This window comes from Nannobrachium achirus (assembly GCF_963921795.1).
Source record: "Nannobrachium achirus genome assembly, chromosome: 2".
Taxonomy (NCBI): Eukaryota; Metazoa; Chordata; class Actinopteri; order Myctophiformes; family Myctophidae; genus Nannobrachium; species Nannobrachium achirus.
In genome coordinates this window covers 12938179-13010267 of record NC_137811.1, presented here as the reverse complement: position 1 = coordinate 13010267, position 72089 = coordinate 12938179, and the positions used below count along the sequence as shown (strand labels likewise).

At 38.4% G+C, this 72089-nt stretch overlaps 1 protein-coding gene and 1 pseudogene across 2 annotated transcripts; both read right to left on the bottom strand.

Annotated features, from left to right (window-relative positions):
• Positions 1 to 23906: 23906 nt before the first annotated feature.
• Positions 23907 to 59061, bottom strand: LOC308296556 (microfibril-associated glycoprotein 4-like; annotated as a pseudogene). The gene is made up of 5 exons: positions 58885 to 59061; positions 57701 to 57797; positions 55836 to 55995; positions 55129 to 55221; positions 23907 to 24196 (listed from the first exon to the last, which is right to left on the bottom strand). The product of its transcript is annotated as a microfibril-associated glycoprotein 4-like (transcript).
• Positions 59062 to 61236: 2175 nt separating this feature from the next.
• On the bottom strand, positions 61237 to 62319 carry LOC308296547 (kelch domain-containing protein 3-like; the record flags this gene model as incomplete). The annotated part of the gene is made up of 1 exon (XM_080739842.1): positions 61237 to 62319. One exon carries the CDS (start codon positions 62317 to 62319, stop codon positions 61237 to 61239), a length of 1083 nt encoding a protein of 360 aa, XP_080595968.1.
• Positions 62320 to 72089: the final 9770 nt, after the last annotated feature.

The following is a 72089-nucleotide window of genomic DNA, read 5'->3' as shown; positions in this document are numbered from 1 at the left end:
ACACTGGTCATCATTTATCAATGGTACATGAAAACCAGCGCAGATCCAAGAGCTGGAATCACCTCACGAAGGTCGTTGCACACCAGGAGCTCGAGCGTCACGGATAAACTGAATATATGTGGCCTCATTGCTGTGTAATATTTCTGCTTGGATGTACCCATAACATAAACAGCAGTTAGGGTACAAATTAACTTCACAAAATAATTGCTCCCATTGTGTATGGGCCTTCAGAATGAGTGGGTGTTGTATATTTTTTTATATACTGTATATTTTTATAGTTTTTTCTTTACATATAATACATAAAGACAAAGACATTCACATTCACACACATTCGCACACATACCACCTGCACATGCCTATATAAAGTAATATTGATAATAATACATAGTTCCCATACATTGTTTACAAAGATATTCTTTAACCATATAATAGGTAGTTATTTCCATGGCATTCATATACATCTCCCACAGCTGTTCAAAATCACTCTGTCTACCCCACACTTTATATGTCAACCTCTCCAGCCCGATGGAATTCATGAGTTCCCGATCAATGTTGGGGCTTCAACACTTTTCCAGCATAATGCCACAGCTCTTCTAGCTTGGAGAAGACCAAAGTCTAAGATTTTAGCTAGTTTTGCTGACTGTAAAGTTCTTTGACAGACACTTCATGACTTCATTCCAAAAAATGTGCATCTTAGAACACTCCCACATACAGTGAAATAAAGTACCTTTCTCAGTTGGTACAGATATCTGGAATGTTGGCGGACATATGAGTGGGTGTTGTTAAATGTGGTGGTTGCAGCATGAGGGGCCTCGCCCCTCTAGTTTTCTGACATGAAGAAGCACATTATGGCCAAGAAGAGGAACTTCTCAGGCGTGCAACGTTACTCCACCAATGATCTCCATGTATTCACACACATCTATTTACCTATATGGCACACATTATTTACATATCCTGATTCCTGACACAAGGTATTTACACAGCAGAGACAGTAGGTACACCCACACTGGACATAAACACATCCACGAAGAAATGTAACTTGCAAGTGTCCATGTTTTCGCAACTGGCATCGGTCTAGCTATGTAGGCCTACTGTATAATATAATCTGATGACATCTCTCTCTCTCTCCACAGTGCTGTATCTCCTCATCTACTGTGGACCTACTCAAACAGATGGTTAGACAACTTCAATGCATTGCATTATGGGTAGCGTGTGTGAGACATCTGACTGTTTAGAAGAGCGTTCCAATAATCCTGTTACTGGTAACAATCTAAACATGAAAGCATGGATTTAAAAATAAAACACACAGCCACCTCAACAAATAAAAGTATAATTGTTATGGGTTCATAGAAAGTGAATATGTAATTAGTCTTTTCTATTCTCTGTGGTATCTTCCCATGACAGGTTTTATGGTTGCTATAGCAACCCTTGTGGTTACTGGGATACTAATAATAATATGAACAGGAACTTAGGTAATGCACATAGACAGGTGGGTGCTGGGCTAAAGAGGCTTCAGTTATTGTTTTGTACCTACCTCTGTGTATCCTTTTGTGATACTAATAATACTAATACTGTAATAACAATAATAATTTATATAGTGCTTTTCTGAGCACCCAAAGACGCTTTACATGGGGAGCAAGAGAGAACTAAAAATAAAGCAACCTTTTGGGGGAGAAAAAACACTAGTAAGGGCTCTATTTTGATTGTCTTAAGTACCATCTCTTACGCCTTAACTTAAAGGCCTGTCCATACTGTCTCTGACCACCAAACTTTTCGTCAGAAAGGTCTGGTTCAACTACAGAATGACGTCACTTGCATCTTCTGAAAAGCATTACCCCGAATTGGAGTTTGAAAAGCTGCACGTCGGAAAGTCAGAACTCTCAGACGAAATGTTCGGTGGTCAGGCCTTAAGTTAAGGCATAAGAGCTGGTACTTAAGACAATCAAAATACAGCCCTTCTAAAAACTATAAATGTGGAATGAGTGAGCTGGGGAAGCAATATTGAAGAGGTGGTTTTGGAAAGTGCATTCCTCAGGGTTGGGTGGTCATACTCATTCTATCATGTTTTTATCTTCATATAGATGAAGCGTGTCTGTACAGTAGCTATGACAATTTTGCTGCCCATTTGCGCCACCTTGCATCAGGTGGACGCTAGGGGTGAATGTGTTCAAGGCAAACTGCACCATCTATGCAAGGGATAATTGACGGCCATTGTTGAGATATAAAACCTGACAGAGTGATTAGCTGTATATAATGCGCGCGCGCACACACACACACACACACACACACACACACACACACACACACACACACACACACACACACACACACACACACACACACACACACACCTAGATTGTATCTCATGTATCCCTATCTCCCCCCTCCTTCCAGTGTCACTGAGAGTCAGTCCTGAAAGACCACAATTCTTTCAACATGAGTCCATCTCACTGAGCTGTGAGGAAGAAGAGAAGCCTATGCTGGGGTGGTCTGTTAAAAGACAAACCAGTGAGATGAGAGATGATGCCTGCAAAGAATGGGGACCCAACCAAGGTAAGGATCGTTCAGACATGCAACCATGTCTGTGAAAGGGCCAATTGTGTTTTCTACAAAAAATACTGTGTCATGGAAAATACCATGACACAGTTGGGGAAGGCAAATTAGTTTGTGACTCAGCTTAAAATTTTAATGAGAAAACCACACACTGTAGACAATCTTTTGATCGTCCGTTGCAGTGGTGAGCGTGTCGTTTAATTACGTGTTTTTAATATTGTTATTGGCAGCCCCCTCAGTTACAAGTATTTTTCAAGTATTTTCAGCAATGGGATTATATATGTTTTTGCTGGATGGTTGATAATGTTGAGCTGGTACTTTTAACAGTTCCATTTAGGGTAATGATACTGATCCTAGATCAGCAATTAAATATAACTTTTGCCTCAAGTTTATACTAATCATTCTTAATAATTATATGGCAGGAGAGAACAGGGCAAGATCACTTTTTACATTTTAAATGACCATGACCAGAAAAAAACAAACTCTAGTAAAGTGTTAATTTATCTGGTCTATTATTTGCTATTGACTTTGTCCTCTATTTGCTATATGTCAGCATGGCTTCATATAATACCGGAATATCCCCAGTGAAGACATAAACAATAAATACAAATAAATAAATACAAATAAATAGATGGTATAGGTAATTAGCTGTATAAGATAGATAGATAGATAGATAGATAGATAGATAGATAGATAGATAGATAGATACTGTAGATAGATACCAGTAGATAGATAGATATATAGATAGATAGATAGATTCATTCTAACTGAAATCTTCTTTCATTGTCATTCGGTCTAGGAGCATCCTGTACCATTATCCCGTACCCTTGGGACAGTGGACTTTACTGGTGTGAGTCCAAGTCCGGAGAACTCAGCTGGTCCATCAACATTACAATCTCTGGTACAATAAAAATAACTTCAATATATATATATATATATATATATATATATATATATATATATATATATATATATATATATATATGTTACAGTATGTTTGGGTAACTCAGTACGTTCATTGTAAGAGCGCTTGTTTTGTCGTTCACCACACACCAATCACCACCAGATGGCGACGACAGCCATTCACTAGTGAAGGCGCTGACGTCACTCGTTTGCGACTCTTTCTTTATTTACTAGCCTAGCTCGGCAGTGTTTAGCCATTAGCTTACTATGAGCTAGGGAACGCTCCATTGTAGTCACTTGGACAGGGCGTTTATCGTGGGCTTAAAATAAATAAATATAACGATTGCATTCACCACGGCCTCGTAACTCGCGCGGCGCTCCGCCGGCCGCGCGGCCCTGGCCCGCTCTTTGCGGCCACTCGCGCCTGCGGCGCTCGGGGGCGAAGAGCAGGACCAAGGTCCGCTGGCCTTCGCGCCGCTTGCAATGTCGTGGACAATCGAGCGGCTCCGCCTGGAGGACGTTGTTGTGGCGACCGCTTGTTCCGCCCCGTGCCGCACGACGAGTGCTCCGTTTCTCGACCGTACTGTTTCTCTATCAAACCGTGACATATATATATATATATATATATATATATATATATATATATATATATCGGGGGCACCCCAACAGAGGGAGAAGACATGCATCTGTCTCCACAAATTGTCATGTACTGTAGTACGGTATTCTTTTTTAAAGACACACTCACCAAATTCAAGTTTGTTATACAGTATGTTTTTGAAGCTTATCTATGAAAATCCTGGTGGTTTTTGGCACTCTGCATTTCTCTAAAGCATTTTATGACCGCCCTCTCTGAAAGCAGGTGTGGCACGTGACTCAGGGTACTGTGTTAGCGTCATCAGGGATTTGCCAATCACAACGTGCGTTCTCTATATTCTGATAGTAATCATTGCTATAGAATGTTTGTTCATTGTTTATTATTAAACAGAAAATGCATTTTCAGGTCACGATACCAATTGTATACAAACAGAAGTCAGACAGGATACAAAGAAATGAACATACAAACTTTTAACTGGAACACTAAAATTGAAGCCGCTAAATGGGTAGCCTATACTCTCTCCTGATTGCCTGAAAAAATTGTCTCCTACCTGAAAATGTATTTTCTGTTTATTAAAGAGCTGGAGAGACAGGGATACTCCTGTTACTGATCAAACACTCTATAGTAATGAGCTTTAACCTTTTAAACAAAAAAAAGAAAAGAAAAGAAAACTGTTTTAATCACTTACTCTACCTTTAAACTAAGGCATACAGTATGTAACTATGCATTGTGTATATCATTTCCTTCTATAGCATCAGTTAGCAGGTGTTAACCTGTAGAAACACACTGTCCTCTCAATGCATGTTTGTTTGTTTGTTTTGGTAGAGATGACAACTGATTTTGGTTGTTAGGGTTATGACAACTGCACATATCATCTTAGTGAGGGAAAGTTAGCCGAGTGTTGGACCAATCTGGGAACTAAATGCTTTCCAATAGCTTTCTTCACAAATGTGTTCATAAAGGTGTGGGAGCCAATCAAAATTGGGGATATCCAATGGGGGTATGTAATTAGGGTATTCTTGGGATGCTGAATCCATTCCAACCATTATATTAGTTTTCAGTTAAAATGACTCCTTGGCCATAAAATAGGCCTAATTGGCTAAGGGTTAGCCAATCATGTCATTCGAGTTCACCTGTGTCCTGTTAGTGCCTATGTATTAAACCCTGTGTTCCTTGTCAGATTGTTTCATGTTATCCTGTGTGTCATGTGTGCTTGCTTACCCACCTGATCTTGAATAGTTTTCATGAATTCAAACCTTACTCCATCCATTTTTTTAATTGACAATATTATCTGTCTCATGGACACACAAAACTAGATGTGGCCTATTTTATGGCCAAGGAGTAATTTTAACTGAAGACTAATGGTTGAAATGGATTCAGCAGCCCAAACATACCCTAATTACCACATTCGCTCATATTGGCAATTTCTTTAAATTTTTCCCCCTTTAATCCCAGGCCCTCGGGATACCCCCAACTTTGATTGGCTCCCACAAAGTTTGTCAAGGGAGTAGGGTTTGACAAAGTTCAGAGGTGATAGTAGACGACTTTATGAACACATTTGTGAAGAAAGCTATTGGAAAGCATTTAGTTCCCAGTTCGGCTAACTATCTATGTTGTGGAGCCACCAGCCAATGCAATGCATGACCTACTGTTGGTTAATAGATGTTCATATCTCAACCTTCTGTTGGTTCTACTGTAGATGGAGCTGTGATCCTGGAGAGTCCTGTACTTCCTGTGAAGGAGGGAAATGATGTCACACTCCACTGCTGGTACAAAGACAAGACAACTGGTAATCCATCCTCTGGCCTCCCAGCTGACTTCTATAAAGACGGACTCCTCATCAGGACTGAGTCTACAGGACAGATGACCATCCACAACGTTCACAAGTCTGATGAAGGATTCTACAAGTGTCACATCGCCGACCTTGGAAAGTCACCAGAGAGCAGGATGCATCTGAAAAGTGAGTCTTGATCCTTTGTCAGATTATTTGACCATTATCAATATGAGAAGATAAACCAGTGTTTGGGTGCTGAATGCCATATTGTTCTCGTCACAGATTCACCTTCCACCCCTCCTACAACCTCTTCCACCCCGGATCCAACCTCTGCCCCTGCACCTGACATATCTCTGTCCAGAGTACTGATCATTAAGCTACTGGTGTTCACTCCTTATGTGGTGTCAACCTTCCTCTACTTCTCCATACTGAGAGACAGAGCTAGAGGTGAGTTAAACATCCTTTTATATTAATATTGTCTAATGGGTGGGCAGCTTCTCATAAAAACACAGGTGAGACCTCTTTTTGGGTCTATGGCCCTACGCTGTAGAATACACTACCACTGGCAATTTAGTTTTTAATGGCATCCTATTATTTATCTTTATTTTAATGTGAAGCACTTTGGGTTGCATTGTATGTATGAAAGGTGCTAAACAAATAAAGTTATTATTATTATTATTATTACCCGGCCGTAAGACGCCCTAAGGGCGAGAAGCATAGGTGCGTGCACTGGTCACCAGCACTCTCGCCTGATTCCAATAGCTCTAAATCAGGGGTCTTCAACGTTTTCAGGCCAAGGACCCCTTTACTGAGAGAGAGATGAAGCCGGGACCCCCACTATAGCTTATATTGCAGATTAAAAATGTTCATATATTTCTTAGACTTGTTTGACAGCACTGTCATCAGTGTATGTTGGATGAATGTGTATTTTCAGACATGTAACCACTTGAACCGTCAATACTTGGTCTGCTCTTCTTTTCCCTCTAAACCTCTTTGCCAGAAATAGCCGAGCTCACAACGCCTCACAGAGCAAGGCGTTGTGAGCTTGTAGATCTGCTATTTTTATGTTCCACTCAGAATAGGGATGCTATAGGGTTCAATTGGTTAATGTAAAAAACATGATCCTATCACACAAAGATTTGGCGGCCCCCAGTAGTAACTCTGAGGACCCCCTAGGGGTCCTGGACCCCCTGTTGAAGACCCCTGCTCTAATGTGATTAATTTGGAGTGCATAGGATAGCTGTGTGTAATGGTCACCGTTTGACAGGTAACACCACTGTCACAGTCACTATAATATTTAAATGACAAAGGGATAATATCCAAACATGGACAGTCTTACAGCTGAATTGAGGGTAGGCGAAATGTCTCTTCAACGGCCAAGCGTTGTAGGTGAATTGTCCAGATACGGCGCAAAGACTCTTCTCTCCTGCAAAAGTGCTTGGCTAAAGGACCAAATGCATTTTGGCGAATATGTTTTTTGGCAAGTCTACACACTCGTGCACATGGTTGTGTTTTGGCATATACTGTACACCCTTCTCTTCTGCTGAGCAAGCATAATGATAATCCCTGGACGGGGATCACGGCACCAAGTCTTTAAAGGAGAATTCCGGATTTGTGCTTTTCTTACTGTAATCTGATGTTATTCAATTCCATCTATTGACCAGGCATAGAGAACTCCATTTTTAGCGCATGGTAGCTCTGACCAGGTGGGTGGGATCTAGCGACCGTTTGCCTTTATACGGCAGCCCGTTATTGACAAAACTCTGTGGAGACAGATGTAAAAAAAAAAATAATAATAATAATTGTCGAGTGATACAAATAAGCGAATCAGCCCAACTAATTAGCGTACATTTTAGGCCCAAAAACGTGGGGTCGGGTAGGGTTGGGTTCGGGCAGAATTTGAGAACTCTACTGAGGAATTAGCCCCAGACTGGCACAGGCTTTTGTAGCTCTCGTTAGATTCACATACAGTGCCAGAGCTTTGGAAAAAGTAAGTGATCGTCCCAATCCTGAAAAAAGCATGTCCAGTTACACACCTTTGGTGTCTGTCTGAGTGTCTGGCCCTGTTACAGCGCTACCAGGAGCCGGGTTTGAGTAAAACACATTTTTGGACACTCACACATTTTTGTCCATCACACAGATTGGTACACAGTATCTCTGACTATAGCCATTAAACAAAACGACTATTTCTTACATTGGTGCTCCTACATATTATCATGCAAGCACCAGTTAAAGTTACTTTCCATCCCTCATACAGTATAGGCCTACTGTGTGCACAGTGCACACCCATAACCTACACAATGCACATAATTTCGGAGCTCATATTTTCGAACGGGTAAGGGTTAGTAACTATAATTGACTAGATGCACATTATCATGGGGGTGGGTGCAATCTTTCCTGTGTTTTTATTTTTTTGTTCCTTGGTGTTTTTGTTTTATGCAGCTGTGGCCCTATCTCCAAGATAAATTTATCTTAAGGGAGACAAATAAAGACAACCTTGAACCATCAGTATAGCTGATATTATGAATGATCTCTCTCTCTCTCTCTCTCTCTCTCTCTCTCTCTCTCTCTCTCTCTCTCTCTCTCTCTCTCTCTCTCAGCTGCAGCCAATGTGAGGGAAAGAAGATACATCATCAATGATGTCATCATGGAGGTAGCTGTGTAGCCAAGCTAATCAGAAGTGTTGAAGGTGATAGTTCAGCATAACGTATATCTGTCACACAGTACACTCCTGACAAGTAGTTGTGATACTAACACACGCACGCACGCACGCACGCACGCACGCACGCACGCACGCACGCACGCACGCACGCACGGCGTGCGTGCGTGCGTGCGTGTGTGTGCGTGCGTCGCACACACACACACACACACACACACACACACACACACACACACACACACACACACACACACACACACACCTATTCAACAACTTGCTCTTCAGTAAGGTGGTTATATGGAATCATCAATGAATAGACTTACTGTATGTGTATGTGTATGTATATATGTATATGATTATGAATGATTAGATATGCCATGGGCGCCTAACTGTGATCAGAGGTGGGGGAGCACTCTCTATCTTCGTGTCCATACGTGTACCGGTATTTCCACTTAATCCTCTCTTCAAGCTGTAAACATTAACAACTGCTTTGACATGAAGGCGGAACGCGGGCCTATGTGTTATTTGTGGAGCTAGCTCCTCCCCACTAGCGTAGCGGAGGAGTCGGCCCACAACCATTTTCCAACAGTGGAGGTGACATCGAATGTTGACAAGCTGAATGAAGTAGTCTTTGGGGCGGTTTATTTCTTAATTCAATTTCATCCACGGTCCCGTTCCTTGAGGGGCAAATATGAAAGTTTAATTCATGAAAAAGGGTGGTGAGCTTGGGTTGTGCAGTGGTAAAGTGCATGACCACTACCGCAGAGTTTTAGGGTTGGAATCCTCTGTGACGCATCCGGCTTTGGGAGAGGGAAGCCAGGTTGGGGGGGGGGGTTTAATTGTCATTGCACGTAGTCTTATACATCCTCCCAGTGGGGACTAAATTGGAGAAATGGGGTAAAAAAAAAATGATTTTGGTGAGCCTTTCTCACTTGCCCCACAATCTGTAGCACATGCTACCCTGTGCACAATGGAGAAGGTGCCTGCGGTATAGAGGGGCGGGCATTTGCTCTACGCAGACTACGCAACTGCGTAGAGCCCCTAGGCAGAGGGGGCCCCCTGCTGGGCTCATTATTCTGAGCATTTAGAAAAAAAAAGTAAGTCTCTAGCTCATTCCTGTCAAAAGTTATGATTTTTTAAAGAATTGACCAACTGCTCACTGGAGTCAATAGGTTTCACACAGAGATCAAACTTCCTTCGCCAAACAGGAAGTGCCCTTCACCAAACAGGAAGTGCCTCTATATCTCATGAACCGTTTGTCGTACAGACTCGGGGCTGGTGTCATATGACTTGATTAAGAGTCCTTAACCTTAATTGGCGCTTCCTTCGCCAAACAGTAAGTGCCCTTTGCCAAACAGGAAGTGCCTCTATATCTCATGAACCGTTTGTCATACAGACTTGTGGCTGGTGTTATATGACTTGACTTCATTAAGAGTCCTTCACCTTAATTGGTTTAACTTAGTTCCGTCCCCTCTTCTGATTGGCTGTTGCCCCTTGTGACGTGGGTAGAGCTGCGAGGGCCCGGTCATTGCTGCTTGCAGCTTTAATTTTATCTAAATTTTGAAAAATAATAATTAAAAAGGAATTGTAAAAATATCATTTTAAAGTATTATTATCCACTGATATTCCCTTATTGTTATTAAAATAATTATTGTCCTGCATCAAATATGTCCTGTATAAAAATATACATATAGGCCTACTCTATATACCTTTGATTACCTTACTTACCTTACTGTACTCTTCTTAAATTAATCAAATAGATCCAAAATGATTGTGGTTAGGTATTTAAAACCAACCATAATGACAACAATAGGCTTCCTCTGCCTCTGCTCTTCATTGTCTTGTCAAGTTCATTGTCTTGTCATGCTAAATCATCACTTTTTCAGAATAGGTATTGAGTTGGAGGGTGGCATTTTTAATTCCTGCACTTCGCGCGCGCGCATACTGTTTTTTCACGCATACCTATTTTTCACGCGCGCTCATGGGGGGGCCTCTTTTACTACCTTTGTGGGGAGCCCCCAGTTTATAAAAACCGCCCCCGTATATATGCATATCATTATGATTATTGTATCCTATGTGGTCTGCCTGTGAGGTTGGTGATGTAGGGAATGGAATATGTATAGGCTATTACATCATATATCAGGCAATAATGCAGGCAGGGCTTCATGTAAATACTAGCTGTATTGAGATTTTTCATCACTATCCTTGGCAGTGACGATAGGGTAAAATGTTTTACTGACTTTGTAATAAGGTGTGAAATATAAGCATTGCTTTCATTGTTAGCAGAATGGGAAAACATTCTGTACTGTATACATACTGTATGTCTGTCCAGTTGGATCTAAATCCGTTTTAGAGCGGTTTTGAAGGAGAGTAGGGATTTACACTCCTTTATAAGACTGTTGGAAGGGCGTTCCACATTTTTGTGGCATAGCAGGGTTCTGTTTACCTCCACCACCTGTTCTCTCTCCTCCAGATAGGATTGCATCCAGCTCACTGATGTACAATCGAAACCACTTGCTATGTTTTTATTATCAGTCATTCAATAAACCATTCAATCAATCAAATGAATACAATTTCATTGTCACATAGGCTACAATACAGGGTGAAAGTACTGTGGAATTCTTATTTGTGCAAACTTTCTGTCAATTTAAAAGAAGGGATAATTAATACATCAATCAATAAATAAATCAATAAATAAAGAACATTAAACCAGAGAGTTAGCATGTTAAAATCGGTTAAAGTCTGTCATTTGATTCAAAGATAGTCAAGTCAAACTGTAGAAGTGCATTCAGTATATTACACTGTTGATAAATGGTACAGGCGTCAGGCTTTGTTCAACAATCTGACAGTTGCTAAAATCTCAAAGTCTCTTTGTGTGGCTCTTGATACTTGTAGCCTACTGTACATCAAAGGACTGGTGTTGGAAATTATTATCAGCAAAATATGCGTACAGTATGTGTACAGTACAAGTGCTTCTGCAACTGTCAAATAAACGAAACAAAATAAATAATAGACAATGATGTTTGTCAATGGGCCACATTCGACTGTGTCACTCTTTAAAAAGAACAGTTGCTGCAATCTACTGTATAACACTTCACTGTAACACCTTGACAACTTGACAACTCGGTGGATTAGGCAAGTGAGTCTATCCCACAATGCAATGTGAATAAAGTATATTGCGCTCCTCTCATGTGTAAATGAGAATAAAAAAGTTAAAAAGTTCACAAGACAAATGTTAGGCTAATAAAGCATCACAGGATATTATGTACGTCTTTTTAATAAACAATTGCTCACCTTGACGAGGTAAAAGAAAATCTGATATACCGTAGGCTTAGAGTATGGATACGAGTTCATTGAACACTGAGGGTAAATCTGTCCTTTGGATTTAAATATCCTATCCACTATATCTATCAGATATTAAACAATGATTTCTTCCATGCTGCTTTGTCAGATCATAATACTTGTAGCCTATTAGTCTATTGTGTAGTGTTCATGTTCATGTTGTCAACCAGTTTCATGCTAGAGATGAATAACTACCACAGTGTTAGTGCACATGTGGTCTGCGACTGCAACACAAGGTATGATAAGGCCAAATTCACCAATCAATTTTGTTCACACTTGCAAAAATAGCAAACATGCTGAGGTACACAATTATATTCAGCTCTAAATGTGTCAACTGAAAAATAAATACAAATCGGTTTGAATTTGTGTCTATAAGCCCTATCAAAGCAACAAATTTTTTCTTGTACCGGTATGTACGGTGTGACAATTTTGGGGACATGAAAAATTTATTGAGGTGAATTACTATTGAAATTGATTTTGCATGAAGAGTAAGGCATTCTTATAACAGCTATGCATGATTTGTGGCATAATAGTACTGTGTGTCAGTTAGGGGTGCAGGAAAAAATCGATTCGAATTCGAATCGTGTTTCTAACATGGCAAGATTCAGAATCGATTCTCATTTTCCAAAAATCGATTTTTTTATTAGATAATATTTATTAGATATCATGATTTTCATGATTTTTTATTTTATGATTTTTTATTATGATTTTTTTATTATGATAATTTATTAGATATTATGTTGTGTTTGTATGAGTTAAAAGAATGTGTGCAAGCCTTCATGCCAAGCATCTATGGCAAAGGGCCATACAAATATGAGTTATTAAAAAAAGAATTGGTCAAGTCAAGTGGCTCAAATTGCCCCAGATCCAAGTCAAGTCTAATACTGTCAGTATAATGCTGCTAATAAAAAAAATGCAAACATAGATTACGTCAATAATTAGTTAAAAGAAAACTAAAGTGTCAGGCCTTTATTATTGTCAATAATAAAGGCAAGACAGCAAACAATTATGCAACAATGATTCACAGAACTTTTAAAATGCACTTCAAGTCAAGTTTCACATCCTGTATGTTGCACATTTCAGTTCTCTCAGTTCACTGTTTTCGGGTAACTTTCAGTCAGATGATTTGTGGGTTGTCTGGGTGTATTTGCAAGTTCCTTGTCTTTAACAAAAAAAAAGTACAGTTTTTGCTAAAGGGACAAATACACAGTGAAAATATTGCTGACAGCACTTGATCATCTGGTCAGATGATTTGTGGTTTGTCTGAACACGTATTTGCAAGTTCAAATAAGGAAGGGAAACCACGTGACCGCCGTAAACGGCCATGACGCTCCCTGACGCTCCCCATGGGTGCCAGAACTCGCACCGAAAGTGCAATGAAATACGTGTGAAATACATGCCGTATGATTTCAGTTCCTTTTTTTCTTCTTTTCTCAGTTCACTTTTTTTCTGGAAACTTTCGGGTCAGATGATTGGTGGTTGTCTGGGTGGTTGTCTGGGTGGCCTTTTGTCTAGGCCACCCAGACAACCACAAATCATTGTTTTTTGCTAAAGGGAGAGATAAATAGTTAAAATATTGCTGACAGCAGGAGAAATTCTTCCTTGTAGCCTACTTGTAGCCTATTTGGGGAATTCCACCTCAAATAACCAATCACCATTTTGGTTCTCATATAACTGTTTAAATTAATATCAGATATCTAAATATAGGGATGGGTATCGTTCACCTTTGAATCGATACGATACCTTTTTCGATACCTGGGAATCGATACGATACCCTTTTTGATACCATTTTCGATTATAATTATTATTTGCCTTTTTCTATGGGCTATTTTAGACACCAAAATAGGTTATTAAGCCAGTTATTCAGCCATTTTTATGTCAAGTAGGCCTAGTAGTAGTAGTAGAGTAGTTGATGTGACTACTATTACTGTTATGGCTGCTATTGTATAATTCTATTGTTTGTCTACCAGTAAGACTCCCTAATCGGGAGATAAGCGACCGTAGGTCACATGTATACACAAAGAGTAGGGAGCAGTGTCCCCAAAAAATGTGGACGGATCCATGTTGATGACATGAGTGTAGACATACTGTGTACCGAGTTGAGTGATTTTAGGGCAAAAATTGGAGGAGCAGTGTCCAAAAATGTGTTTTGCAAGAATCGGCCTCATGGGGGCGCTAGAAGAGGGCCATGTGAGAAATGAGGGGTGGGGTCTCCGCGCCGCCGAGGCGGACGAATAGGTACCGGCCCCGGCTCTCCCGGTGGCTCCTAGGCCAAGTTAGGGCATTTTATGTGCGCTGCAGTGGCAGGGGGTCCTCCACTGGGGGCGCCACCACTTTTGCATCCGTTCTGGAGCACAAGGAGTCGGTGGTCCCCGGGAATTCCCCGTGAGCAGCCCCGTTGGGGTGGTCATTTGGTCATTTTTGCACATTTGGTCATTTTTTACATCTGGGGGGCCCCAGGGACCTGGGGGTCCCTGGAGCTCCGGGGGTCCTTGGTGGTTGTAGTTTGGCAGGCAAGGAGTGTGTGTGCAAAATCTGGCATGGATCGGGGCAACGGTTGCGGAGATATGAGCAGGGCAAAAGTGTGACGTGTGACGGACTGACTGACGGACGCACGGACACCTGGTGGAGCTTTCTGTAGTAAGTGCGACCTACGGTCGCAACAATAGAATATACACATAATAATAAACATTATAGGCTATTGTCGGCTATTTTCCACAGTAACGAGTGTAGCCTACTAAAGCAGCCATTAAACTCTCAGTAGCCCAACTCTTACAGATGTGACCGGCCAGGGGTGTGTTCAAGAGTATCGAAACGAGGTATCGTTTGTTTTTACGTGAACAAATACTCGATAGTATCGATGTCATGCGATTGATACCATTAAAAGTATCGCAGATGATACCCATCCCTATCTAAATATTGACTCAAGAAACGTATATTACTGTCTGAGGTTCACACAAAAGTCAGAGTAAACCTTTAAATGACATGTAGGCCTAACTTACTCGGAGTGGCAACACGTCCATAGAGGTTAAGGTTAGGGTAAGAGCATAGCCGTGGGAACTAATTTGAGGCAGGAGGGGCTGTCGATCGTGTCACGCACGCGCGCGAAGCGCGCGTGCAGTGACACGATCCCCGAAATTGCGGTTATTTGCGGATTTTAATTGTGTTTTATAACCTTTTTTGCATGTTTTATTCGGGTTTCCGCGGTTTATTTTTTAGCTAAATGTAACACAATTGGGAACTGCACACTAAACTTTCCCTTTGCCTCTCCAAACGGGCTGTGGACAGTGCGGAGACATATAAAAAATGCGCACACAGTGGCCATATGCCACTGATCTGATTGCAGCCAGCAGGATATTATTAGATGCTATATTGTCCGCCGCATCGGTCCAGACCCCAGTGTTAGGAAACAGCTGGTCAACTTCTGGTACACCATAGCCATTAGCCACTAGCTAGCCCAAACATTAGCCTAGCCAGGCAGCACAGCAGCATAACATAGCAATCATCATTACAAGTCTTTAGCCACGACTCACCAGTGAGGACGCCAGGGCTAGCAGAGGGCGATGTGTAATGCCTTCATAGCCTAGGTTGTGTTGTCTTGGTGTTCTGTATATTCCTTTTATGCCCGTATTGTTATAATTCACCCGATACGTCCATGACGCATATGTTACGCACGGAGAGACAGACGCTTAGACAAGTTAAAAGGGAAGTCCTTTGAAAGCCATTTCCTGTCTAAACAGTGCCCAGAAGCACATTTCAAAACAAGAGCCTTTCTTTTTTTTTTTGTCTATACAATCGATCATTCAACACATGTTTATTTTGAAATTGTACTGGAAATAGAAGTAGCCAATAGCTCCTACTTCACGCCACTGATGTCAGAGCCTCTACTTGCCGATCGGCAATATTTTTCCCCCAACCCCCCTTTAGGGGGTGCGGTGGGGGGTGCGGTGGGACGTGGGGGAGGGGGTGCGGCCGCACCCCCAGCACCCCTACTTCCCTCGGCACTGGGTAAGAGATAGCTGGAGTAGATACTGATATATGAATTGAATAGAGAATTGCTTTGAATCGAGAATCGTTTTAAATCGAGAATCGTTTTTAAATCGGAAAATAATCGTTTCTGAATTCGAATCGTTTGATTTGAAAGAATCGGAAAAAATTGTGAATCGTGACCCCAAGAATCGATTCTGAATCGAATCGTGGGATACCCAAAGATTCGCAGCCCTAGTGTCAGTACTGTGTACTGATACAAAAAATGTGCAATGTGCTCTTCATGCACATTGCAAAAGTACAGCAGACCAATGCTTGCACAAAGATACACACACATATTAATACACATACACAGCTGCCTTACTGGTCTATACTCACAATCTGTAAGTATCAAAACCACTGGGGCCCATAAACACACACACACACACACACACACACACACACACACACACACACACACACACACACACACACACACACACACACACACACACACGCGCGCGCGCAACACCCCCGCTATCCTGTTTAGCTGTATGTTTACGAGAATACAAGAATACCACACCAGTTACCACCAACCCCCATCCTGTGTGTGTTCGATGCTGCTCACTAAAGGCTTTTTTACTTTTTCACCAGAAGATAGCCTTTTTTCCCCTTTGTTACACGTTGAGTCCCCAACCAAAGAGAAACTTCATTATACTTTTTTTGACTTCCGCGAGCACTCCAGACCCTTTATTTTTTTTCTGTTACAAGAAGTAATAGAGTTTTAATAAACCCTTTAAAATGTTTTGTTATGAGCGTGTGTGCATGTCAAAATGTGTGTAAATATTTAAAGTATTATTTTTGCGACCATAGGTCGCAGTTTATCAGAACCGTCACCTTGTGTCCTTGTCTGTATGGGTAACGCTTGTCTATTTTGTTGCTTGACTCTCTTACATCACACTCTGACATCACTGTGATGTCAGTGGAACCAAATCCCTTTTATTATATGGAGATCCCTGTGATGTCAGGTGAACAAAATCCCTTTGGCCAAATGGCCAACCTTGCCCTTTAGGGAGACGTTGCTTTTTTCCCTTAGGCGTCTTACTGGTTATTATTATTTTCGGTTGCAGTTTACCATGAGAAATATCACAGCTTGTCTGTGTGTAGACATGTAGACGTGTACACATTCTTATGGTCTATGAGTTTGCCGCTCTGACATCATGGGTTTGCCGCTCTGACATCATGGGTTTGCCGCTCTGACATCACGCTCCGGCTTCACTGTGATGTCACACTAACAAAATCCCTTGTATGCCCATGTATGGAGTTATACAGTATGGAGCCCCTGATGTCATCAATATATACATTTATTTTTTAAAGCTAAGAAACTATAATTACTCGTGGATTATGTCAATATGATATTTATTGTCACTCTTTTTGTCTCCTTTCAAAAAAGCATGGCAGCACGTCCTTGCTGCTTCTGGGCCACTTCTGAAATGCTTCTAGTGGGGGCTGCGGGAATCCATCGTTTTCACATGCTGGGAAAAGCTGTCAAACTATAATTACTTTATTATTACTTTAACTTTTGAGAAGTAAAGTTCGCCCAATGGCAAACTACCGTATACTTCAGTCACCTGAAATGAAAGAAAAGGGTTGCTGTGCTTCTCTGTAGACTATTTAACTCTTAAAACTAAACTAAACAACAGCTGTCGAGTAAAGCACACACAAAAAAAGACTCAAACATAGAGAAAAGTACTACGCTACACGTGATATACACATTTAGGTCATGTGCACTAAATGTAACAAAAATGCACGCATGCATGCACACACACACATACATACACACACACAGAGAGAGAGAGAGAGAGAGAGAGAGAGAGAGAGAGAGAATGTGGTGGCAGTAGATTCCGAGAAGCTGTGCTGTGGTCTGCAGCCTCAGCCAACGACGCCTGCCGTGAGAGTTGATCAAGCTATGAGAACACACAACTTAACTACAATGCATGTTCAGGAGAAAAGCGGATCAAAGAACATTTCCGTTTACGAGAATCTAGTCCCTCCATACCATTCACACCAATAACCACCCCCACCAACCACTCATCCTGTTTGTCTTATACTGTAGCTTTAGGTTTTGATGTCGCTCACCCGGAGTCATAGCCTAGAAGAACGGCTATGTCAGTCGGAAGAACACTTCTTGCTCACACTTCTTGCTCACACTTCTTGCTGACAAACCACTAAAGCACTAAGCTTTTAGTACAACGGTCCAAGTGTTCCACGAAGCAGAGCTACAGAGAAAAACCATGTGAACCAAGTAAAAAAAAAAGAAAGAAAAATGCCTCCCTTCTCCACTTGCACACACAAACATGTCTGCATAAACAAGAATGCTATATAGGCCTACTCCTATAGTCAAATATTACTTAACTTCAAATGAAAATAGCTCAGTCAAATTTATACTTGAGTCAAAGTACTCAAGTACTCAAGTTAATACTTTTTAACTGTAGGCTACTAAAGTATTAAAACGTATAAAATGACAAACTACGCAAAATATCAATGATAATGAAAGTAGCAGATCTACAAGCTCACAGCACGTCGCATCACAACATGGTGTGAGCTTGTAGATCTGCTACTTTCATTTGAAGCTTAAGTGGACATTTCTAATTCTAATAAAGTGTTAAAAGTGGCGTCAAAAGTACAATATTTGTCTTTGAAATGAGTTGTCTTTGGACAGAATACATCTGATTGTTACAAAAAAGTGACAGGTAGGTGAGAGAGAGAGAGAGAGAGAGAGAGAGAGAGAGAGAGAGAGAGAGAGAGAGAGAGAAAGAGAAAGAGAAAGAGAGAGAGAGAGAGAGAGAGAGAGAGAGAGAGAGAGAAGGAGAGGGAGGGAGTGTAAGTAAGAGTGGGAGACTGGTATAGGGCTTGAAAGAGAACCTTCACTCACTCAACAACACGTTTGCTATAATTCACTGTATCGTTAAAAGCTCTCCTCTTGAGTTTGAACTTTGCACTTTGTAAGGAGGATTTTTGTCCCTTACTCTCTAGCAGACCTGGGCATTGTGCGGCCCGGGGTCAACCGGAATTCAGGCACCAAAGACCTCGATAGACTTAGCCTATATACTGTGTGCACAAAGACCTTGATACACTTACGGCCAATACCCTTCTTTTAGAGCCGAGTTTAATAGAGCCGGTTTCGGGGACTCACAACATCTTGGCAGCACCGAACAGCAGTGGCGTCAGTTCAGAAAAAGCTAAGGTATGGCAACATGACTGGTGTCTTGCACGCTTGCGTTGCCATACCTTAGCAACAGGCATGATACATTCTTCTTGGGCTGGATATGGCAGCCTGGAATGGTTGTTCAAGTGCAGCTAAACTTGGCACGTTAGTAAACGTGCCACAATTAACAATAATGGATTGCACCTGTGCAGCTGACCTGCGGAACCTGGGAATATAGGCTACCATTTTGTCAAGATGGGGAGAATAATAATTCTAATACCTTGTTAAAGTGACCATTTTGTAAAATTTTGCATTTGTAGTTATTTTACTGTAATTTAACAACATAATAACCAGCACATATAGACAAAGAGACTTTCATGGATTTATATTTAGAACTAACTTTTATCTTCCCCCCCTGGACCCAGGGTATGGCAGCTGCATACCCCTGCCATACCCAATTGACGCCCCTGCCGAACAGCCAACTTAATGATGGTACCCAACCCCCAAACCATAATTGTAGTTTGGACAGAGCCTAATTGAATTAAACTCGGCTCGGAGTATGCATCGTCCCTTAGCCTACAGAATATACACACACAAAGAATGTCAAGAGCTAGAAGTTAAAACTTTGAGTGGTTCAGCTCTTTAACATAGAAAGGACATACTCCCTATTACATAAGATATAACATAGATATAAAAGTCACAATGAATGATACTTAACATTGAATCCTACCTGAACTCCTAGACGTCAGTGACAACCATCCTTCCAGTGTTTTACTCAGACAGGAATTAAGTCAGGTCAGCTACACATCATAAATATCATGGGGTGACACATAGTGAAAGAGGAAGCACTCTAAAAATCCTGAATTACGTCACTTCAGTGGAACTAGGACAGAAACTATCAGTGTAAACAACAAGACTTAGACTCCTCAGGTAAAGTATGATATCGTCACTGTCTGGCCAAAACAACGTAACTAATTTTTTGAGGTTTTAGATTTTTTTGGCATAAATCAGGGCTATTGAACACCCTAGTGTTGGTCAAAATGGGGGGCGCTCTCCATTCCGACATGTCGCCACTCCGACAGTGACTTCTTATTGTCGGAGTGGCAACACTTCCATAGAGGTCAAACACCACACTTTCTGCCAAACCAGCTAACTCCATGCACCCAATTGGCCCTCCCTTTTTTTCATAAATATGTGCTATTGAACACCCTTATGTGCTATTGAACACCCTTTAGGTTGGTTAAAATAATACTGAACCAATGAAAAGTAGTAAAAAACTCCACTTGAGCTCATTTTCCCGAAAATGAATTTGGAGTTAGGTTTTCGGCCCGACAGCAGAGATATACTTACAAACTTACATGTTGGCTTTTTAACATTTTTGTAATGAATTAAGTACTTTTTACACCTGCCCTCTCCTCTTTTAACTTTTTTTAGAGCTCGGACCGCTCCTCCTCTTTCACGTTTTAGTCCCATAGATCCCGGAAGCCATACATTTTTATTTCAACCTATACCCCCACTGAGCATGGTTTTCTCTGTTTTCACTTTACCTATATTATCTGGCTTTCTGATAATATTTTTATGACATACAGCTCATGAAAATCCATATTTAAAAATATTAGAATATTCCACACGGCCCCTCGAAAGAAGGATGTATAATACAGAAATGTCAAACTTCTGAAAGGTTATGTTAATGTATGCACTCAGTACTTGGTATGGAATACTTTTCAAATGTATTTATCGATGGGGCATGGCATGATGGTGATCAGCCTGTGGTACTGCTGAGGTGTTTTGGAAGCCCAGGTTTGCTTTGATAGAGGCCTTAAACTCATCTGTATGGTTGAGTCTGGTGTCTCTCATCTTCCTCTTGACAACACAACACAGATTCTCTGTGTGGTTCAGGTCAGGCCAGTTTGCTGGTCCGTTAAGCCCAGTAATACCATGGTCAGTACACCAGTTACTAGTAGTTTTGGCTCTGTGGGCAGGTGCCAAGTGCATCTGGCTATAAGGAAATCATATTTTCCATAAAGCTTGTCAACCCACGGAAGCACAAAGTGCTCTAAAATCCCCAGGTAGATGGCTGTGTTGACTCTGTGAACTTGATAAAACATGAATTTTAGGCACTGTTTCGATGTGTATATAGATTTGTCTGTGTCTTAACAGGCAAACCTTTTTGAGGAAAAGTCGGCATTCAGAATTTTTTTTAAGTTATTTTTTTCCCAAATAAGAATCCACTTTATGCAGCTAAAAAAGGGTCCAGTTCTTTTATAATTCCTCTGCCAACATGGCCAAAATTATGAATATTAAGCACTGTTTCGATGTTTATGTAGATTTCTCTGTCTTAACAGGCAAACCTTTTTGAGGAAAAGTTGGCATTCAGAATTTTTTTTAAGTTATTTTTTTCCCAAATAAGAATCCACTTTATGCTGCAAAAAAAGGGTCCATTTTTTGTTATAATTCCTCTGCCAACATGGCCTAAAACATGAATTTTAGGCACTGTTTGGATTTGTATGTACCGTTAGGTCTGTCTGTGTGTAAACAGGCAAACTACTGGACAGATTTTCATCAAACTTTGTGGATGTATGTACCATGGGCCTGGGACAAACATATTAGGTTAGTTCATGCAGAAGGTGAGTGGTTCAAACCCTGCCTAAGCTGACATCAGCAAGGGGGAGACAATGACAGCCAGCCCCATGGCCTCCCCTAAGTAACAAGAAATCTTGAAACAAAATGTTGTCAACCAATCATCAAGGACGATGAAAGAAGAAGAAGAAATTGACTTGTGTAATGTAAGTCATTGGGACCATAGGTCGCCACTTACTGTAGTATGCAAGCTAAACTAATCACCCTTCAGACATCACAATGACAGCTCTAAATGGTGCTATATCCTTCTGCTGATCAGGGATCTACATATGGGGCTATATCCTTTTTCTTAATGATATTGATGACATCAGGGATCTCCATATATCAGGCTATATAGGGCTTCTTAAGCCGTGACATCATTTTGTAGTCAGGTGCCAAGCAGATTTATTGTCAATATGGACAGTGCTGTGTCCCTCGCTATTTCAACAGATCCGAGATAAAAAATAACGACTAAAGTATAATTCTACCACTTTCCTGTCAACAAGAAAGAGAAGAAAAATCAGCTTATAGTAAAAAGATTCACGGGCACTGGGGCCAGAATTTCTCCTCCGCCTACAAAATTATGTCAGACTTAACAACCACTAGGACGTCTTACTGGTATAGAAACAACACATTAAGTGCTTGTGTCAGTTTATTTGGGTTTAAGTGATATAAGATACTCCCTGCTACTGTATACTGTAAGCTCTTTCTTAAATCATGGGATCCCAAGGTTTGCAGTAACTTTCATGTTACTTCTTGTGTGGTGAGGAAACAGCCTGGTAATGGGTTTGAACTGTTGAACAAGAGGTTCAGTTGAGGTTCATTAGCCCACTCTAGTGGCATTGAAGCAGATTACAACCGCTGTTCTAGTTTCAAATGTTTTCAAAAACATTCTTGACAGCAATGTCCAGCTGTAAATTATGTTGTGTGGTCATTATTCAAAAATAACACTCCTCTGAATTCAGTGATTGACTTTATTGCATGGCCATATGCAGCAGAATGGTACAAATGAATAGAATAGCACAACATGCAGATTTGTTTCCGTACACAGCCATCGTCAGCTTTCTGTACAGAAAGACATTGAGAGTTCTTCTAATGAATACATGAAACAATGTACCATAGTTACCCCAACATATGATATCACCACAGCTTGCTTGCTTTATTACAGTCATTACAGAGCAGGGGAATAAGGGAATAATATTTAGTTAATTAGTTTCACTCGTGACATAATCATATCTTAAAATTAAAACCATGACCTAGATTGTCAACATTTGTTTTGTAAATATGAAATAAGAACGTTATCCAGAATACAAGATTCATAACCAATAGATCAAACTAACTTAACAGACAGGGATCAGACAGATATTCAGAACCAGGTAATCAGGCTAGAGTTCAGGCTGGAAGGTTCAGGAGTCGTGTAATAATTGCTAGAATTGTCTAAGCTTGTAGATCGGCTATTTTAGACAAAGCCATTTGGTGTAGAGGGAAACAGACTGACCAAGTATAGAGCCACCAGTCGATGACATTTGAGTGGTTAAGGGTTCTTTCAAGAACCATTCAATAAATGTTTGTTAAAAGAACCTTGGTCTGAAAAGTTATTTAACTTTTATTTTTCTATGTACATGACAAATAGAATAATCAACAAATAGGAGATCTACAAGTACACATTGCGTCACATCACTGTGTCGTTAGCTTATAGATGTTATCAGTCTGGCTAAAGGCAGGCTACAAAATGCCAGTTTGAAAGTGGTTAATATAAGTGAGCTTTGTCACAAAGCTCACTTATATTAGCCTTTGTCGTTTGCACAATAATGGCTCATTTATACTTTGTCATGCAACTCTAAGTGACACATTCATATGCAGAGTGGTGGAAGACGTAACTCATTTTACTTAAGTAAACAATTCCACAAAAATACCACAAAAGTACAAAAATATTGGCATCAATATTTATTTAAGCACCAGAAGTAAAAGTATAAGCTACTCATTATGATTGGCCTGTTTAATATTGAGGCAAAGAATCACAGACCTACTGACAGGATATGCCAGTTTACTAACTACACATTTTGAATTATTTTTGTGGAATCAAGTATTCAATTATTCATTAAAATATTTGCTTCTGAGATGTAGCATATTTGTGGAGTAATAAAAGAGGATTGCAAAATGGAAAGTCAAGTAAAATTAACTCAAACTTGTGTTACATTCCACCAGTGCAGATGACAGTGTATAAACTGGCTTTAACACATCAGAGTCCTGACCTGCATGTGTTTGACGTGTAAGACTAATGAATCTATTCATGTGTCTGTTCATCCTTCTCTTCTCTTCTGGGTAGAGGTCTGACCTTCATACTGATGGACTTCAGGGAATAGTCAAAACCTTTCCAATGATACCAATAAGCACCATAAGATTCACACGCATCATACTCTCCCCACAGATAAAGTCCATTGGGATTGGTCCATTGGGGAAAGTAACACATGTCGTACCAGTAACCCCCCAGATACTGTACTGCACAATTTACTCCGGTATGGTCTCGGTCTACAGTGGAGAACTTCTGTTCATTGTGAAAGATCAGAGCGTTACCTGTAGGAAAGAGTTAAAAAGGGAATAAAACACTGACCACTTTATCACCATCATCATCATCATCATCACCACCACAAACCCAAAACAAACACACAAACACCAACATGCTAGATTCGTCCTCAACTCATCACGAATCAGAAACCCATTATGAGTGATAATAATTTAAATCTGTAAAGTATAACTAGTAACTTAATTTTTTATATATTTGTAATTGAATAAAAAGTAAAATATTTGCCTTTGAGATTAATGGAGTAGAAGTTTAAAGTATCAAAACATGGAAAGTAAAGTGAAAGTAACTCAACACGATAGAGGCTACTTCAGTAAATGCTTTAATACCTTTCAGCACTGATAAAGCCATAAAACTATTTATCTTTGGCCATAAGATCTTATTGGTTTGAATGGGATTGGATGGTATAATATACAAATATAAGAAAGCTATCACACATTCTTTCAATTAGTGTTGTGTCAATCAACCCTTTATAGTTACATCTCTGCTCCTGTCTGACTCTATACTGTACAACTTCTCACCAAGCCAGTATTCTCCATCAGCATTGCCAAAACCTCTCTTGTATTGCTCCCAGGGTCTTAAAAACAACACTGTGCCATCCATCCGTCTTTGAAATACCTTTGAGAGAGAGAGAGAGAGAGAGAGAGAGAAGAGAGAGAGAGAGAGAGAGAGAGAGAGAGAGAGAGAGAGAGAGAGAGGGTGGGGGGGGGGGGGGGGGTGATTGAATGACAAATATCAAATTAGTGACTTGATGTTATTAATGAATAATTTATTTTTTTATTTTTTATTTAATAATTTAAGCAATCCCCCCATCCCACTCGTCCCTTCCCTGCACTATTACGCTCAAGCCTCACCAACAGTACATAATAGATACTTTGAGGCTAAACTGCATCTACTGTACATAAATATATACTGTGATGTTTTTATTCATACCAACCTGTTGCACATAAAACACACACTGTGAAGTTGTTTACAAAAAGTTAAAGTACAGTAGCTACTACGGGAAAATAATGCCATTGGTATATACAATATACCAAACTTCATGCACATATAAAGCTGAGGATGCTTTTTTCATTCTCTTCGCTCTTTTGCCTTTTGCACTCTCTTTCTTTCCTACGTCATTATTACTTATTATGTTATCTTTAGATGTGTTGTTTTTGTTGTTTTGCTGTCATTTTATATACACCACTGCATTGTCTGAAAGGAAGCTGAACAAAAATACGTTTTACTCTCATGTACCTGTACAAAAGACGTAACAATAAAGTACAACCTTGAACCTTGAACCTTCAGGAAAGAACGAAAAACATTCTTACGGTCCATTTTCCTCCATCAGTGTCCATGTCACAGTAGGCCTGGACAGCAGTATCATCATCAACAGGATAGATGGTGTAGACTCCACTTGGAGCACTGCTGTTCAGAGTGTAGACATCAGCACAGTCTACTGGCAGAGAACTCACAGCCACCGGGGCCAGGAGACACAGGACCAACACTACTTCAAATTGCTGCCATCCAAAATGCAGAGAAAAAAACAAACAAGTATTATTTTTCATCTGTTGACAATGGTGACAAAGTACCAATGTTTCATTTATAAGAACAATTGTGCCATAAGTTTTAACACAGTGATTGTCAAACATTTTCATGTCAAATCTTCATGAATTTGGCCACAGACCTCCATCTGAAAGTATTTTGTACTAGGAATTTTGTACTATAGGCTATTAATATTGCACTGTAAGTAGTTAAATAGAAATGTTATGTGATGCATTTCTATAGCTATTTTATATATTTTCAGATAATATGATGGCCCCCTTTGAAAAAGGTTGGACACCCCTAGTCTAGTCTAGTCTAGTCAAACGTACATAGTGGTGGACAAAGTACTTGAGTCAAAGTAAAGATCAGGGTTAGACAACCTTAGGCACCAACATTGGCAGAGGGGAGGGTGATCACTGACACACTGACACGTGTGAGAGAGAGGATCTTTCTTTTAAATCAACCCATTTGTAGAATTAGGCTTAAGACCTGAGACTGATTCTACAAATCCTTCTGAATTATATGAGCTTGTATATCTGCTATACGAAATCTAAAATAACAGAGATGCTTTCCTGGTTTAATATAATAAATAATACATACAGTATATACATATATTTTAAATGTAGTGTAAATGAAATGATGTCTGTAGGCAAAACTCTGACTGGGTAATTGGGTAATTGCTTTGAGTTTAATTATCATTACACTGTCCTGATGTGACAGAAGATCATTATTTTTAAAAGAAGGAAAAAGGGCTGTGCAGTATGTGGACAATAAAATCTGTTATTATGAGTCAGTGAAATACTTACCATCGTGGGTCAGAGAGGCCAGACAGCTGCTGGACAGTCCTTGGTTAGGGTTCTTTATTTATACAGTATGAGGAGATTACTGTACACATCACCCAAACACCTTTGCAGAGAACTTCTATCACTGACTGACTGGAAAATAATTGTTCTTGCCAAATGCTGCTGGGAAAGAAATACGTGGGAAGGTTGCACCTGTGCATCAGGAGCAAAGGTTATTAATTGTTTTGCCTTTTTTATTAGTTTACCATTTTTTAAATGTAGTGTTGTGTTTTCAAGTTAATTGTATTCATTTGTTTTTGATGTGGGTTTGTTGGCTTAGTTTTGTGTTTATCTTTTTAAAAGGCTTAGTTTTACTGTAGCCCAGATTCCTTTTCATCAAAAGGTTTTCCTAAAGTTTTTTTTATGTTTTAAGAAAAGAATAAACAGACATAACAGATGTAACAAAGCATGATGGTTTGTATGTATATCGTGTTTGTTTTATTCAGCACTAAACTCAGAAACGTCCCTCGTTCAATCCCGGCTTCTCCAGTGACAAAGTGTACTGGAGCAAGACACTGAACCCCTTAGTTAGAGTTTAGCTTAGTCATATTTTTTACCCAAAGCCTATTTTTTCAATTAACCTAAAGTTGTAGTTATGTTAGGTTTAGTTACTAATAACCTTGCACGTTGTTGTACAGTATGTGCCATTGCAAGTTCACTTTGTGAGAATGTGTTGAGTGCACCAACTGGACTCAGGGCCTTGTTTGCTCTGTCCAATTTATCACTGACCTCGGATTATGATTAAAGAAGCTCATAGCACTTTAACCAAAACCAACTTTAAGTCACACATTTTTACAATTATCAACTTTGTTCCAATGTTGACTGAAGCTGAACGTTTGCTGTATATATGTATGATATGGGTGTGATATTACAGCACTGTCAGGTCATTTTGGTTCCATTTGTACACTCCCAGAGTTAAATAACACTGCTTTACAGTGTAGATTGGGGTCAAAAAGATAACACCATTTATACAGTACGCTCTCTCAGAGTTATAGACCCATAACCCTGGTGGTCCCCAGACCATACATTGAGAAACAATGATATACAGTAGCCAGTATCCACTTAGAGTCTTAGACAGACAGACAGACAGACAGACAGACAGACAGACAGACAGACAGACAGACAGATATGTATTAATATTTTGTTATTATATCGAAATAAAAATGCTGTAACAGTGTAACTGTGTAAAAGATACAGTGGATCAGATGTGTTTGCTGACAGAAGGTGTGGTTGCTGTCTATTATGGACATTAGAGGGCAGTGTTGCATAGTTTGATGACAGATTTTTTTTTATCAAGAAGAGAGGATTGTCTAGGGATGGATCATGTAACATATTAATAGGTAAATATTGAAACGTATATGTATTTATTATTATATTTTGTAGACTATGAAGAAGTGATGGAAAAACAGTATAATTGGGGGAAACACCACCAGAGTGTATTTCACGGTTATCAACTGACCATTTTAAAGGGCATTGTTTCGTAGGATAGCACAATAAACCAATCCCATGCAAACCAATAAGGCTGCAAAGTCATACATTGTTTACCACACAGTATATAATATAATATGACTGATCAGGTTTAGCCTGGTTAAAAAAAAGTTAGGCTACCGCACAATAGAGTTCTCAACGGGCCTGAAAATTAAGGCCCGGCCCTAACTGGGCCCTATTAAACTGGGCAGGCCCGAGGCCCTACCCGGCCCTACTAGTTAGCATACATTTTAGGCCCTACCCGGTCCAAAACATCGGGTCGGGTCGGGTATGGTCGGGTCTATCACAGAGTAATAGTAATAAAATAATAAAAAAATATATTTTCTTTTTTCGTTGAGCCCGAGGCCCTACCCGGCCCTACTAATTAGCATACATTTTAGCCTTTTTAGGCCCTACCCTACCCTAAATGTCGGTCGGGTTCGGGTATGGTCGGGTTCTGGCAGAATTTGAGAACTCTACCGCACAACACCACCCCCTGGCAGGTTCTGGTAGAGCCTCCAGGTTTGTAACGTTGCTAGCCTTTTCATAATTCTACTGTTGATTATTGTTTTGTGCTTCTTTTACGTGCATTGGCTGGTAAAGATGAACTTGATTTTAGTTGACTTGCAGAACAATCATAATCTGCAGGTGTAAGGTTCGTACACACAGAGGGCGAATTGGCGAATAGCGAATTAGCGTATTATTCGCCTTTTGTTTAAAACCTTATAAAGTCAATGGAAGCATCCACACCAAACGCGAATTTCGAAAAAGCGAAAAGGCGTCTGTTTTTTATTCGCCCTTGTGTCGAATTAAGCGAACGTTCAAAGGCGAATTCCTCTCTCTCTCTGTATCAAAGTAAGCTCACTCTACCCTATTTCAAGAGAGAGAGAGAGAATGGTGGAGGGACCTTCACGTTACATTGAGGCCGAGGGGAACAGTGTCTTTCTCCTTTTCCGTGTCTCGTCTGCGTGGCTGCTTGGGAAAAGTAGCCTACTCGAATGTCTTAGGCCTACTGGTAAAAACATGGTTTATGTGTTTGTTATTGTAGGCTACTTTATATCTGCAAAAAGACTAATGTTTAAAAATAAATCGCTGGGTATTAAATAGCCTACAATAGGATCCGAAATGAGTCGATTAGAAGGAAAGTAGGCTACTGGAAATTCGACTCAAGTACAAATACCTACAAGTACAGGCTACTCAAGTAAATGTAGGCTACTTTTAGTTACTTTACACTGACTCTCTTTTTTTACAGACCGAGATCCTTTTATTTCCGAGAGACCCGACCATTTAATCATTATTAAAACCCTCTTTCATGTAACTCACTGCAGCCGTGCAGCCGTGCAGCGTGCGCTGTTAACTGATTGACAGGCAGAAGAAGGCTACCAAGGAATCTATAATATTAAGATCGAAACAAAAGCCAGAGATTAAAGGAATACTTTTAGGCTATTTTCTAACTACAGAGAGGTAAGTCATGGTTTAACTTGTACGCGGTCGCGGCTGCTGTCATCATCCTGGCAGCAGGCTACGCATCACGCATGCATTACGCACGCACCAATATCTTTTCCCCCTGCTGTTAAACTGATCCTAGACCAGCATTATCATCTCACTGTTACACAGCCATTCATCTCGCTGCCTCACGGCTTACAGACCATGATCCTAGGTCAGGCCAGCCTAAACACAGCACACACAGCGCGCGCACACACACATTGATTGATTGCTTTACAGTTTGCATAAAAAGCAGAAAGTACACACACAGTACGGGTCCTCTTGGGTCCTCTCGGGTAATACACATAATGATTGACATGATAAAACACTGACCGACCCTGTCTAGTGTCTACTCTGCCCCCGGCCGGAGCTGAGGGGAGGGGGAACTCTCTCCTCTCCTCTCTCTCCTTTCTTCTCCTTTCTCCTGTGGCTATGCAGGCAGATATCGCCCCCTCGTTTTTAGACTGCGGTCACGCTATCTCCACTTCAGGAAAAGCTGGTCGCGCTATCCTCACTTCAAAATATGGTGCGCTTCTACACGGCTGTTTACGGTTTGACAAGGGGATGGTGCGTTCAAGGCGAGCTGGTAAATTAGAATTTCTAGACTTTCGAGACCAAGGGTGTATAAAATATGGAACTACATACTATTCAATCAACAGATGCTTTAAATTAGACCCCCCCCCCCCCACGTAGTGATGTCAGTAGCTCATATACTGAATGAATATGATGCATAGTAGTGATGTCTGTAGCTCATACTGAATGAATATGATGTATAGAATAGTGATGTCTGTAGCTCATACACTGAATGAATATGATGTATAGAGTAGTGATGTCTGTAGCTCATATACTGAATGAATATGATGTATAGAGTAGTGATGTCTGTAGCTCATATACTGAATGAATATGATGTATAGAGTAGTGATGTCTGTAGCTCATATACTGAATGAATATGATGTATAGAGTAGTGATGTCTGTAGCTCATATACTGAATGAATATGATGTAGTGATGTCTGTAGCTCATATACTGAATGAATATGATGCATAGAGTAGTGATGTCTGTAGCTCATATACTGAATGAATATGATGTATATAGTAGTGATGTCTGTAGCTCATATACTGAATGAATATGATGGCATAGAGTAGTGATGTCTGTAGCTCATATACTGAATGAATATGATGCATAGAGTAGTGATGTCTGTAGCTCATATACTGAATGAATATGATGTAGTGATGTCTGTAGCTCATATACTGAATGAATATGATGCATAGAGTAGTGATGTCTGTAGCTCATATACTGAATGAATATGATGCATAGAGTAGTGATGTCTGTAGCTCATATACTGAATGAATATGATGCATAGAGTAGTGATGTCTGTAGCTCATATACTGAATGAATATGATGGCATAGAGTAGTGATGTCTGTAGCTCATATACTGAGCTCATATACTGAATGAATATGATGTATAGTGATGTCTGTAGCTCATATACTGAATGAATATGATGTATAGTGATGTATGTAGCTCATATACTGAATGAATATGATGCATAGAGTAGTGATGTCTGTAGCTCATATACTGAATGAATATGATGGCATAGAGTAGTGATGTCTGTAGCTCATATACTGAGCTCATATACTGAATGAATATGATGTATAGTGATGTCTGTAGCTCATATACTGAATGAATATGATGTATAGTGATGTATGTAGCTCATATACTGAATGAATATGATGCATAGAGTAGTGATGTCTGTAGCTCATATACTGAATGAATATGATCATTAGAGTATTGATGTCTGTAGCTCATATACTGAATGAATATGATGTATATAGTAGTGATGTCTGTAGCTCATATACTGAATGAATATGATGTATAGAGTAGTGATGTCTGTAGCTCATATACTGAATGAATATGATGTATAGAGTGATGTCTGTAGCTCATATACTGAATGAATATGATGTATAGAGTAGTGATGTCTGTAGCTCATACACTGAATGAATATGATGTATAGAGTAGTGATGTCTGTAGCTCATATACTGAATGAATATGATGTATAGTGATGTCTGTAGCTCATATACTGAATGAATATGATGTATAGTGATGTCTGTAGCTCATATATCTTGAGTGGGACTTGGAATCACAATGTCTGGCTTTTGTGGGGCCTTCGCAGCTCCACTCGCATCCGACCGAGGGGCCTCCGCCTCAGACTCCAGAGTGGCAGACCCTTCACCCGGGGACCACCTCCAGGGACCCCTGGCGATATACCAGCGCCCCTGGGGATATAGAGACTGAGAACCGGGTGGCGAGGGGCCGCCGCCGCTCCTTCTCGCATCCGACCGAGGGGCCTCGGCCGAGGGACCAACCAGGGACCCCCTGGAGCTCCGGGGACCCCCTCGCGCCGCTCTGATTTTTGGACCTCCAATGTTAACTACGATCGGACAATTATTTTTTTAGAAATTCGGGACTTTGACTTCGTAGACCCCCTCCAGGGGACCCATGGAACCCAGGAAAATTGACAGCGCCCCTGGCACTGCAGCGCACAAAAATCGACAAATATTACCATAATCCATTCGCTATACAGCAAATAGTATAAAATCAGATAAAAATTAAGAAGGTTTGTTACCATAAAACAACTATATCACCTTGTTCATGAGGTACCTAAGTACCTCTAAAAATATTCCCAACCTGTTTTACAGTGACAATAATTTATAATAAATTCGACAAATAATACCATCCATTCGCTATACAGCAAATAGTATAAAATCAGATAAAAATTAAGAAGTTTGTTACCATAAAACAACTATGTCACCTTGTTCATGATGTACCTAAGTTCCTCTAAAAATATCCCCAACCTGTTTTACAGTGCCAATAATTTATAATAAATTCGACAAATATTACCATAATCCATTCGCTATACAGCAAATAGTATAAAATCAGATAAAATTTAAGAAGGTTTGTTACCATAAAACAACTATATCACCTTGTTCATGATGTACCTAAGTACCTCTAAAAATATTCCCAACCTGTTTTACAGTGCCAATAATTTATAATAAATTCGACAAATATTACCATAATCCATTCGCTATACAGCAAATAGTATAAAATCAGATAAAATGTAAGAAGGTTTGTTACCATAAAACAACTATATCACCTTGTTCATGATGTACCTAAGTACCTCTAAAAATATTCCCAACCTGTTTTACAGTGCCAATAATTTATAATAAATTCGACAAATATTACCATAATCCATTCGCTATACAGCAAATAGTATAAAATCAGATAAAATGTAAGAAGGTTTGTTACCATAAAACAACTATATCACCTTGTTCATGATGTACCTAAGTACCTCTAAAAATATTCCCAACCTGTTTTACAGTGCCAATAATTTATAATAAATTCGACAAATATTACCATAATCCATTCGCTATACAGCAAATAGTATAAAATCAGATAAAAATTAAGAAGTTTGTTACCATAAAACAACTATATCACCTTGTTCATGATGTACCTAAGTACCTCTAAAAATATTCCCAACCTGTTTTACAGTGCCAATAATTTATAATAAATTCGACAAATATTACCATAATCCATTCGCTATACAGCAAATAGTATAAAATCAGATAAAAATTAAGAAGGTTTGTTACCATAAATCAACTATATCACCTTGTTCATGATGTACCTAAGTACCTCTAAAAATATTCCCAACCTGTTTTACAGTGCCAATAATTTATAATAAATTCGACAAATATTACCATAATCCAGTCGCTATACAGCAAATAGTATAAAATCAGATAAAAATTAAGAAGTTTGTTACCATAAAACAACTTTGTCACCTTGTTCATGATGTACCTAAGTACCTCTAAAAATATTCCCAACCTGTTTTACAGTGCCAATAATTTATAATAAATTCGACAAATATTACCATAATCCATTCGCTATACAGCAAATAGTATAAAATCAGATAAAATGTAAGAAGGTTTGTTACCATAAAACAACTATATCACCTTGTTCATGATGTACCTAAGTACCTCTAAAAATATTCCCAACCTGTTTTACAGTGCCAATAATTTATAATAAATTCGACAAAAAATTACCATAATCCATTCGCTATACAGCAAATAGTATAAAATCAGATAAAAATTAAGAAGTTTGTTACCATAAAACAACTATATCACCTTGTTCATGATGTACCTAAGTACCTCTAAAAATATTCCCAACCTGTTTTACAGTGCCAATAATTTATAATAAATTCGACAAATATTACCATAATCCATTCTCTATACAGCAAATAGTATAAAATCAGATAAAAATTAAGAAGGTTTGTTACCATAAATCAACTATATCACCTTGTTCATGATGTACCTAAGTACCTCTAAAAATATTCCCAACCTGTTTTACAGTGCCAATAATTTATAATAAATTCGACAAATATTACCATAATCCAGTCGCTATACAGCAAATAGTATAAAATCAGATAAAAATTAAGAAGGTTTGTTACCATAAAACAACTTTGTCACCTTGTTCATGATGTACCTAAGTACCTCTAAAAATATTCCCAACCTGTTTTACAGTGCCAATAATTTATAATAAATTCGACAAATATTACCATAATCCATTCGCTATACAGCAAATAGTATAAAATCAGATAAAAATTAAGAAGTTTGTTACCATAAAACAACTTTGTCACCTTGTTCATGATGTACCTAAGTACCTCTAAAAATATTCCCAAACTGTTTTACAGTGACAATAATTTATAATAAATTCGACAAATATTACCATAATCCATTCGCTATACAGCAAATAGTATAAAATCAGATAAAATTTATGGTTTGTTACCATAAAACAACTATATCACCTTGTTCATGGTGTACCTAAGTACCTCTAAAAATATTCCCAACCTGTTTTACAGTGCCAATAATTTATAATAAATTCGACAAATATTACCATAATCCATTCGCTATACAGCAAATAGTATAAAATCAGATAAAAATTAAGGTTTGTTACCATAAATCAACTATATCACCTTGTTCATGATGTACCTAAGTACCTCTAAAAATATTCCCAACCTGTTTTACAGTGCCAATAATTTATAATAAATTCGACAAATATTACCATAATCCATTCGCTATACAGCAAATAGTATAAAATCAGATAAAAATTAAGAAGGTTTGTTACCATAAAACAACTTTGTCACCTTGTTCATGATGTACCTAAGTACCTCTAAAAATATTCCCAACCTGTTTTACAGTGCCAATAATTTATAATAAATTCGACAAATATTACCATAATCCATTCGCTATACAGCAAATAGTATAAAATCAGATAAAAATTAAGAAGTTTGTTACCATAAAACAACTTTGTCACCTTGTTCATGATGCTGTATAGCGACTGGATTATGGTAATATTTGTCGAATTTATTATAAATTATTGGCACTGTAAAACAGGTTGGGAATATTTTTAGAGGTACTTAGGTACATCATGAACAAGGTGACAAAGTTGTTTTATGGTAACAAACCTTCTTACATTTTATCTGATTTTATACTATTTGCTGTATAGCGAATGAATTATGGTAATATTTGTCGAATTTATTATAAATTATTGGCACTGTAAAACAGGTTGGGAATATTTTTAGAGGTACTTAGGTACATCATGAACAAGGTGACAAAGTTGTTTTATGGTAACAAACTTCTTAATTTTTATCTGATTTTATACTATTTGCTGTATAGCGACTGGATTATGGTAATATTTGTCGAATTTATTATAAATTATTGGCACTGTAAAACAGGTTGGGAATATTTTTAGAGGTACTTAGGTACATCATGAACAAGGTGATATAGTTGTTTTATGGTAACAAACTTCTTAATTTTTATCTGATTTTATACTATTTGCTGTATAGCGAATGGATTATGGTAATATTTGTTGAATTTATTATAAATTATTGTCACTGTAAAACAGGTTGGGAATATTTTTAGAGGTACTTAGGTACATCATGAACAAGGTGACAAAGTTGTTTTATGGTAACAAACCTTAATTTTTATCTGATTTTATACTATTTGCTGTATAGCGAATGGATTATGGTAATATTTGTCGAATTTATTATAAATTATTGGCACTGTAAAACAGGTTGGGAATATTTTTAGAGGTACTTAGGTACATCATGAACAAGGTGACAAAGTTGTTTTATGGTAACAAACTTCTTAATTTTTATCTGATTTTATACTATTTGCTGTATAGCGACTGGATTATGGTAATATTTGTCGAATTTATTATAAATTATTGGCACTGTAAAACAGGTTGGGAATATTTTTAGAGGTACTTAGGTACATCATGAACAAGGTGATATAGTTGATTTATGGTAACAAACCTTCTTAATTTTTATCTGATTTTATACTATTTGCTGTATAGCGAATGGATTATGGTAATATTTGTCGAATTTATTATAAATTATTGGCACTGTAAAACAGGTTGGGAATATTTTTAGAGGTACTTAGGTACATCATGAACAAGGTGATATAGTTGTTTTATGGTAACAAACTTCTTAATTTTTATCTGATTTTATGCTATTTGCTGTATAGCGAATGGATTATGGTAATATTTGTCGAATTTATTATAAATTATTGGCACTGTAAAACAGGTTGGGAATATTTTTAGAGGTACTTAGGTACATCATGAACAAGGTGATATAGTTGATTTATGGTAACAAACCTTCTTAATTTTTATCTGATTTTATACTATTTGCTGTATAGCGAATGGATTATGGTAATTTTTTGTCGAATTTATTATAAATTATTGGCACTGTAAAACAGGTTGGGAATATTTTTAGAGGTACTTAGGTACATCATGAACAAGGTGATATAGTTGTTTTATGGTAACAAACCTTCTTACATTTTATCTGATTTTATACTATTTGCTGTATAGCGACTGGATTATGGTAATATTTGTCGAATTTATTATAAATTATTGGCACTGTAAAACAGGTTGGGAATATTTTTAGAGGTACTTAGGTACATCATGAACAAGGTGACAAAGTTGTTTTATGGTAACAAACTTCTTAATTTTTATCTGATTTTATACTATTTGCTGTATAGCGAATTGGATTATGGTAATATTTGTCGAATTTATTATAAATTATTGGCACTGTAAAACAGGTTGGGAATATTTTTAGAGGTACTTAGGTACATCATGAACAAGGTGATATAGTTGTTTTATGGTAACAAACCTTCTTACATTTATCTGATTTTATACTATTTGCTGTATAGCGAATGGATTATGGTAATATTTGTCGAATTTATTATAAATTATTGGCACTGTAAAACAGGTTGGGAATATTTTTAGAGGTACTTAGGTACATCATGAACAAGGTGATATAGTTGATTTATGGTAACAAACCTTCTTAATTTTTATCTGATTTTATACTATTTGCTGTATAGCGAATGGATTATGGTAATTTTTTGTCGAATTTATTATAAATTATTGGCACTGTAAAACAGGTTGGGAATATTTTTAGAGGTACTTAGGTACATCATGAACAAGGTGATATAGTTGTTTTATGGTAACAAACCTTCTTACATTTTATCTGATTTTATACTATTTGCTGTATAGCGAATGGATTATGGTAATATTTGTCGAATTTATTATAAATTATTGGCACTGTAAAACAGGTTGGGAATATTTTTAGAGGTACTTAGGTACATCATGAACAAGGTGACAAAGTTGTTTTATGGTAACAAACTTCTTAATTTTTATCTGATTTTATACTATTTGCTGTATAGCGACTGGATTATGGTAATATTTGTCGAATTTATTATAAATTATTGGCACTGTAAAACAGGTTGGGAATATTTTTAGAGGTACTTAGGTACATCATGAACAAGGTGATATAGTTGATTTATGGTAACAAACCTTCTTAATTTTTATCTGATTTTATACTATTTGCTGTATAGCGAATGGATTATGGTAATATTTGTCGAATTTATTATAAATTATTGGCACTGTAAAACAGGTTGGGAATATTTTTAGAGGTACTTAGGTACATCATGAACAAGGTGATATAGTTGTTTTATGGTAACAAACTTCTTAATTTTTATCTGATTTTATACTATTTGCTGTATAGCGAATGGATTATGGTAATATTTGTCGAATTTATTATAAATTATTGGCACTGTAAAACAGGTTGGGAATATTTTTAGAGGTACTTAGGTACATCATGAACAAGGTGATATAGTTGTTTTATGGTAACAAACCTTCTTACATTTTATCTGATTTTATACTATTTGCTGTATAGCGAATGGATTATGGTAATATTTGTCGAATTTATTATAAATTATTGGCACTGTAAAACAGGTTGGGAATATTTTTAGAGGTACTTAGGTACATCATGAACAAGGTGATATAGTTGATTTATGGTAACAAACCTTCTTAATTTTTATCTGATTTTATACTATTTGCTGTATAGCGAATGGATTATGGTAATTTTTTGTCGAATTTATTATAAATTATTGCACTGTAAAACAGGTTGGGAATATTTTTAGAGGTACTTAGGTACATCATGAACAAGGTGATATAGTTGTTTTATGGTAACAAACCTTCTTACATTTTATCTGATTTTATACTATTTGCTGTATAGCGACTGGATTATGGTAATATTTGTCGAATTTATTATAAATTATTGGCACTGTAAAACAGGTTGGGAATATTTTTAGAGGTACTTAGGTACATCATGAACAAGGTGACAAAGTTGTTTTATGGTAACAAACTTCTTAATTTTTATCTGATTTTATACTATTTGCTGTATAGCGAATGGATTATGGTAATATTTGTCGAATTTATTATAAATTATTGGCACTGTAAAACAGGTTGGGAATATTTTTAGAGGTACTTAGGTACATCATGAACAAGGTGATATAGTTGTTTTATGGTAACAAACCTTCTTACATTTTATCTGATTTTATACTATTTGCTGTATAGCGAATGGATTATGGTAATATTTGTCGAATTTATTATAAATTATTGGCACTGTAAAACAGGTTGGGAATATTTTTAGAGGTACTTAGGTACATCATGAACAAGGTGATATAGTTGATTTATGGTAACAAACCTTCTTAATTTTTATCTGATTTTATACTATTTGCTGTATAGCGAATGGATTATGGTAATTTTTTGTCGAATTTATTATAAATTATTGGCACTGTAAAACAGGTTGGGAATATTTTTAGAGGTACTTAGGTACATCATGAACAAGGTGATATAGTTGTTTTATGGTAACAAACCTTCTTACATTTTATCTGATTTTATACTATTTGCTGTATAGCGAATGGATTATGGTAATATTTGTCGAATTTATTATAAATTATTGGCACTGTAAAACAGGTTGGGAATATTTTTAGAGGTACTTAGGTACATCATGAACAAGGTGACAAAGTTGTTTTATGGTAACAAACTTCTTAATTTTTATCTGATTTTATACTATTTGCTGTATAGCGACTGGATTATGGTAATATTTGTCGAATTTATTATAAATTATTGGCACTGTAAAACAGGTTGGGAATATTTTTAGAGGTACTTAGGTACATCATGAACAAGGTGATATAGTTGATTTATGGTAACAAACCTTCTTAATTTTTATCTGATTTTATACTATTTGCTGTATAGCGAATGGATTATGGTAATATTTGTCGAATTTATTATAAATTATTGGCACTGTAAAACAGGTTGGGAATATTTTTAGAGGTACTTAGGTACATCATGAACAAGGTGATATAGTTGTTTTATGGTAACAAACTTCTTAATTTTTATCTGATTTTATACTATTTGCTGTATAGCGAATGGATTATGGTAATATTTGTCGAATTTATTATAAATTATTGGCACTGTAAAACAGGTTGGGAATATTTTTAGAGGTACTTAGGTACATCATGAACAAGGTGATATAGTTGTTTTATGGTAACAAACCTTCTTACATTTTATCTGATTTTATACTATTTGCTGTATAGCGAATGGATTATGGTAATATTTGTCGAATTTATTATAAATTATTGGCACTGTAAAACAGGTTGGGAATATTTTTAGAGGTACTTAGGTACATCATGAACAAGGTGATATAGTTGATTTATGGTAACAAACCTTCTTAATTTTTATCTGATTTTATACTATTTGCTGTATAGCGAATGGATTATGGTAATTTTTTGTCGAATTTATTATAAATTATTGGCACTGTAAAACAGGTTGGGAATATTTTTAGAGGTACTTAGGTACATCATGAACAAGGTGATATAGTTGTTTTATGGTAACAAACCTTCTTACATTTTATCTGATTTTATACTATTTGCTGTATAGCGAATGGATTATGGTAATATTTGTCGAATTTATTATAAATTATTGGCACTGTAAAACAGGTTGGGAATATTTTTAGAGGTACTTAGGTACATCATGAACAAGGTGACAAAGTTGTTTTATGGTAACAAACTTCTTAATTTTTATCTGATTTTATACTATTTGCTGTATAGCGACTGGATTATGGTAATATTTGTCGAATTTATTATAAATTATTGGCACTGTAAAACAGGTTGGGAATATTTTTAGAGGTACTTAGGTACATCATGAACAAGGTGATATAGTTGTTTTATGGTAACAAACTTCTTAATTTTTATCTGATTTTATACTATTTGCTGTATAGCGAATGGATTATGGTAATATTTGTCGAATTTATTATAAATTATTGGCACTGTAAAACAGGTTGGGAATATTTTTAGAGGTACTTAGGTACATCATGAACAAGGTGATATAGTTGTTTTATGGTAACAAACCTTCTTACATTTTATCTGATTTTATACTATTTGCTGTATAGCGAATGGATTATGGTAATATTTGTCGAATTTATTATAAATTATTGGCACTGTAAAACAGGTTGGGAATATTTTTAGAGGTACTTAGGTACATCATGAACAAGGTGATATAGTTGATTTATGGTAACAAACCTTCTTAATTTTTATCTGATTTTATACTATTTGCTGTATAGCGAATGGATTATGGTAATTTTTTGTCGAATTTATTATAAATTATTGGCACTGTAAAACAGGTTGGGAATATTTTTAGAGGTACTTAGGTACATCATGAACAAGGTGATATAGTTGTTTTATGGTAACAAACCTTCTTACATTTTATCTGATTTTATACTATTTGCTGTATAGCGAATGGATTATGGTAATATTTGTCGAATTTATTATAAATTATTGGCACTGTAAAACAGGTTGGGAATATTTTTAGAGGTACTTAGGTACATCATGAACAAGGTGACAAAGTTGTTTTATGGTAACAAACTTCTTAATTTTTATCTGATTTTATACTATTTGCTGTATAGCGACTGGATTATGGTAATATTTGTCGAATTTATTATAAATTATTGGCACTGTAAAACAGGTTGGGAATATTTTTAGAGGTACTTAGGTACATCATGAACAAGGTGATATAGTTGATTTATGGTAACAAACCTTCTTAATTTTTATCTGATTTTATACTATTTGCTGTATAGCGAATGGATTATGGTAATATTTGTCGAATTTATTATAAATTATTGGCACTGTAAAACAGGTTGGGAATATTTTTAGAGGTACTTAGGTACATCATGAACAAGGTGATATAGTTGATTTATGGTAACAAACCTTCTTAATTTTTATCTGATTTTATACTATTTGCTGTATAGCGAATGGATTATGGTAATATTTGTCGAATTTATTATAAATTATTGGCACTGTAAAACAGGTTGGGAATATTTTTAGAGGTACTTAGGTACATCATGAACAAGGTGATATAGTTGTTTTATGGTAACAAACTTCTTAATTTTTATCTGATTTTATACTATTTGCTGTATAGCGAATGGATTATGGTAATATTTGTCGAATTTATTATAAATTATTGGCACTGTAAAACAGGTTGGGAATATTTTTAGAGGTACTTAGGTACATCATGAACAAGGTGATATAGTTGTTTTATGGTAACAAACCTTCTTACATTTTATCTGATTTTATACTATTTGCTGTATAGCGAATGGATTATGGTAATATTTGTCGAATTTATTATAAATTATTGGCACTGTAAAACAGGTTGGGAATATTTTTAGAGGTACTTAGGTACATCATGAACAAGGTGATATAGTTGATTTATGGTAACAAACCTTCTTAATTTTTATCTGATTTTATACTATTTGCTGTATAGCGAATGGATTATGGTAATTTTTTGTCGAATTTATTATAAATTATTGGCACTGTAAAACAGGTTGGGAATATTTTTAGAGGTACTTAGGTACATCATGAACAAGGTGATATAGTTGTTTTATGGTAACAAACCTTCTTACATTTTATCTGATTTTATACTATTTGCTGTATAGCGAATGGATTATGGTAATATTTGTCGAATTTATTATAAATTATTGGCACTGTAAAACAGGTTGGGAATATTTTTAGAGGTACTTAGGTACATCATGAACAAGGTGACAAAGTTGTTTTATGGTAACAAACTTCTTAATTTTTATCTGATTTTATACTATTTGCTGTATAGCGACTGGATTATGGTAATATTTGTCGAATTTATTATAAATTATTGGCACTGTAAAACAGGTTGGGAATATTTTTAGAGGTACTTAGGTACATCATGAACAAGGTGATATAGTTGATTTATGGTAACAAACCTTCTTAATTTTTATCTGATTTTATACTATTTGCTGTATAGCGAATGGATTATGGTAATATTTGTCGAATTTATTATAAATTATTGGCACTGTAAAACAGGTTGGGAATATTTTTAGAGGTACTTAGGTACATCATGAACAAGGTGATATAGTTGTTTTATGGTAACAAACTTCTTAATTTTTATCTGATTTTATACTATTTGCTGTATAGCGAATGGATTATGGTAATATTTGTCGAATTTATTATAAATTATTGGCACTGTAAAACAGGTTGGGAATATTTTTAGAGGTACTTAGGTACATCATGAACAAGGTGATATAGTTGTTTTATGGTAACAAACCTTCTTAATTTTTATCTGATTTTATACTATTTGCTGTATAGCGAATGGATTATGGTAATATTTGTCGAATTTATTATAAATTATTGGCACTGTAAAACAGGTTGGGAATATTTTTAGAGGTACTTAGGTACATCATGAACAAGGTGATATAGTTGTTTTATGGTAACAAACCTTCTTAAATTTTATCTGATTTTATACTATTTGCTGTATAGCGAATGGATTATGGTAATATTTGTCGAATTTATTATAAATTATTGGCACTGTAAAACAGGTTGGGAATATTTTTAGAGGTACTTAGGTACATCATGAACAAGGTGATATAGTTGTTTTATGGTAACAAACCTTCTTAAATTTTATCTGATTTTATACTATTTGCTGTATAGCGAATGGATTATGGTAATATTTGTCGAATTTATTATAAATTATTGGCACTGTAAAACAGGTTGGGGATATTTTTAGAGGAACTTAGGTACATCATGAACAAGGTGACATAGTTGTTTTATGGTAACAAACTTCTTAATTTTTATCTGATTTTATACTATTTGCTGTATAGCGAATGGATGGTATTATTTGTCGAATTTATTATAAATTATTGTCACTGTAAAACAGGTTGGGAATATTTTTAGAGGTACTTAGGTACCTCATGAACAAGGTGATATAGTTGTTTTATGGTAACAAACCTTCTTAATTTTTATCTGATTTTATACTATTTGCTGTATAGCGAATGGATTATGGTAATATTTGTCGATTTTTGTGCGCTGCAGTGCCAGGGGCGCTGTCAATTTTCCTGGGTTCCATGGGTCCCCTGGAGGGGGTCTACGAAGTCAAAGTCCCGAATTTCTAAAAAAATAATTGTCCGATCGTAGTTAACATTGGAGGTCCAAAAATCAGAGCGGCGCGAGGGGGTCCCCGGAGCTCCAGGGGGTCCCTGGTTGGTCCCTCGGCCGAGGCCCCTCGGTCGGATGCGAGAAGGAGCGGCGTCGGCCCCTCGCCACCCGGTTCTCAGTCTCTATATCCCCAGGGGCGCTGGTATATCGCCAGGGGTCCCTGGAGGTGGTCCCCGGGTGAAGGGTCTGCCACTCTGGAGTCTGAGGCGGAGGCCCCTCGGTCGGATGCGAGTGGAGCTGCGAAGGCCCCACAAAAGCCAGACATTGTGATTCCAAGTCCCACTCAAGATATATGAGCTACAGACATCACTATACATCATATTCATTCAGTATATGAGCTACAGACATCACTATACATCATATTCATTCAGTATATGAGCTACAGACATCACTACTCTATACATCATATTCATTCAGTGTATGAGCTACAGACATCACTACTCTATACATCATATTCATTCAGTATATGAGCTACAGACATCACTATATACATCATATTCATTCAGTATATGAGCTACAGACATCACTACTCTATACATCATATTCATTCAGTATAAGAGCTACAGACATCACTACTATATACATCATATTCATTCAGTATATGAGCTACAGACATCAATACTCTAATGATCATATTCATTCAGTATATGAGCTACAGACATCACTACTCTATGCATCATATTCATTCAGTATATGAGCTACATACATCACTATACATCATATTCATTCAGTATATGAGCTACAGACATCACTATACATCATATTCATTCAGTATATGAGCTCAGTATATGAGCTACAGACATCACTACTCTATGCCATCATATTCATTCAGTATATGAGCTACAGACATCACTACTCTATGCATCATATTCATTCAGTATATGAGCTACATACATCACTATACATCATATTCATTCAGTATATGAGCTACAGACATCACTATACATCATATTCATTCAGTATATGAGCTCAGTATATGAGCTACAGACATCACTACTCTATGCCATCATATTCATTCAGTATATGAGCTACAGACATCACTACTCTATGCATCATATTCATTCAGTATATGAGCTACAGACATCACTACTCTATGCATCATATTCATTCAGTATATGAGCTACAGACATCACTACTCTATGCATCATATTCATTCAGTATATGAGCTACAGACATCACTACATCATATTCATTCAGTATATGAGCTACAGACATCACTACTCTATGCATCATATTCATTCAGTATATGAGCTACAGACATCACTACTCTATGCCATCATATTCATTCAGTATATGAGCTACAGACATCACTACTATATACATCATATTCATTCAGTATATGAGCTACAGACATCACTACTCTATGCATCATATTCATTCAGTATATGAGCTACAGACATCACTACATCATATTCATTCAGTATATGAGCTACAGACATCACTACTCTATACATCATATTCATTCAGTATATGAGCTACAGACATCACTACTCTATACATCATATTCATTCAGTATATGAGCTACAGACATCACTACTCTATACATCATATTCATTCAGTATATGAGCTACAGACATCACTACTCTATACATCATATTCATTCAGTGTATGAGCTACAGACATCACTATTCTATACATCATATTCATTCAGTATGAGCTACAGACATCACTACTATGCATCATATTCATTCAGTATATGAGCTACTGACATCACTACGTGGGGGGGGGGGGGGGGGGGGTCTAATTTAAAGCATCTGTTGATTGAATAGTATGTAGTTCCATATTTTATACACCCTTGGTCTCGAAAGTCTAGAAATTCTAATTTACCAGCTCGCCTTGAACGCACCATCCCCTTGTCAAACCGTAAACAGCCGTGTAGAAGCGCACCATATTTTGAAGTGAGGATAGCGCGATCAGCTTTTCCTGAAGTGGAGATAGCGTGACCGCAGTGTTTTTAGACGAATTAAGCGAATATTATACGCATATTCGCGTCGCTTTTTGGTGTGTGGGTCAGTGACGTGACGTCCCAAAAAATGTGTTTTTAAAAAAACTTTAAATTGCAGGCATAAAAGTTATTTACTTTTGTTCTACTCACTCTCAACCTTATGGAAATACATTTTGTTTTTAGATATTTTATTGGAATCAGACTTTATTGAGCAGTTTGTTGTACTTGTGCCTAAAATCGTCATATGGTGTGACATGAAAATAATTGTTCATAAAATGAAAATGGAGTACATCTTTCTTAAGTTACTCACTTTATCAAAGTCCTTTATCATAACTAACCAGTGATCCACTATAGTTTTTTGAAAATTAATTATATCTGTATATTTTTTTCATAATCGACACTCTGTGTGAGGCCCATGTTCATGATCTTACAACATATTTTAAATGTATTCTGTCAAAACTTTCTCTAAAATTACACAAATATTTGTGACTCTTCCTGATAATATTCTCTATGTAATCCATAAACATTTTTTTGGTTTAATCATTAATAAAGGTATGATTTCTCACTATTTGGAATGTCACACCAAATGATTTAGTGTCACACCGTATGATCATATCTTCATGTGTCAAAGCAAACTGTGTTTTAACCTACCTATTAGTGAGTACTGAACTTTACTGATTGATTAAACAATTACCCAGGATAACATGGCCTTAATATTTCTGAACAGGATATTATTGTTGGGCTTTAACATGGGATAAGAAAGAATTGTAGTAGTAGATGGATGATGAGGATGTGCACAGGAATGCTACGCACACCTAAGTCTTCTGCCGGCCCACGGCAGAAGGATCCTAAAGGGACAATAAGGCGCATAGCCACACTTGGAGCCAAGGCATTGAAGGCAACATTTTATTAACACCAATTAGTGGAAACAGAACTCAGCATTCAGGTAAATTGCTTTTTTCCGAAGTCTCCTGAACTTGAACACAGCATTTTTTTGTGTTGAACAAATGTAATTAGGAATCATGACATTACACCACATCTCCACTAGCTAAAGAGTGCTGGGTTGCGCAACTCCGAAAATAGCTGATCTACAAGCTCTCGCAGCACAACGTGTTGAGAGCTTGTAGATCAGCTATTTTCGCTAGTTTTGTCTCGGGTCCTACCTTAACACTGTCCACTGTCCAGTCCAGTGAGTGAAAGTACAAAAGTATTAGATCAGATTAGATTATACATTTAGACTGTATTGTACATCAGCCAGTCGTATTTGGTGAGGGTAGCAAACCGGCTGCCTTGTTGCGGTTCTGCTATGCCACAGACAACCTCCTGCTCTTCGTAGAAAATGCAGTCTCGCCCCTTTGGCTCCTCTCTCCTTGCTGGGTCATTGTTTAGTTTCTCCCTGTACTTTCTCGTTCTCTCAGCACTTGTCATTTTCCAGCTGACAAAAGAAAATGGAATGTATAGTTTAAGACAAAGAGAAAATATTGTTTAGATTGAAACAATATGTTAAGGTTTCTGTGAAGGGGTTTCTGCTCTGTCTGATGAATTTGAAGTATCACTGAATGAAGCTAAATTACATTTTATGTAAAAATGTTTAAAACAAATGTTTAAATGTACAAAAGAAACATGGAACTTTGTTATTTGTTGTTATATCTGTAGTTAAATACAGTATAAATCATATGGTGTGACAGTCAAGTCATATGGTGTGACAAGCAGACATGTCACACCATATGATTAAGTGTCACACCATATTACTGTTTTCTCCATTTAGGTTTACCTTGAGGCTACTATGTACACATTAGCATGCTAACAGCATGCTAGCTATAACAAAGCAGCCTAGATCTACATGGAAATATGACCAAAACTTCAAATAACTTAAGCTTTTTTTAAAGAAAAGGTGTCACACCAAAAGACATCCAGAATGGTGAGTTTGTCAACGTTTCAACAAGATGGCATTTCATGAAAATGTTAAAATCATAACTCACCTCAGACACCTGTCTTGCAGTTGTGCTGGGAGTGCTGAATAGCCTTACAGAAGAAGGACCTCTCTAGCCAATAGGTGTCCAAATAATTGCCTGTTTAATTTTTCCAAACTAGTGTCACACCAAATGATTTTGGGTTGGGGGACAAAATGTTTTTGATCAGAAATGACTGAAAACATTATGCTTTGACTTTGAAAAGATATAGGCTCAAAATAGACATTTTTTTTAGCCTAAATTCATTTTCAAATGATTTTTAGCAATTCTTTTTCTTAGTTTTATTCAAGTTCCCACTTTGAGAAACAAGGTCAGGACAGTCACACCATATGAGTTTTGCCATGTTTGGTTGAAGATTCTGAAGAAATGAGGAATGAAATGTTTTAATCTTGAGTAAGTTCACATAAAGCTTAAGGTCCTGCACAATATTCAGAAGGTTTTTGACAAATATATTTTTTATTTATACATGTTTGACACCGAGGACAGCAAAAACGTTACGTCACGTCACCCACCCGTGTATGGAAAAGGGCGAATGGCGAATTCTTCGCCTTTTTGGTTCGCTTATTCACGTCGCTTTCGCTAATTCGCCGGTGTGGACAGAGCTAGAGTTGATGGAATAAAGAAGACCTTCATAATGTCAAATATCCAGAGTAGGATAGGGAATATTTGAAGCACTGTATTATTGGCAAAGTATGTTCATTAACAAGGAATTTGACCATATTTTCAAGACAGAACAATTCACTATACTGGAATAATGAATCAATATCCCCCAAAATGCAATGAAATACATGAAACATAATGTTGCTTACTTGCTTTATTACAGTCACGTTTCACATTTACGGTATACTTTGTCATACAACTGTTGGTAAGTGACATGTCCAGTGGTGGAGGAAGTAACTCAAATGCTTTACTTAATACCTCAAGTAAAAGTACTGTAATCAAAATATGACTTGAGTAATAGTACAAAGGTATTGGCATCAAAATATGCCTAAGTGCCAGAAGTAATAACTTTTTGAATTTGAATGTGTCAAACCTAAAACAATAGCAGATCTAAGCTCACAACGCGTCACGATCAGGTGCGTTGTGAGCTTATGTATCTGCTATTTTTGAATAGGTGAAATATAATATAGCAAGCACGACTCCATTTCTCTTCTCTTCTCTGGACAGTTTTACCGGGTGCACGGTCGGGAACGTAACTTTAAACAAGAGAATACCAGCACTCACGGAATAGTCTTTTAAGGCACTTTTATTATTAATAAGTTGGCTCGGCACGCCACAGAGTAAACAACGGACGCGTTTCGGCGTATAGCCTTCTTCAGCGTTGTATCTAACAGACACCGGAAAGAGTCACATTTTATAGAGTCCGCAGTAAAGACACTTCCCGTGTCTGTGTAGAAGCTACTAACCTCAGACCAACAAATACCCAAGTGCAGTCATAAATCAAATCAAATTTCTTTTCATTATACATAGAGTTAGAGTATCAGAGTCAATCCATCGAATATCAATTACATTAATTATGCATAAAGAATCATCATAATTCCATTGAATATCATTCATTTATGAAAATCCCAGGAAGGTTACACTTAAAGAAACAAGTCTAAGTAATCTACAAACTACACTAAGGCCCATCTGGTCGAGTCCTTAAAAAGGAAAGGTAAGTTAACAGGACTTAGTTTGACAAGTATGTTTTCTAAAAAAGAAAAAATAATAACAAAAACTTAGTGTGCTGCTGCTGCTGGAGGAAACAATTAAAACAAGCAAGAAGAATTCATTCTAAAAAGGTTGTAAACCTAAAAAAATCAAAATAAGCCTAAAGAACAAGTCAATAAAGCTTGTCTTATTATAGGGTCTCACATCTCAGAAGAGATTCAGTGTAATTCAAGTCCACCCCTCTCTTTAAGGGTTGTTATTCGCTCTACAAGACACTAGGAAAAAAGGCCTTTAAAGGTATACCAAACCAAAGCCTCGTCAGGATATAAATTAATGAAATAGCACATCCTAGTATATTTAGAAACCCCTCATATACGGTAGTCTACATCTCAAAAAACAATCAATGAATACAGGAAAATACATTTAGAGTCTATAATAGCCTATTGATGTCTTTTTTCCGCGATAAGGTTCTTTGTCAAATATTTCTTCAGCATATAGCCAATGTTTGAATATTGGAGAGTTCATTCCTAGTAATAGTGTCAAAGTCATCACCAGACAGGATCCAGGGGGTTTCGTTGAAGTCAACCCAAGTTACTTGAAACGGCCACAAAGGCTTGTTACGAGTAGGTTTTTTGTCAAACCGGAGATTCGAGTCAGTCTTCTTCCCAGGGTGTAGACGATGTTGTAGCGTCCACAGCGAGGCGTCCTCTATCAGGTGAGAAGCGTGATGTGAAGACCTCCGTGAGCTTGGTTCCTTCACGGTGGTCATACAAAGACGGTTATCTCTCTGGATCAGGCGTCGTCGCGTCTGTGGTTTTGTAGATCCCCTGGTCCGTCTTGGTGAAACTGCAGCGTGCCGTGCCGCGGGAGGTGCGTCGCTCGGGGCAAGAACATCTTTACATAGAGGAAGCAAGCACGACTCCATTTCTCTTCTCTTCTCTGGACAGTTTTACCGGGTGCACGGTCGGGAACGTAACTTTAAACAAGAGAATACCAGCACTCACGGAATAGTCTTTTAAGGCACTTTTATTATTAATAAGTTGGCTCGGCACGCCACAGAGTAAACAACGGACGCGTTTCGGCGTATAGCCTTCTTCAGCGTTGTATCTAACAGACACCGGAAAGAGTCACATTTTATAGAGTCCGCAGTAAAGACACTTCCCGTGTCTGTGTAGAAGCTACTAACCTCAGACCAACAAATACCCAAGTGCAGTCATAAATCAAATCAAATTTCTTTTCATTATACATAGAGTTAGAGTATCAGAGTCAATCCATCGAATATCAATTACATTAATTATGCATAAAGAATCATCATAATTCCATTGAATATCATTCATTTATGAAAATCCCAGGAAGGTTACACTTAAAGAAACAAGTCTAAGTAATCTACAAACTACACTAAGGCCCATCTGGTCGAGTCCTTAAAAAGGAAAGGTAAGTTAACAGGACTTAGTTTGACAAGTATGTTTTCTAAAAAAGAAAAAATAATAACAAAAACGTAGTGTGCTGCTGCTGCTGGAGGAAACAATTAAAACAAGCAAGAAGAATTCATTCTAAAAAGGTTGTAAACCTAAAAAAATCAAAATAAGCCTAAAGAACAAGTCAATAAAGCTTGTCTTATTATAGGGTCTCACATCTCAGAAGAGATTCAGTGTAATTCAAGTCCACCCCTCTCTTTAAGGGTTGTTATTCGCTCTACAAGACACTAGGAAAAAAGGCCTTTAAAGGTATACCAAACCAAAGCCTCGTCAGGATATAAATTAATGAAATAGCACATCCTAGTATATTTAGAAACCCCTCATATACGGTAGTCTACATCTCAAAAAACAATCAATGAATACAGGAAAATACATTTAGAGTCTATAATAGCCTATTGATGTCTTTTTTCCGCGATAAGGTTCTTTGTCAAATATTTCTTCAGCATATAGCCAATGTTTGAATATTGGAGAGTTCATTCCTAGTAATAGTGTCAAAGTCATCACCAGACAGGATCCAGGGGGTTTCGTTGAAGTCAACCCAAGTTACTTGAAACGGCCACAAAGGCTTGTTACGAGTAGGTTTTTTGTCAAACCGGAGATTCGAGTCAGTCTTCTTCCCAGGGTGTAGACGATGTTGTAGCGTCCACAGCGAGGCGTCCTCTATCAGGTGAGAAGCGTGATGTGAAGACCTCCGTGAGCTTGGTTCCTTCACGGTGGTCATACAAAGACGGTTATCTCTCTGGATCAGGCGTCGTCGCGTCTGTGGTTTTGTAGATCCCCTGGTCCGTCTTGGTGAAACTGCAGCGTGCCGTGCCGCGGGAGGTGCGTCGCTCGGGGCAAGAACATCTTTACATAGAGGAAGCAAGCACGACTCCATTTCTCTTCTCTTCTCTGGACAGTTTTACCGGGTGCACGGTCGGGAACGTAACTTTAAACAAGAGAATACCAGCACTCACGGAATAGTCTTTTAAGGCACTTTTATTATTAATAAGTTGGCTCGGCACGCCACAGAGTAAACAACGGACGCGTTTCGGCGTATAGCCTTCTTCAGCGTTGTATCTAACAGACACCGGAAAGAGTCACATTTTATAGAGTCCGCAGTAAAGACACTTCCCGTGTCTGTGTAGAAGCTACTAACCTCAGACCAACAAATACCCAAGTGCAGTCATAAATCAAATCAAATTTCTTTTCATTATACATAGAGTTAGAGTATCAGAGTCAATCCATCGAATATCAATTACATTAATTATGCATAAAGAATCATCATAATTCCATTGAATATCATTCATTTATGAAAATCCCAGGAAGGTTACACTTAAAGAAACAAGTCTAAGTAATCTACAAACTACACTAAGGCCCATCTGGTCGAGTCCTTAAAAAGGAAAGGTAAGTTAACAGGACTTAGTTTGACAAGTATGTTTTCTAAAAAAGAAAAAATAATAACAAAAACGTAGTGTGCTGCTGCTGCTGGAGGAAACAATTAAAACAAGCAAGAAGAATTCATTCTAAAAAGGTTGTAAACCTAAAAAAATCAAAATAAGCCTAAAGAACAAGTCAATAAAGCTTGTCTTATTATAGGGTCTCACATCTCAGAAGAGATTCAGTGTAATTCAAGTCCACCCCTCTCTTTAAGGGTTGTTATTCGCTCTACAAGACACTAGGAAAAAAGGCCTTTAAAGGTATACCAAACCAAAGCCTCGTCAGGATATAAATTAATGAAATAGCACATCCTAGTATATTTAGAAACCCCTCATATACGGTAGTCTACATCTCAAAAAACAATCAATGAATACAGGAAAATACATTTAGAGTCTATAATAGCCTATTGATGTCTTTTTTCCGCGATAAGGTTCTTTGTCAAATATTTCTTCAGCATATAGCCAATGTTTGAATATTGGAGAGTTCATTTTTTGAGATGTAGACTACCGTATATGAGGGGTTTCTAAATATACTAGGATGTGCTATTTCATTAATTTATATCCTGACGAGGCTTTGGTTTGGTATACCTTTAAAGGCCTTTTTTCCTAGTGTCTTGTAGAGCGAATAACAACCCTTAAAGAGAGGGGTGGACTTGAATTACACTGAATCTCTTCTGAGATGTGAGACCCTATAATAAGACAAGCTTTATTGACTTGTTCTTTAGGCTTATTTTGATTTTTTTAGGTTTACAACCTTTTTAGAATGAATTCTTCTTGCTTGTTTTAATTGTTTCCTCCAGCAGCAGCAGCACACTACGTTTTTGTTATTATTTTTTCTTTTTTAGAAAACATACTTGTCAAACTAAGTCCTGTTAACTTACCTTTCCTTTTTAAGGACTCGACCAGATGGGCCTTAGTGTAGTTTGTAGATTACTTAGACTTGTTTCTTTAAGTGTAACCTTCCTGGGATTTTCATAAATGAATGATATTCAATGGAATTATGATGATTCTTTATGCATAATTAATGTAATTGATATTCGATGGATTGACTCTGATACTCTAACTCTATGTATAATGAAAAGAAATTTGATTTGATTTATGACTGCACTTGGGTATTTGTTGGTCTGAGGTTAGTAGCTTCTACACAGACACGGGAAGTGTCTTTACTGCGGACTCTATAAAATGTGACTCTTTCCGGTGTCTGTTAGATACAACGCTGAAGAAGGCTATACGCCGAAACGCGTCCGTTGTTTACTCTGTGGCGTGCCGAGCCAACTTATTAATAATAAAAGTGCCTTAAAAGACTATTCCGTGAGTGCTGGTATTCTCTTGTTTAAAGTTACGTTCCCGACCGTGCACCCGGTAAAACTGTCCAGAGAAGAGAAGAGAAATGGAGTCGTGCTTGCTTCCTCTATGTAAAGATGTTCTTGCCCCGAGCGACGCACCTCCCGCGGCACGGCACGCTGCAGTTTCACCAAGACGGACCAGGGGATCTACAAAACCACAGACGCGACGACGCCTGATCCAGAGAGATAACCGTCTTTGTATGACCACCGTGAAGGAACCAAGCTCACGGAGGTCTTCACATCACGCTTCTCACCTGATAGAGGACGCCTCGCTGTGGACGCTACAACATCGTCTACACCCTGGGAAGAAGACTGACTCGAATCTCCGGTTTGACAAAAAACCTACTCGTAACAAGCCTTTGTGGCCGTTTCAAGTAACTTGGGTTGACTTCAACGAAACCCCCTGGATCCTGTCTGGTGATGACTTTGACACTATTACTAGGAATGAACTCTCCAATATTCAAACATTGGCTATATGCTGAAGAAATATTTGACAAAGAACCTTATCGCGGAAAAAAGACATCAATAGGCTATTATAGACTCTAAATGTATTTTCCTGTATTCATTGATTGTTTTTTGAGATGTAGACTACCGTATATGAGGGGTTTCTAAATATACTAGGATGTGCTATTTCATTAATTTATATCCTGACGAGGCTTTGGTTTGGTATACCTTTAAAGGCCTTTTTTCCTAGTGTCTTGTAGAGCGAATAACAACCCTTAAAGAGAGGGGTGGACTTGAATTACACTGAATCTCTTCTGAGATGTGAGACCCTATAATAAGACAAGCTTTATTGACTTGTTCTTTAGGCTTATTTTGATTTTTTTAGGTTTACAACCTTTTTAGAATGAATTCTTCTTGCTTGTTTTAATTGTTTCCTCCAGCAGCAGCAGCACACTACGTTTTTGTTATTATTTTTTCTTTTTTAGAAAACATACTTGTCAAACTAAGTCCTGTTAACTTACCTTTCCTTTTTAAGGACTCGACCAGATGGGCCTTAGTGTAGTTTGTAGATTACTTAGACTTGTTTCTTTAAGTGTAACCTTCCTGGGATTTTCATAAATGAATGATATTCAATGGAATTATGATGATTCTTTATGCATAATTAATGTAATTGATATTCGATGGATTGACTCTGATACTCTAACTCTATGTATAATGAAAAGAAATTTGATTTGATTTATGACTGCACTTGGGTATTTGTTGGTCTGAGGTTAGTAGCTTCTACACAGACACGGGAAGTGTCTTTACTGCGGACTCTATAAAATGTGACTCTTTCCGGTGTCTGTTAGATACAACGCTGAAGAAGGCTATACGCCGAAACGCGTCCGTTGTTTACTCTGTGGCGTGCCGAGCCAACTTATTAATAATAAAAGTGCCTTAAAAGACTATTCCGTGAGTGCTGGTATTCTCTTGTTTGAAATATAATATAGGGCAAGATTGCAATTGGTAGTCCTGATCGAAATCTATAACTACACCTTTCAAATTATTTGAGTGGAATCAAGTAAAATATTTGCTTCTGAGATGTAGTGGGGTAGTCGGGTAGAAGCATGAAGTATTGAAAAATGAAAATACCGGTAGTAAAGTAAAAGAACTAAAGTTTGTGTCACTTTCCACCACTGCATGTGACAGTAGTAGGCTATAAACTGTGCAGGACCTGCATGTGTTTGAAGTGTAAGACAATGACTCTATTCATCTGTCTGTTCATCCTGCTCTTCTCTTCTGGGTAGAGGTCTGACCTTCATACTGATGGACTTCAGGGAATAGCTGGAACCTTTCCAAGCATTCCATGTAACACCATATGATCTACACCCAGCATAATCTCCCCACAGATAAAGTCCATTGGGATTTGAATCATAACAGTGTCTGTACCAGTACCCACCCATATATTCACTAGCACAATGTGATGAACCGCTATCTTGGTCTCGGTCTAGAGTGGAGAATTTCTGTCCATTGTGATTGCTCAGTGAGTCACCTGGATGGAAAGAGTTAAAAGGGGAAGGTATAAGTGCAATACAACACTGACCACGTCGTCGTCATCATCATCATCATCATCATCATCATCACAAATCAGTAGTTTTAAGATCCAAAAAAGGAAGAAAATAAATACTGTATATAAGCATATACAGTAATAAACATAAACATGTTTATTAAACCACCAGTTAATCTCTCAATACATTTTTAGATTCATGTGAGTGGAGTTTTGCTACTGTTTTATATTGATGGGTGAGTGGGTGGAATGCTGCATTAAGGAAAGTTTATAATTTGCACTTATTTAAATAATTTTGAGTGGCAGATCTACAATTTGCAGCCCTACATTATTTACATATCAGATGAGAGAAGCAGAGCAATTAGCCTACAGTGTTATATCCAAAACATAGCACAGCACAGCAGTGTTCATTTAAGTGTTCTTTTTTGCCATTTAATTATTTGATTTAACTCCCTTTCTTCTTCTCCCTTTGAGAAAAACAAACCCAAATAATAAACAATGGAGCTTACGCTAAAATAATTTCACCCACATCTTCGTATCTGTAAACCAGTGATGAGACAATAAAGTTGATTCTGATTTATAAAAATACAGTACAGTACCTGCTCCTCCATCCGTGAAACGACCAGCATGCAGCATGTATCCATGTTCCTCTGATTCGATGTCGAAGGAACTGTACTGAGCATAGGCAGTGTTCCCACTGAAGTCCTCCATGTCCACTCTCAGCTGACTCCTTTTGTAGGTCAGATAAAACAGGTTCTCCTTTTTTTAAGTAAAAGTAGCAACACCACAATGAAGAAATACTGTTACAAGTAAACGTCTTAAAGAGGTGGTGCCATGATTTCCCCCCCTTTAAAACATGATTATCAGGTATTATGATTAAAGATTTTTTCCAAAAAAAAGTGTACAGAAAAAGTTAAAATTGTGTTTTTATGTGGCCACACCCACCAGTTCATTGGTATGCGTGGTTGTCATGGTGGGTGGTGATCCAGCTGAAGTTAGACACACCCACGTATGTTGGGTGAATGGTAATTAGGGGAGGGGTTAATTCTGTGATATAATAAGTATGTGTGTTTTTGGACCGGCATGTTTGACCCCACAAGGTGGCAGCCTACTGCTAAAACCCAAATAGAAAGGCAATACATAATTGCTCATAACAACCACACCAGGGGGTCTAATGAAGTACTGTCAACCTCCTAGACACATGAAAACCAGAAAAAGTACAAAACTATGGCACCGCCTCTTTAAGAAATATTCAGTCCTATATAAATAAATAAATAGTAAATTACCAACGTAAAATAATAATTTAAAGCTGTAAAATTATGTCACAATGTTTCAAAAAATAGCTGATCTGCATACCCAGTGAATAGACCGTTTGTCAGCCTTCTGATTGGTCCCTGAGACTCCCTGACTGGCCAACCAGAAAAAAACATTCACTTTTTGCTATCGGGGGTGGAGTTTGTGCAGTGGAGAATGTTGCTTCAGGCTTTCAAAAACTGTCCGCAGTGCGCGACACGGAGATCGGCCGGTACGGTGATAGTGACGGCAAGCGTCAATCGATCTCGCTCATCATAACGAATAAGCTTCAACAAACTAGTTCACATGTACCTTATCAATGGTCTAAGAGTCACGATTGGGTACATATAATTTAAATGGGCAGAATTACGAAAAGCCAGCCTATTATGTGAGGAGAAACATTCTCTCTGTCCTCTTCCTAGTACCCAAGATGCAATGCGCTTCTCTTTCTATCTCTGATCCAGAGGATTAAACTAATTAAAACATTTATTTTTCGGGGGAAAACTACTGTTTTGCTATGTAATTACTGTACCTTTTTCTTCCCTTTTTATTAATATCACGTAGATGTGTTTTTTGTGGTACTTTATATAGCTGTAATGAGGCTATGAAGGGGAAAAAAATCCCATCCACTTCCACTATAAAAGAATCTGCAAAGAGGATTCTGTCCCACTGGGATTAAACACATTAAAACATATATTTTCGGGTAAACCCCCTGTTTTGCAATGTAACTACTGTACCTTTGTCTTCCCTTTTTATTAATATCACCTAGGTGTTTTTCCTTTGGTACTTTATATAGCTGTAATGAGGCTATGAAGGGGAAAAAAATCCCATCCACTTCCACTATAAAAACAATCTGCCCAGGGTTAATGTCCCATCATAGTAACAGGGCAGAATGGGGCGGGATTTACAAAAGGGTTTATTGCATGACAACCAATTGTTAATTATTTAACTCATAAGTAAAGTTTTCAAATAATTGAAGTGTAGAAGTTTAAAGTATCGAAAAATGGAAATACACAAGTAAGACATGTAGGCCTAGCAGTTTTACATTTTAGACATTAACCATTTATTTTTGTATTGTGTCTATCAACCATTTAATGTCTAATAGTTCATATGGTTACATCTCTGCTCCTGATGACAGCACACATTTACTTTAACTGTAGAACCCTCTCACCTAGCCAGTATTCTCCATCAGCATTACCAAAGCCCCTCTTGTAATGCTCCCAGGGTCTGGTGAACAACACGGTGCCATCCATCCGTCTTTGAAAAACCTTAAAACACAGAGTGGGGAAGAGAAAAGCAGAAGGAGAGGCAGAAAGAGGGAAATCCAGGGAGGTTATAATTTAATTTGTGATTCAATCATTTGAATGACAAAAGCCTACATACAATAACACTGACTTGATGTTGTTATTGAACAATTTTATACACATATGCTTATCTCACATACTAGAAACATAAAAGAGTGTACTGAATCATACATTGACACTTATCAGCATGAGTTTTAAGCTTGGTAGCCCCAGATCATGCAGACGTCAAAATAAAAGATGTGAGCAAGGCCCAAACTCATCTAAAAAGCAAGCATCCTGTAGTACACATACAGTATGTCAAACTCAAGGCCCGGGGGCCAAATCAGGCCCTCAAATGAATTATCTTTGGCCTTCGGGAAGATATTTAATTACAACTAGAACTGGCCCTCTGGTATATTGCATGCACCACCATAAACTACAAGTCCCACAATGCACTGCGAGTGCATTGGTGCATATCGAGGGCCCACGAGCGCAAGGAAGCTTATCTCCTGTGGCTGTGGCCAACTTTCAGCCACCCCTCTCCCCAAAAGCAGGGGTTTTCAAGCCAGGTGGGAGGCAGAGTAGCATACATGTTCACGGATGTACAAGGGAAAACCTGCGTGTCTTCTGTGTGGATTGGATTTACTTTCTCATCTATATGAAATCAGTGATTGGTGAGGATCATAGAGCAGCAAACTGAGCTTTAATAATGCATTTTCCATTTTTAATGCATGCAGTTTCATGTTTGCATTTATTAAAGGACATATTAGATTGTTGAAGGATGCTGTTTGCCAGTTGAAAAACATTTGACTTGAAATTACTGACAGAACCATAAGAGAATATTGCAACTGATTTTATGATTTTATGTTTTACTTAATTCATTTGATAATTAATGTCAATTAAGTGCAATAATATAGGCTGTGTTAGGTCCAGGTTCAATATGTGCAATCATTCAATACGTTTTAAATATTGAGCCAGTCTGGCTCTCAACTTGTACCATTTTTGAAATTTTGGCCCCCTGTGTATTTGAGTTTGACATCACTGCTGTAGTAGGACATTGAACTATTCTTACGGTCCATTTTCCACCATCAGTGTCCATGTCACAGTAGACCTGGACAGCAGTATCATCATCAACAGGATAGATGGTGTAGACTCCACTGGGAGCTCTGTTGTCCAGATCGTAGACATCAGCACAGTCCACTGGCAGGGAACTCACAACCACCGGGGTCAGGAGACACAGGACCAACATTACTTCATATGGCTGCCATCCAAAATGAGAGAGAGAGAGAGAGAGAGAGAGAGAGAGAGAGAGAGAGAGAGAGAGAGAGAGAGAGAGAGAGACACAGAGAGACAGACAGACAGACAGACAGACAGACAGACAGACAGACAGACAGACAGACAGACATCTATTTTTTTAGTTGACAATTCTTACATACTTTTTAAATGAATATTGTGTGAAATTATATGAAATTCAGTTAAATTAGTCTGTATTAAGAAATATCAAATGTCTAGTCCAGACATGTGATGACACGAGGGCAGATTTCACATGGCCCACAGCTTCTTGCTGTCAGGCAGAAACCTCTTATCTTCATGTTTTCTTTTCTTTTTTTTCGTAAACTTGATCATACTACTGTACAGCGTCACGCAAATGCATCAAATGTAGCAGAGCTGCAAAAGGTCGTAGATCTGCTATTTTAGCTGTTTTTTGAAATTTAGTCCTGAAAAGTAACAGTTTTGGATAAATGAGGTTTAGATACGATTTATTTTTAGGATAAATATAATAGTAATGTAGTGCACGCATGTGGAAAAATGCTGTGGGAAAAAAAACACTGTTCGCTACACTGCCAACAAAATAATATTGCACTGTGCTGTAGTTAAATTAAAATATGCATCTCTATGTGACTTTGTTATGGCCCAAAGGTACCGTATGACAGGAGATGCGCTCAGTCCTAAGCTATTTTCATATAATCAAATATGTCCCCTTTGAAAAAGGTTTGGACACCCCTAGTCAAACATACTGTAACTGTACAGTACATATAGTGGTGGACAAAGTACTCAACCCCAGTACTTGAGTCAGTCAAAGGTACAATATTTGTCTTTGAAATGCAGTAGAGTGAAAGTATCCAAAAACGTAGTGGAGTGAAATGATCCCAAAATACAAATACTTAAGTAAAGTAGGCTACACATAATGAAAAGTATTGACTTGGGTACATGTACTTCATTATTGTCCACCACTGAACATACAATACAAATATCCCTGTTCTCTTCAGGTCAGTGAAATACTTACCATCGTGGGTCAGAGAGGCCAGACAGCTGGTGGACAGTCCTTGGTGAGGGTTCTTTATATACAGGAGGTTACATCATCCAAACACCTTCAATGCCAACGTGTTTGTATCCCTGACTGACTGGAAAAAATGTGTCCATGCCAAATGCTGCTGGGAAATAAAACATGTGGGAACTTTGCACCTGTGCACCAGGAGCGAGGTTATCGAAGGGGATAGTTCACCCACAAAATGACTTGAATGATTGAATTATTTCATTGATAGACTAAAATAAGGACATTTTTTGGCATTTTGTAAACGCACAATACAGTTAAGCTCGGTCATCATTTTGTCGTAAAGCCACATCTTTATTCTTTAGCTAACTATAATAAACCTGCAGTATCTTGCATGGTTCTCCCTGCTGTGCAATGTGTGAATGTAAAATGCACTGGGGTAAAGGTGCTACAGACATGTTTTAACAGCATATTCTCATATATGTCTTTGTATGTTTGTTGTACCATTATTTGAATGTTTGGACCACAATGGAAACACGCCTGTCTTATATGCACTGCTATACTTGACAATCAATCATTCAATCACGTGCAGACCAATTCCATGTTAAAAAATGTCTTGACCACCAGAGATCAAGTAACTATTGTTGAACGCATGCACGCACGCACTCACGCACGCACGCACGCACGCACGCACGCCCGCGCGGGACTCCCTCCCTCTTACCCCTTTCCAGGGTGTTTTGCCCAGGGATCGCCCCTAATATGCCTAAACCTATACCTTAACACCCTAACCTTAACCTCACAAAAACTATGCCCAAACTTGACCTCAAAACCAGGGCCATCCGAGGCGAAACACACTAAAAAGAGAGAGCCCTATTATGTATCCACGATTCCATGCCGGAGAAGTTTCTGTTCTTTTCCGTATTCTTCTTTTTCAAGGTGCGAGGCCTCTGAAAGGAAAACATCTAAGGGCATGTTATTTACATTACATCGATCGAGATTAATGTCCACAAATAGTCCTAGACCGTTACCACAGTCTCCAACACTTTACAGGGTCACATAAAAACACACAAAAGAAAACATAAAAAAGAACAATTGCCGTCAGGTTCCTCTGTTCCATCTGTTCCATTGACTGGAACTTCTCTGTCATCGTCATCCATTGCTGATGGTGGTCGTCATGGCTGCCAGTTCCCACCTGATGTCGCGCGGGAGCCCGGACTGCTCCAGACCGTACAGAATAGCTGCTAGCTTGCATAGCGTCTTCAGACTGGGATTTAGGTCTAAAATGTACAGGTCATCAGATATGTCCTCCTCAAAGAGCACAAAGTGATCCTCCACCATGCAACAGCACATGGTGAACATCCCCAAACCCGTGGTCTCAATCTTCTTCCAGGAGAAAGTCTCCGGATTGATTTTCCAACAGTCATTGAAGCTCTGGTCGAAGGTGATTCCGCCACATATGTACAGCTCCCCATTGTAGGCGAAGGCGGAATGACACCTGCGTCCTTCAGGGAGAAGCTGTGCAGAAGGTGCACTCAGCCAGCGGCTGGTCTCCGTGTCCAACACGCCGATGCTGTTGTAGTGGTTCCTCTGGTCGTCCCCGACCAGGCCCCCGAACACGTAGATCTTTGTCCCGATGAGGGTGGCGGAGTGATACAACGAAGCAGGTGGTGGAGTGCCTCGGGTGGTCATCAAAGACCAGACCATCGTGGTGGTGTCCAACTTATGGATGTCATTAGTGTATCCAGTCAGATGGTTGAACCCACCATAGATATACATGACCTTCCCCGAGAGGCAGGCCGAGTGGCCCAACCTCTCCTTTGGAATGGTCCCGGAAACCTCGGGCTTGGACCATCCGTGCGTGTTGACGTCGAACGCGTAAAGCACGCCGCAGTAATCCCCCTTGATGGTGCTCCGGTTGCCGGCGTCCTCCTCCTTCTCGATGTTCACGATCCCCCCCCAGATGTAGACGACGCCGTCTATCAGCACGGCTGTGTGGCAACAGCGCGTGGAGGGAACATTGAGCGGAGGGTCTCCTCCGGTGGTCGCCGACGGGGGCAACTTCGTCCAGAGCAAAGACACTGTGTTGAAGACGTACACGTCCATCTGGTCCCAATTGTACTCGTAGGTCTCCTCGCAGAACCCGCCGAAGGAGAACACCCGGTGCCCCACGGACACGGACGCATGGAAGTATCGCTTCGGTGTTCCTCGCAGGCGGACCACCCAATGAAACATTCAGCGCAGCGACCGCCGTGGATCAAAGTGGATCAGTCGACCCTCGCTCTGTGAAAAGATCTTTCCAGATACCTTCCCGACTGTTGTGGGGAGAAAACCACACTCAAATGGAGTGCCTGTAAAACTTTATATTCTACCTTCCTCCTGCTACCGGACAGGTTTGAAGAATGGAGCGGTATTTGACGCTCTACCTTTTTATAATTATGCACATTGTGACGTCACAATATTCTTGGTATTTGACCGGCACAAAGCACTTGAAGGACAGCCTAATGTCAGTGCTATGATGGCAGTATGGTGACGTCATGCATTTCCATATTTGGGCCCGAGCTCACTTGCCCTTTGACTGGTAAAGCCTCATTTATAGGCCAGAACACAATACTGTATTTCGAGGGCTTGGAGCGCAAAGGGCCTAAGTGACATTTTCGTTTTTTTTCACAGGACAGCTTTCCATTGATTGTAATTATTTAATAAAAAGAAATATGTTTAATCAATCTATACTTTAATACAGATTAGGCTTCAATGAATGTATTTTAAATTATTCTTTTTTAATGTTGTTTGTAGTTTAATTATTATACAATCAATGAAAAACTATCCTGTGAAAAAAATGAAAATGTCACTTAGGCCCTTTGCGCTCCAAGCCCTCGATTTGTAAACAAACAGGTGAAGGTCGCATTTACCCTGAAAAACCTTGTCGCTTGAGTGACCTTCCTTCCTTCCTTCCTTCCTTCCTTCCTTCCTTCCTTCCTTCCTTCCGTAACCTCTGTGATGTCAGTGTGATTTCAGCGAGTTGTGACATCACTTCCTGTACGGGGTGGCTACACAAGACTAAGAAAGACAAAAAAAAAGAGAAGGATACACAAGACTAAGAAAGACAAAAAAAGAGAAGAATAAAAAAGAAAAAAAGGAGGAGGAGGATAAAGATACCAAAAGGAGAGAGAAGAAAGGGTGGATGAGGTACAATGTGTAGTCGGCAGTCTCAGAAAAGAAAATGTAACAAGGAGGTGGCAACGGGGCGGCCAGATAAAGTTATTAGGCCTGCATCCGACTTTAAGTCGACGCACAGGATTCCAGAAGTGTAGCGCTTATTCGCTCTTGTATCAAACCGGTACTCGAAACGTTCTTAGAATTTAACATATTTTCTAAAGTAAATATGGGGGCGGCTGTGTTAAGAATGTTTCGTTGTCAAGCTCACCGTTGGGCTTTTGGACCTATAAATGGAGAAATGGAGCAAACCTGTTTGGCCTAAACATGGAGATGTGGAGAACACTATATATGGAGATAGTCCAGTCCATCATGTCATATGGGACTACCGTCATAGACAGTAGCCATTGTTAGGCCGGAATCAATGGCTTTCTGTCTGACTGTCTGTACGCGAGTTTAGAAACTCTAGGCTTGCTAAGGGAAGGAGCGCTCGTTTTCAGTTATTGTCCACGACATTGCAAGCGGCGCGAAGGCCAGCGGACCTTGGTCCTGCTCTTCGCGCCCGAGCGCCGCAGGCGCGAGTGCCCGCGAAGAGCGGGCCAGGGCCGCGCGGCCGGCGGAGCGCCGCGCGAGTTACGAAGCCGTGGTGAATGCAATCGTTCTATTTATGCCCAGGCCGTAAGGCCTGGGCAAGCGCACGATAAACGCAATGATAATTGGGTTTTGGTGCACCTCGCGCGGTCCAAGTGACTACAACGGAGCGCTCCCAACCTCCGGTTCAGCCAATCACAAGCTTCAAAAATGAGTGCGGGGCGTGGTTTCCCTTAGCAAGCCTAGAGTTTCTAAACTCGCTGTCTGTACAGTTAGTGATGTCACATGACATACTTTTTATGCCCATATATGAGTCATTCTGTACCACATCTCCATGTTTAGGCAAACCCACACCCTAGGTGGGGTTGGCGATAGGGCCTTTCTGTGTGGAGTTTGCATGTTCTCCCCGTGTCTCCTAGGGTTGATACCCTCACAAAACATGAACAAACTCCCCCCAGAATGACAACAACTAGAATCGTCAGAGAAACGCTGTGGTTGGCCAGATGGTCAAGAATTGACGCGACCTCGCCCTTTAGGGCGAGGTCGCATGTCACCCTGAGGTCGCATTCCACCCTCAGGTGTCTTACTAGTTTAGTACACTCGCACTTGTTGATGGTGACGTCACCAAGAATGCTGGTCCCTCATTCCCACATACAGAAACACCGAACGCAGTACTTGCGCAAGTAATAAACTCTCCTGAACATTAGCTATGGTATGTCTAGTTTGTCAACCAGTGGATATTTATAACAAAATAATATATATCTGATAGTCAATAACAATATCTCAAGTGTCCTGTTCTGTTCTTCCAGGAAAAAAAAAGTTAATGATTAATTCTGCTGCAATGCTTCACTGCTGGCGTTATCTACCCGGGTGGTTGAGGTGATACAGTATGTACTTGGTTGCATATCGTGTCTTATACTGTAGGCTGGCTATTTTGTTGCAAGACGTACTGGTAGGGAAATTGAGCCTATATCACCATTAGCAAGCTTGGACGATGGTGTTGTTATGTAATTACTGTTTGAGTTTTTGATTGTTCAAGCACTTTGTAACTTTGTTTAGAAAAGTGCTATAGAAATAAAGCTTTATTATTATTATTATTATTATTAACTGTTTCAGTCCACACAGTCATGGATGTTCAGGGAGAGTAGGGGAGGAGTCAGTACGCAACCCTGTCGTTCGGGGACCACCAGGGATCCAAATGGACATGTATACGGGTCTGTGACTCTGAGAGTGTACACATAGACTTTCTATCATAGGGCTTGAGTGATTAAATGAGCACTGACGGTTTTACTGTGTAGTTTTTGGTTCCAGTATAGTTTTCTCAAACGTTTTAATTTCAAAGACCCCAACTAGGACATGGACACCCATTTCATCGAGTTTATTTTTTATTATAATAATTATCTATTTACTGTAGCAATGTGCATTACATTCACCATTCACTCACTGATGGCAGAGGAAACCATGCAAGTCAACCTGCTCACCGGGATAAATTATTTATTATTTTGAGTATGTGTTGGTATGTAGGCCTACCACTTGTTACTATTATGCTGTACATCTGCATTAGGCTACTATTCAAGCAGACTGTCACAACCACATCTTTTAACTAGAAAATATTGTTCATTCGAAACACTTGTGGGCTCGCTTCAAGCCAGAAAACAATGGCTATAAATGTACAAAATGTCAAGATCGCAGGCAGTGCTCTCTTTGACGTTACTGACGTCAAAGATTGGTCCATTTTGTTCCAAAAATGTGTTGTGCAAAAGTTGACCCGCTGGTGGCGCTATAATACAGGCCAATGTAAGAAGGGTGGTATCTGCTCCTTGACCTATTGGGAATGTGCTTGCAAGATTTCACGCACATTGCAGGCTGTGTTCATGATTTGAGGTGTTTTTGGCTTTGGCCACTTTATCGCTGCTTGCAGCTATATTTTTATTTTTTTTATTTTTTTGTGTGTGCACTTCATAGGCATATTACATAAAGGTCCTTAGATTGTGTGTAGAATGTTTCATGCAAATTGCTAAAAAAATCCTAACGGGTTTAAGCGTTTCAGAAATGCTCAAAATGATATAGCGCCCCCCTTTGGCCAATTGGGGTAAGATTGGTTTTAGTGATATTTGGACTAACACTCTACATCTTTGCCAAATGCCATGAACTGTTACTTTGCATGTATGATTTAGAGGCAGAAGAATAATTTGCATAAAACCGCAATATTCATTGAATTATTTTAAAAAGCATGTTTCAATTTTAAAGAAATCCGATCTGACAGATCTTTAGATATTGGTCCAAAGTTCACGTAAAAAAAGTTTGGTGCACGTGACGCAAAAATTCCAGAATAAAAGCGGGTTTACGCGTTTTACAAACTGCTCACAATGGCGGAAAATCGAAGGGCGGAGCTTACTTAACAACGACACAGATGTCTTCCACTTGAGTCAAAGCATGCGTGTAACAAGTTGCATGTCTTCAAACGAAACGAGTCATGACTTATGCCCGTTGGAATAAGATTGGTTTCAGTGATATTTTGACTAACCCTCTACATCTTTGCCAAATGCCATGAACGTGTGACATTGTATGTATGATTAGAGGCAAAAGAATTATTGGCATAAAAGTGCAATATTGAGTGAATTATTATTAAATAATGTTTCACTTTAAAAAAAATCTGGTTGATCAATCTGACCGTATTGGTCCAAAGTTCATGTGAAAAAAGTTTCATGCGCGTTACGCAAAAATCCCAGGAGGAGATTTTTACTGTTTTTCATATAATTCCAAATTGTGGGAGACCTAAAGGTCAGAGGTCAAAAGTCAGAGGGTAAAAGTTGTTCGGCATGAGGAGACGCATACGTGTATACAGGTTTCATGGCTGTAACTCAAACACAGCATGAGCTATACCTGTTCAAAGTTTGCACTTTCGAAGGCTTCCTACAGCGCCACCATTTGGCCGATTGCTGTAAAAAGTAATAGCACACGTCGCCACAGTAAGCTGAACACATTGATGTTTTTATTTTCATTTTCTCACTAAGTATGTAGGAGTAGAAAGGAACTGAAGTTTTTTGATACTTGATATGTATAGTATAGAAATAAATATTGACAATATCTAAAGTGTGCTCGCCTTATAGGCGAGCCCACAACTAAATGGTTGGTCCTTACCTTGACATATTTTGTTTCAAGAGGGACCCCCCTCTTATGTGACCCTCAACAGAGGATTTGAGAATCGCAGGCCTATTATTAGTGCCACAACCAATAATAATTTGAGATTTTCAAGAAGGCCCTGATCCACAATAGGTGGGCACCTATCACTGCCTTTAGCTAACCAGCCAAAGTTGTGGTTGCATGCTTGGCGTCGTGTAAACGTTCTCCACTTCTCATGTCAAGGTTTGTGATAGATCCAATACATCATCTCTAGTGGAGATGATCTCCCCAGAGTCCCCACAAAGTACCTTCACGCCACAATGTGCTTTATAGGCAACATCCTCCCTCTTACAGTAAGAGCAGCACACTACTATTGTTCTTCTTGTGACCACTAGGGGCACTAAGTCACTATATTTGGTTCACTAAAATATGACTCGAATATCCTGCCCTACAAAGCCAAAGGGCAGTAACTTTTTGGACACACCGACTTATGTGTGTATCCCAAAGGGCAAATTAGCCTTCATGATATTGGGGGATAAACAAGTACCTCAAGTACAGATATACAATCAGTGTAATATCACTTATATGCCTACTCATCTCATTTCACTCAATCGCATTTGACAATTCTTTTCAGTCACGTTTTTGTTTGTAGTTACTGCACTCTTTGTAGTGCAGTATACACTAGATCAGTGGATGCATTAATGGTCTTTTTTCTTTTCTTTCTTCTTTGAAGAAAGTAAAAAATTATCCTTAAATTGTGACTTCACTGTCAAATTTCAAAGGACACACCAAGGTTATTATAGTAAACGAAAACTAACTAAAAAACGAAAACTAGAATGGAAAAACATTTTAGTTAACTGAAATAAAAATAAAAACTACGCTTTTTTAATAAAAACGAAAACTAACTGAAACGGTATTGTCTGTTTACAAAACTAACTAAAATAAACTAAAATTATAGAGAAAATCTCCTTAGTTTTCGTCTTTAGTCTTTTGTGGAAATACAAAATAAAAAACACCAGTTGGTGAGGTCAAAGAGAGAAGTTGTATGTCTCAACATTCCTGCCACTCTCCACAATATGATGGTTGTTGATTTTCTTTATTAGACAATACTTTTTCCGGAGCTTCTTTAATCTCACCCCTGACAAATACCCCATATTACGTAAAAGACTAAAACTAACACTAAAACTAATAAAAACTAAAACACTTTAAAAACAAATTAAAACTAATGGAAAAATCCAAAACTATTATAACCTTGGGACACACCAAAGGACCGTGGCACAGTGGTTGAGAAACACTGCACTAGATGCCAAAAATTAGGGAGGTCCCCTTTGTGTTCATGCCAAATGCTGCTGGGAAATAAAACATGTGGGAACTTTGCACCTGTGCACCAGGAGCGAGGTTATCGAAGGGGATAGTTCACCCATAAAAATGACTTGAATGATTGAATGATTTCATTGATAGACTAAAATAAGGACATTTTGTCTATCAGTTGGTTTTGTAAACGCACGATACAGTTAAGCTCGGTCATCATTTTGTCGTAAAGCCACATCTTTATTCTTTAGTTAACTATAATAAACCTGCAGTATCTTGCATGGTTGTCCCTGCTGTGCAATGTGTGAATGTAAAATGCACTTAGCTGGTGTAAAGGTGCTAGGTAAAGGTTTTTAACACACTGTCATATCACGGTCTGTGTTTGTCGGTGGGGAGTCCCCAGTTTTGGGGGGTCGCGGCCTAGAAAAGGATGAGAACCACTACTGGCTTTTCTGTTCTCACAGTGTGTTGCGCTGAGAAGATAATTGACAGTTGCAGCTGTAAACTCAGCTACTGTACATGCTGTATACACTTTACTCCTTTCCGATATTGACAGACGTGCATCTTCTGACCAGGCCAGGCAGTCCCAGGAGAGAGCAGTTCACTGGTAAAAAGCCTGTGGCCTTTGAAAAATGAATGACTTGACTGGAACATTAGTCACCAGTGGCGTCAGTTTAGCAAAAGCTAAGGCATGGCAACATGACTGGTGTCTTGCATCGTGCGCATGCAAGACACCAGCCATGATGAATTTATTTTAAGAAGTACATTAAATCTTTTTCCCCCTGTAGCCAAGGCCAGCTGCAATACCCAATTGACGCCTCTGTTAGACCCCCCCCCCCTCTCCCTTCTAGAAATGCCATCTACCTCTCTATTACTGGCACTGACTGTCCACAAGATGCACTCCTGTTCTTGAGAATGATGTAACACGAAGGTTTCCTCTGTAAAACACACACGCAGATTTCTAAGAAAACACATTATGCAGGCCATATCAAATGACACTGTTTTCGGCAGCGTGCCTAGAGGTAGGCATGCTCAGGCATGCTTGGCTACAATATTAAGGCCTGAGAGTCCTATGCCATCAATTAAGGAACAGTGATGGAAAGCAACTGAGTAGCCTACATTTACTCAAGGTTTTTTTTTTTTTTTTTTTTTTACTAGAGTAGCCTATTTACACTTTTCAATACTTTATTCGTCATATTGGCCTGTCTAATGTGCGGTATAGTGTTAGCCTATTAATGCATGACAGTACTATGAATTATATCTATAGTATATCTATACAGTACCATGCCAATTAATAAACCACTATGAGCATTATTCCCCTCAGATGGTACGGACATGGTAATGGTGGACCTCTAAAGTAATGCCTGTACACACACACACACACACACACACACGCACACGCACACGCACACGCACACACGCACACACACGCACACGCACAGAGCTCTCTTGATTCTCTGTAACTCACCACAGCATAGAGAGGAAGTTGGTGGTAATATAGCTTCCTCTAACCCCCTCTCTCTCACACAAACACACACAGACACAGACACAGTCTTTCAGACACACACACACACACACACACACACACAGACAGACAGACAGACAGACAGACAGACACACACAAGTCTCTCAGACACACAGGGCTGACGTACTGTATGTTAATGTGCCAGATCGCTGCAGGAAGTCAGACATAACAGATCAGATTATTATCTCCTCTTCCATTCATCCCTCTGGTCCATCCATCCGCCCAGTGCTGTCCTTCATCATGTGTGGCGTGGTGGGACTCCTCTTCTTCATCCTCCTGCCAGGAGTGTTGGGGTCCTCTGTGGTCCTGGATCCCCCACGGACCTCCTACCCTCTCAGTAAGTCCACCACGTGTTTTACTTCTTTACAGTTTGATTGTATTCAAATTAGAGATGTAACGGATAACATTGCTTCCATTCCAATACTGAGTATCGATGCGATAACAGTGAAAGTGAAAGTGGTTCTCAAAGTGGGGTCCAGGGACTCTTACAGGTCTGTAACTATGAGACCCGGCCGAATAAGGTCCATTTGGTTCCATATACACTCTTAGAGATATGGTGGTCCTTGAAATGGTTTGAGAACCACTGCTCTAGGAATAAATAAATACATAAAACATATATACAGTATCTATATGAGACGGTAGTGCAACATCAATTGAAGCATTCAAAAATACAAAATGATTACTGTAAATGGCATATCACCATGTGATGTGTTTATTTCACCCTGTGTCTTGATCTGTTAATGCGTATACTTAATGCCTTATGTAAATCATTTGGATTGCCTTGTTGAATATGTGCTATACAAATACACTTGTCTCTTCTGGCCTGACCTTAGTGGGTTGTCGGAATGGGGGTCTGTCCCCACCTTACTAGAACGTGATCCGATGATGCTTTAGTTTTTACATTGTACGTGGCTGCAGTAGGGTGACCATATATTTCCAGACACCCAAACCCCTGTGTCCCTATTATGGGCATCAGACATGTAAGGGATCGCACACAGTGGCAAGAGTTGCTTTTCTTTTTGCTTTATTGCATTTTGAGAAAACAGACGTTTGGGCAATCCAGCCTTCTTCAGTGTAAAAAAAAAAGCCCATTATGGGCATGTCATTATGGGTTAAAACATTTTTTTTTCTTTTTTTTAATATATCAGATTTACAATCTCACAATGTGCCACAAAGCTCAAGTGTTGTGCACTTGTAGACTGGCTCAGGGGCATCACAATGGGGGGAAAAGTAGACCTTGAAAAGCCCCCTCCCCCTATGAAGAACATTCATTGGGGGGCCAACATTCATCCTTGTCCCCAGGACCCAGAATTTGGTGTGACACCCCTGGACTGGCTATTTTTGAATATATATACTTTTTAAATAGGGCTAGTCTAATGAACACACACTTCACGCACATGCGTGATCATGCACATGCACATTCATGCACGCATACCAATATAGTCGGCACCACATCGATTTCATCTGGGGCACAATCATTTTGGTATACTTTGCATACCCAGTGACAAAACCTCACATGTTACAACATACCACTTCTTGTGTAATCTCTCATGACAGAATGTAAATGCAAATCAAAATACATCACATATTACAACATCGTGTTCTTGTGCAATATCTCAAGACAAGAAATAGCTAATGTTCAAAAAAAAAAAAAAAAAGTAGGCCTATTTGTAATGGATTGATTTGCCCAGTTTGTTTCTTGTATAACTGAACAAGCTTAGCCTACCTATACCAAATGGACCCGTAATAGAACCCCCCAAGGAACCCTGAAATTTGACTTAAGACTAAGATGCCATTTTATTTTAACATTTATTATTATCATTACTCACTGCAGCCCAGAAGGTAAAATCATTACTCAGTTAGGATATGTATTACATTTTTTTATCTCCATGTTTTCTTTTTCGTCTGTTTTTTAGGGTCTCTTTGTTTTTTGTTTTTCATTGTATAATTTTGACCCAGAAGAGGTAGTGTTTATACGGTACAGACGGGTCACGTTTTTTCTCTCTCTCCATATAAAAGTCTGTGCAAATGTGGGGGTATGGGGAGGGGAATAAGAGACTTTTTGTCCGCACGTAGGAAAACACTGGAACACACACATATATATTTAAGGGGGAAAAAAATAAAGTTGGTCACAAAAAAAATTATTATTATTACTAATAATTCATTCATTTATTCTGTCTGTCTGCAACACTATTATGAAGTAAAACTGTATGGGTGTATTTTAACCTCTTAAATCCTACCGTATACTAAATACTCCCTTTTCCCTCTAGTATACATCAAGACACATGCAAATGTC